Source organism: Sarcophilus harrisii, chromosome 1 (assembly GCF_902635505.1).
Source record: "Sarcophilus harrisii chromosome 1, mSarHar1.11, whole genome shotgun sequence".
In the NCBI taxonomy this organism is placed as follows: Eukaryota; Metazoa; Chordata; class Mammalia; order Dasyuromorphia; family Dasyuridae; genus Sarcophilus; species Sarcophilus harrisii.
The window spans coordinates 89,598,930-89,670,760 of record NC_045426.1 but is presented as its reverse complement, the minus strand read 5'-3'; the positions used below and the strand labels follow the sequence as shown (position 1 = coordinate 89,670,760).

Here is a 71,831-nt window from a genome sequence, read left to right as displayed (position 1 = left end):
AGGCCCCCTCTATATTTGTGCCTCACACTCTCCACCCTGCCCCAGACTCTGTTTTCAATTGAAATATGTTCCCAACTGCTCCTGGTGTTTGCTTTTCTGGTCAAAATCTCTCCTTCCTCCTGGACTTGACTCTTCTCTAACCCCCAATTAACTCCCAGACAGATGGGGAATTCTCAGAATAAGCTCCCGCTCTCTCTCTTTTTCTGTCTCTCTTTCTCTTCTCTCCTATGTCTCTCTTTTTCTTCTCTCCTCTCTATGTCTTTTTCTGTCTCTCTCTTCTCTCCTCTCATGTCTTTTTCTGTCATTCTCTCTTCTCTCTTCTCTATGTCTCTCTGTCTGTCTCTCTCCCCCTCTCTCTTTTTGTGTGCATTTCTGTGTTTCTGTCATACTGTCTCTGTTCTTCACACACACACACACACACACACACACACACACACACACACACACCTCTCTCTCTCTCTCTCTCATTCATATGCCCCTCCTCCCAGGGCCACTCTCGGTGGCTACCTTCAGATATCGCATTAGGAGTCCAGGACCCAGCTCTTTCCAAAAAACCACCTTCACCTCCCAGAGGCTAATGGCTAAACTTTTACCACTAAATCTTGACTCCTCTAACCTTTGGTGAGGGGCTTTCTCCCTGGTTAACACTCCTATGGTCTGTCTGTGAATCGATGCTATTTCAGCGTGAAGGTAGCAAGTGGAGGGAAAACTGGCTTGGGAGTCCAAACCTTTCCATCGGTGCCATGGGATCTTGGGTAACTGATGTAGTTTCCTCATAGGTAGTGTGTGGAGTTTGGACCAAATGGCCCAGCAGGTCCCTGCCAATTCTAGACCTAGGATCCTCCGAGGCTAGAAGGGGTGCCCTTGGGCAGAGAAGTGAAGAAAGCTAATGGAAGGGTGCAGCATGTACATAGTCATTTACAAATCTCATGTTGGGGCTGCTGGGTGGCACAGTGGGTAGAGCACCAGCCCTCAAGTCAGGAGGACCTGAGTTCAAATCTCATCTCAGACACTTAACATTGGGCAAGTCATTTTGACCCCAAATGCCTCAGGAAAAAAAAAACAAAAACAAAAACAAAGCTGATGTTCATAACTATACGCATTTGCTCAATTTATATAGTCTTGTTCATGTAGTAAGATACACACATATACTTCCCCGGCAAAGTTTACTTTCTGCCTCCCTTCTTCCTGGGCTCTGGTCATGAGCCTCTCATTCCTTGCACAGCCCATGGTGGAAACCCGGAGTCACACCAGGATGAGCTCACCGCCCACTGCCTGCCCAACTGGCTTGCCTGCTTTCCCCAAAGTTGAATAACTCTTTCCAGATGGGCCTGGCCTTCCCTCTTGGCCTGGGAGAAGAGTACAGGCCATTGTAACTGCTTCCAACCACAGGATGCTCCTTGGGGTCATCTTGTCCCATAGGACTAACTGGCTGACTGACTTGGGGAGCGATAGGGTGGGGGAGGCTTGGACCCTCCCTTAGCAAGCCCCTAGCTGATTTGAGAAGGCAGCTTCCTTAAGGAGCCCACAGCAATGGGGTAAAGGAACATCCCTGAGATACATTCCAAAAGGCATGTTTGTACATATAAGTGTGTACCTAATCCAAGAACACTGAGGGGAAGAACAAGCAAGATTTAAAAAATGGAATTAATCAGGGAAGGCTTCCTTGAGAAAGTGATTTTTTTTTTATTTTAATTTTTCAGTTCGAAATTTTCTTCCTCCTTTACCCCCTCCCTCACCCATTGAGAATGCAAGAAATATAGTATCCATTATATATATGAAAGTGTGTAGATTTTCACATTAGTTATGTTGTAGTGGCAATGGAGGAAAAGAAAATAAAATGAAAATATGTGCTTCATTCTTCACTATTCAGTCTACCAAGTCTCTCTCACCAAGAAGATGGATAGCATTTTTCATCTTAAGTTCTTTGGAATTATTGTGGATTATTATCTTGATCAGAGTAGTTAAGTCTTCCATTGATCATTGTTACAGTATTGCTGTTATTTATAGTGTTCTCCTTATTCTACTTCACTCTGCTTCAGTTCATATATCTTCCCCCTTGTCATTTGTTATAGCTCAATACTATTCCATCACAATCATATAGCACAACTTGTTCAGCCATTCACCAATTCCTCTCATTTGCAATTCTTCACCACCTCAATAAGTATTTTTATACATATATGTCCCTTTTTCTTTGATCTCTTTGGAATATTTACATAATAGTGGGATTGTTGAGTCAAAGGGTACACACAGTTTTATAGCCCATGAATCCAAATTATTCAAATGATTAGACCAGTTCACAATTCCACCAATCATGTACTAGTTTTTCTACAACCCCTCCAGCATTTGTCACTTTTTTTTTTTAATCTCGTTAATCAATCTGATAGGTGGAAGGTGGAAGAAGGCATTTAAGACTGGGTTCAAAGGTGAGTAACATACTGAAATGGAAGAAGGGAAACATTTACAGACATGCAAGGAAAATAGTAAGACAGACAACATAAAACATCTTGGTTCATTTTTTTCTGTCTTCTCTTATATCCTGACACCTTATTTCTTTCTAGCTTGCCTAAGTTTTTAGAACTAGAAAAGCAACATTTTGGCATCTCTGGCTCCTGGCAAAAGGATGCTTGGCTGATTGGAAAGTGTTTTACGATACAAGCTTTGGACTGAGATTCTTCCTTTTTCAATAATTTTTTATAAATGTGATTTTACCACTAAGGATATTCTTCTCACACTCGAATCAAGGGAGAATCATGAATTATGATCAACTTTGATGGAAATAATTCATTTACCCGTGGCTGATCTAGTGAAAAAGACTTACTGCTGGAAATGATATTGAGAGCTTCTAAGTTCTTATCCCAGCCCAACCTATTGCCTCTTCGCTCATTACGCATAATTACCAGAATCTAATATAAAGCCATGGTTAGTGCCTTAGTGTGGCCACATACCAGGCTGGAGCAGGGGTGTAGGAGGGAACCTGGTTCCTCAAGTGACTGCAGCATCCCCTTGGGGTCTGATCTTGCAGAGTCTGGTCTCATTCCTCCCCCTCATACCCCAAGAGGGAGAAAATCTTCATTTTTTGGCAGAGATGTTTATGAGGATCAGTGAAATTATATGAGATGAAAAGTAACTTTGAAGTCTGAGAAAGAAAAACAGTTGCAATATGGTCCGTTCTTCTTCCTCCTCCTCCATGAAGCCTACTCAGATTATGGCAAGGAAGAGAGAGTTGGCTATCACATTTGACCCTTTTTGGATCTTGAACTCCCCACCCCTATTTCCTTATAGTTTTCCACATCCAAGCAGCCTGACCCACGACCTATAATGAGGACACTTTAATAATAATTGCAACTGTATTCTCCCTAGCCTTCTTGCTGGCTCCCTACCAGCTAGTCCCCGTTAAAGCCAAAACCCTTTGTTATTCTTTTTTCTTTTTGGGAACAAATGCCATACTTTCTACTGGAAAAGAACAGAGCCAAGGCTTTCTGTTTTTAATAATAATTAACTGGTCTTTCCCCGAAATCCAGTCTACCACTGAAGGCTGTCCTCACTGGGAGGTTTGTAATGGGCAGAAAGAGGAGACAGGAAAAAGAGGGTAAGGAGCCCAACATTGGCTTAGGTGAGCTCCCTAGGTGACCACAGAGACTAGAAAGACCTTTTCCATCAAGACAAAAGTCTAGTATTAGAATACTTCTGGTGCTGTGAAATTTGGACAGTGCTTTCTTCTCAATGACCCTTTGAGGGCCACAGTGTAAAAATTTCTATGCCTATTTTACAGATAGGAAAACTAAAGTTAGAAAGAAAAAGTAGTCCCAAGTTCATTGTCTCATAGGATCATGGATCAGAACTAGAAACCCTCTCAGATCCCATTTAGTTTAATTCTCTCATTTTACAAATGAGAAGATTGAGGAAAAAGGAGAAGGGAGGTGGGGATTGAGTGTAAATTAAGAGGGTGATTATTCATAAATTAAAATTTTTAAATTACAAAACAAATTACAACTTCAAAGAATAGATCATTAAATAGTGAATATCAGTAAAAGGAAGAATAGATGTGATTAATAACTGGGTAAGAGGAAGAGGAAAATAGGGGAATAGAAGCAGATTGCATCAAATATAGATTACATGTATTGAGCACAATTTTTTCACCACTTTTTTTTTTGTAAAGAAAGGATGGGGGCACCAAGAGATTAAAAAGTTTAAGAGGATACTATGGAAGGAACTAGATAACTAATAATTATTACTTGAACATGAATGGGATAAACTCACCATAAAATAAATGAGAGAAGCAGAATGGATTAGAAAGCCAAAAGTAAAATGTCCCCAAAGTAGCTAGAACAGCTCACACTATATTCCACAATAAACTCGAATTGGATACATCCCTTAGATATAAAAGGCCATAAATAAATTGCAAAAGCAAGGAAGAAAATCAGTTATGAATAAGGGCTGAGTTAATAAACAAACAAAAATTGGAGGGACAGTTGGGAAATGCAATGAATAGAGATCCAGCTCTGAAATCAGGAGGACTTGAGCTCAAACCTAGCCTCAGACACTCAACTTAATAGTTATGTGATTCTGGGAAAGTTATTTAATTCTGGTTGGAGAGAGAGAGAGAGAGAGAGAGAGAGAGAGAGACAGACAGAAAGAGACGGAGAGAGACAGAGACAAAGAGGAAGAGGAGGAGAAGAAGAAGGAGAAGGAGAAGGAGGAGAAGGAGAAGGAGAAGGAGGAGAAGGAGAAGAAGAAGAAGAAGAAGAAGAAGAAGAAGAAGAAGAAGAAGAAGAAGAAGAAGAAGAAGAAGAAAAGAAAATGGACAACTTTGATAACATGAAATTTGCACCAACAAAATGAATGTAGTTGAAATGAAAAGGGAAAACTAGACATAGATAAACATATCATACAATACACTAAGATAAGTCCCAAACAGGTAAATAATTTAGAGACAAAGAGTGTTGTCATAAACAAATTGAGGGAATATGGGAGAAATAACCTGTCAGATCTATGGATAGTGACTAAGCAAGAAATAGAGAACTTCTCAGGAGGTAAAATGGATAATGTTTATTTCATAAAATTAAAGAGAGTTTTTTTTTTGCATAAACAAAACCAATGCAGACAAAATTAAAAGCAGGAAACCTGAGTAAATTTTGCAGAAAATTTCTCTAATAAAGGTCTCATTTCTCAACTATATAGATAATTGAGCCAAATTTCTGAAAAGAGAGCCATTCCCCAATTTATAAATAGTCAAAAGAATATAAACAGAAAGTTTTCAGAGAAAGAAATGAAAACTACCAATATTTATAATTTAAAATGCTCTAAATAACTAATAATTAGAGAAGTACAAATACTATCTTATACCTGCAAGATTAGCTAAGATGACAGAAAAGAAAAATGACAAAGCAGAAGAGAACATAGGAAAACTGATGCACTAATGCATCGTTGGTGAAGCTATCAAGTATTCCAAGCATTCTGGAGAACATTATAAAACTAGGGTTATAAAATGATTAATAGCAACTCTTTATATAGTAGCAAAGAATTGGAAATTAAGGGGATGTTCATCAATTGGGGAATGGCTGAATTGTGGTATATGAATGGAATAAAATACTATTAGACTATAAGAAATAATAAAGAGGATTGTTTTGGAAAAACTTGAGGAAACTTATATGAACTGATGCAAAAATGAAGTACTGGTGGCTGGATGGAGCAGCAGCCAAAGCACAAGATTAGGAATGAGGAAAACTCCAGCTTTCTGAGTTCACATCTGGCCTCAGACTGTGTAATGCTGGGTAAGTCATTTAACACTGTTTGTTTCAGTTTTCTCATCTGTATATTGACTGGGAGAAGAGAATGGTAACACACTCTAAAATCTTTGCCAAGAAAACCCCAAATGAAGTCACAGAGATTTGGACAAGACTGAAACGAATGAACAAAAACAGTGAGCAAGAGAAAATTTAAGCAATAATAGCAATATCATAAAGAAAATTAATTGTGAAAGACTTAGTAATTTTGAACAATACAGTGATCTACCATATCTCTAAAAGACTCATGATATAAAATTCTATCCACCTCCAGATGGGCTCACAGTACATATTGAAGCATATTTTTTTCTTTTTTCTTTTCATGTAGCTAACATAGAAATATGTCTTGCATGACTGTATATGTATAATGGGTATCATATTTCTTGCCTTCTCAATGGATGCAGGAAAGGATGGAGGGAAGAAAAGAATGTGGAACTAAAAATAAATATAAAATTCAAGTTTAATAAAAATAAATAAGAAATAATAAGAGAAAAAATTTTTCAATAAGTTTTCATGATACTATAATAAGCAACTGATCCAAATATAGAAGAATGATAACTATTCCATAGTAGTTAAATGATCAGAAGATAGATGTACAAGTAGCTCTTAAAGAAATTCAAGTTCTCAACAACTACATGAAAAAATGTTCCCTGTCATTAATATATAGTGATATATCTGCAATACTGATAATTAGGGAAGTACAAATTAAAACACCTCTGAAATTGCCATTCACACATCCATCAGATTGGCAAAGATGATCTTAAAAATTGTTGACTAGATTGTAGGAAGACAGAAGCAATGGTGCTTTGTTGGTGAAACTGTGAGTTGATTCTGGAAAGCAATTCCTATGTCCCTAAAGTCATTCGAATGAACTTTTGATTTAGCAGTACTATTAAGTACTAGGCTTAAACCCCAAGGAAATAAAAGAAAAGAAAGAGGAAGAGGGCGCAGGAAGGCTCTAGAGTTCCCCAGTCCTAAGAAGAGCCTTGGCGAAGAGACATTGGGAACAGTCAAATGCATTATGGCTCCGGGGACTTTCTGGAACCCTCCCCACCCTCTCCGCGGTCTCCCCCCCGCTAGGGGGACAGGGTTGTCAGTGCTGCTGCTGAGGGTTGGGAGACTGCATCTTACAGCTCCCTTGGGGCGTCTGCTGTCTCTCCTGCTGCTGCTGCTGCTCGTGCCATGCTGCCAACCTGGTGAGATATTCAGATATCCATATTCAGAGGAATCCTCTGGGGTTTATGGGATGGGGAAAACGGCATTTATTAAGTCTCTACTGTGTGCAAGAGCTTTATCAATAGTATATCGTTTGAGACCCTGAGGGTTTAGGGGAAGCGAGGCACATTGTTGGGGACAGGCTGATCATGGGGCAAAGCGGAGCTGAATTTGGGAGAGATGGGGGGGGGTGAATCTGGAGTGGAGTGGGGGAGGGGTGTCATATCCTCGGGGCAGTTGGCAAACGGCTCCATGGAGGGGGCTAAGGAGAGAGGAAAGGGACCGCTTCATCCAGGAAGGGGAAAACGCGGCGCACAGACGTACAGCCTTAAAAAAAAAAAAAAGGGCAGGATATTCCTTGCTGTTAGTCAATGTTTTCTCTTCTCCCCGTTACCCATTTAATATCTGCCGGACACAGAGACCACTTTCTGTCCCCTCAGTTCTTTGGGAGGAGAAACTGTTGGGAAACGCCTGAACCTCGGGAACGGAAGGATTCACTTAGGGAAGGAAGAGGAGAGATGTGGTCCCTGGCCCCCTGTAGTCCTGTTCAGAGTCCCAAGCCTAAGCCCCATACCCCCCATTGCCAGACAGCACATAGAAAGAAACACTGCCATGACAGGTGGCCGGGTCAAGGACCCCGGACTGGGAAGCAGACGTCCAAGGGCCAGAGCGCGTCCCTCTGCTTCCCAGCCTTGGCGCTCGGGCAAGCCTTCCTTTTGGGGGGTTGGGTGAGCTCTAACGGCCAGTCTCCCGCCTCCGAACGGCAGAAGACCGGTGCATCCCTTTAATCTCTCAATCTGTCTCTGTCCGTCCCTCCCTCCTTTCCATGCCCGCCTGCTTTTCTCCCCCTCCGTCCTAGGCCTGCCTTGTGGCCATCACCACCCATTTAGGAAAGTCATTTCTGGACAGGCTGCCCCCCTAAATAAGTGGCCTTGGCAGGTGAGCCTTCAAATATACAACTCGCATCTGTGTGGAGGATCCCTCATTAATACGGAATGGGTGCTGACAGCTGCCCACTGCATCTTGTGGTGAGTTTGCCCCTTGCCGGACCTTGCCAGACCTGGCGGGATGGAAAATAGGGAGAGCGAAATCCCTCAGTGAACCCCTAGTGCTCGTCCAAGCAGTTCACTTTGTCAGCGGGTGAGATCATTGGAGGACACAAAGAATTCTTGTTGGGCCAAACTCAGAGCAGAGCCTGCTTGCTGGGCCTAACTCTTGAAAACAGTATCTCTGAAATATTCGCTCAACACATATCTGACAGAGATGAGTAAAGCTGGAGCTGAGGGTCCATATGGATGAGTTAAAATCACTGTGGTCAGACTGTAGGAGACCCGAAATCCCCAGGAGAGGGGTTTGGATGCTGTGCCCATATTGATATGAAACTGCCCAAGTTTGTGGATGTTACTGGTGGTATGCGTGTTAGGATGCTTTCTCTTTCTCACAGGAATTTTGATTATACTGTGAAGCTTGGAGATGTGTTCTATTTCAACCTTGGGAGTGGTACCTTCATGACTGTCAGGGACATCCTCATCCATCCTTCTTACTCAGAACTCATTATCCCCAAGAATGATCTTGCCCTTGTACGCCTGAACTCTTCTGTGAACCTCAGCCAAGCGACTCAACCTATCTGCCTCCCAGATAGCAAATTTTATGTGAAGAATGGGACCCGCTGCTGGGTGACAGGATGGGGCAGGACTGAAGACAAAAGGGGTGAGAGAGGACAGTGTGTTTGTGGGTCTTCCCAATACAGAGCCAAGAATTGACTTTTTCTGCTAAGTCTACAAGATTGCAGCTCAGAGGCAGCAGGAGCTCTCTGGCTGGCGAACTTCCCTTTCCTTGATGACAGGAGTCTTCCTTGAAGTTAGGAGAAGGAGGAAGGAGAGGGAGAATAACTAGAGCTGAGCATCTCTGAATAGTTAGATGCCCACAGGCAGACACGTGCCTGTATATCTCACTAGTGCAGAAATTCTAAACTATTTATATATGTTAGAGGGCCCTTTGGGCCGTCTGGTGAAATCTGTGGAATCCTTAGAATGATTGTTATAAATGCATTAGATAGAAATACAGTAATATATAGGAAAATGATTATATTGAAATATAGCTTTCAGAATAAAATTATCCCTTCTACCTTGAGGCTTTCTTATCAGGATTTAGACATATTGTGGGTCAATATAAGAAATTAAATGGAAATTTTGGAGTTTTGTGGAGGCTGCAAACAGATGACACAGAGTCTATGACCAAATCCTTCATCCAAATTTAATAAGAAGATACTGTAAATACTCCATAAAAAATAAAGAAAAGAATTCAGACTTCTTCTCTGATATGAAGGGAGGGTCAAAAAATTTTATGCAGATTTTCCAGATTGGGAATATATTAAAAAGTCTAAATTCCCAGACCCCAGTTTAAGAATCCGTAGTGGATAATTATGAGGATCAAATTAGATCAAGGAAAATTAGGACAAATTTGTTCACATTGTGAGTCGTTCTCTAATACAACAGGCTGCCTTAAGCAAATTCCCTGTTAATGAAAGGGTTCAAGCAGAATCTAGAAGACCATCATCACGAATAATGTAAAAAGAATTTCTGTTCTAGATGGAGATAGGGCTAGGTGATCTCCAAATTTCTTTATCACTTGGAGATTGTAATCTCAAGTATTCTGACCTTGTATATAGTTGTAAATAGCAGATGAATAACAGCCAGAATTATAGGAATTCAGGGGGAAAACTTACTGTGGACTGGAAAGGTCAGAGAAGGCTTTTGAAAAGTAATGAATCAATGCAAGAGACTATAATCATTCTAAGCAGTGAATCCCCCCAACTTGTGCCACAGAGTACCCCTTCTGTGGCCCTTTCTCCTCTTCATATACCTACCTACTTCTCATCCTGCTTTCCCTTCCAGACTTCATAAATGATCTCTGCAGCTGAGGGAGATCTTAGCCTTTGGAACCATTGTTAGGTGGAGGTTTTGCTTTTGTAATGAGCTTGACTTTTGGAGATGGGTTGAAGCAAGAGCAGGGAGTGAGTGGTCCCCAAGGTGGTACATGCTTTGAAGAGCAGAAGGTATAGACAAATGATAATCCTGTGTCCGTATTATAGCCTATTAACCCCCAGCACCCCTGCCCACAGATGATTACTATTCTTATGTGCTCCAGGAAGCTGATGTATTCATCCTTGAAAGACACCATTGCAACGAAATTTTGAAAAAATACTTGTTGGTCTCACTATTTATACCCTATATCAATGAAAAGATGATCTGTGCCTTTCATCCAAAAGGAAAAGATGCCTGCCAGGTTAGTTCTCCCATCTTTCTTCACCCTCCCCACCTGTAACAATGTGTTCTGAATATTATAAGCAATAAATGGCAGGAGTGCCTGGGAAACCAAACCTTTTGAAAAATTTGCTGACTCAATGATTCTTAATGTAAGATCCATGAAACTTTTTGTTAATATTTTGATAAATGGATTTTGTTGTAAATGTTTCCTTTGTAATGTAATATATTTTGTTTTCTGATTTTAAAAACATCATTCCGTAAAAGGGATCCATTAGGCTTCATCAGTCTGTCAGAGAGGTCCATAACAAAAAAAAAAAAGTGGTTAATAGTAGAAGATGAAGATGAAGGGTCAGTCGTCCACAGAGAAATGTCACTGCTACATGGCCATTGAGAAGTTAGATCTAGCCAGTGGAAAAGAAAGGGAGAGAGATGAAAAAAATCCAAGGCCAAAATCCATGGAGAGGAGGCAACCAAGCACAAATGGGGTCCAAAGAGATAAGATTCTGAAAAAAGGAGACAGAGCTAGCCAGAGAAAACAAGATCATAGAGTGAAGAATTAGGATAGGAGTTTAAGAATCTAGAATCAATAATTTCAGCAAAGGGCAATTAGGTTATTGTGAGACAAACTGTTGCTCCAAAGCCCACTGAACAGGTAGGAGATGTCCTCCTCAGCTTCCTTAACTTTGAAATGAAGGAGTTGGACCCAATGGTCTCTGTGGTCCCTTTCACCTCTGATATTCTAAGTCTTCTGAGCAAATGTATAGACCATAATGGAATGGAAAGGCTCTTTCCCTTTTTGCCTCTACATAAACTCAGGCTACCCTCCCTGGGTTGATGATTCTTTGCTTCCTGAAAAAATTTGTCAAAAAGAATCATTGTGCTTTCAGGATTTCATCAGATTCTCTTTTAAGTGCCTGTGATGTGTGTCCTGGGAAGAGGGCCTGCCCAGATCCAGAAATCAGCCTCTCGCAGGCACAAACCTGTGGCCAGACAGAGAACAGGATGGTGAAGAGAGATTGGGGAAAGATGAGACAGGGAGCCATGGTGGGATTGGAACAGTCTCAGGGGCTGTGGCAAAAGTCAGGAAATAATCCTTTTTTATATCAGAATTAAGCAAATTGAGATGTGGTGTGAGAAGTGCCGTCTCCTATAGAACCACTTCTGTGGCTGTTCAACCCTTTGGGAGGTGACCCTTTGTGATTCCCAAATCAATAAAATCTTCTCACTCATCCATATTCCACTCTCCAAGGTCTAGTTTCTACTCTAAATGCCTGTCTCTTTCTCTAGGGGGATTCGGGGGGACCCCTTGTCTGTGAAGTCGGACAGCATACCTGGGTACAGGTGGGGATAGTGAGCTGGGGCTTTGGCTGTGGAAAATTGGGAATACCTGGACTGTATACCAGAGTCAGTTCATTCTCCAAATGGATCATCAAAACCATAAACAAACAAAGGTCTTCCTGTCGGATCTCTTCCTGCACCCCGTTTGTGTCTCTACTGCTGCCCTTGTACGTCCTGATAACTATGTGACAGATACTTCTGTCCCTCCAGTCTGTGCTCAGCTCCTTTTCTCCTACCTTTTTGCAAACCACCTTCAACTCTCGCTGCTCCCTCCAAGGACTTCTCATGAACCAATTACTATATGGAAAGCACATGCCAAACCTTAAAACCAAATATAAACTTGTTACTACTGTTGATTGTGGTGATTGTTTCTATTATGATTTCCTCATCAGGGAGGCATTGGGATCCGGAGCTTGGTTTTTGGCCACAGGAGACAACCAGTGTCACACAACAAAGAGAGGGAGAACTTCTGGTCTCCAAGAGTCCTGAGGCCCTCCATCTTCCACCCAGCAATCTTTTCCCTGAGGAGCCATCAGCTGTATGGTTCCCCATTTCTCTCTCCTTGTAGGAACAGTTCTCCCCCCTTTGCCCAGTTCCCATCTGCTCTCAGTCCAGAGGTCCAAGTTCACTCCCTCTCTGCCGGATGGATAGAATGTGGCTACCCTTGATCCTTGTCTTTGAGCATTGATGCTTCCTGTTAATGAAACTTCAGAAGAGCTTGCAGCTGACTGACTGGGTCAGAAGGTGTTGGGGTCGGGGACAAACCTGACTGGTGCCATCTCTTATTGAACCAAGCCGGCCTTGGTGATGTTGACAACCTGTTGTACCCCTGGTGGGAGTAGGGGCTATTTGAACCTGTTTGAGAGATCTTTTGGATATCAGTACCATCCATTCAGCTTTTTCAGTGTGCCAGGCCCTGTATACAGCAATGGAGAAAGTGGGATGAAAAATAAGAGCTACCCTTGAGGAGCTTGCAGTTTAATGGGCAAGTTGCTCAAACTTTCTATGCCTCAAGTTTCTTCCTCTTTAAAGTGAGAGGGTTGGACTACCTTCCAGTTCTGAATATAGGATGCCAAGTATGCTAGAAGGGAGAAAGTTCAAGGGTAAAGGAGGGATGCAAACAAAAATGTTCTAGGAAAATTTCAAGAAGAATTCACTTTCAGCTTTATAAATCAAGGAAGGATTCATGCAGGAGGGACACCTGGTCTTTCAAAGAAGGGAAAGATTTCAATAAGCAGAGATAAGGGAGGAAATTCCATCTGAGCTGGTAGTTCAGTTTCAAGTAGAGTGGAATGAATTTCAGTGGTAGAGAAGAAGAGATGGGAGAGAGAGAATATGAAGATATAAAATAGAATTTTTAAAAAGATAAAAGAAGCAAGGAAAAAAGGATGGAAGAAAATGAAAGATGATTTGTTAAGTACTTACAATGTGCTAGTCACATTGTTAAGTACTGGAACTAAATACAAAAGTTAGATCGTTACTGTCCTCAAGGAGCTTATATTCTAGTGGGAAAAACAACACATCAAGGAAAATGGGTGAAGGCAATACTATGAAATAAGGATGAAAAGATATTTTGACTCCAGATTGTAGAGATCTTTAAGTACTTTTTCCTATGGGCAATAGATTTTTGACTGGAAGTTTTCCAATCAGTGATGTGATATGGCCACATCTTCACATTGTGAAGAATATTTTGGTATCTAAGTGAAGAACTTTTTAGAAGAGGAGAGAGAAACAAAATAATCCTCTAAGAGAATTCTAAAACTCTTAAGTGAAAGGTTACCAATTAGTTTCATTCCTAGGATGGTAGCAGTGAGACCAGAGAGGTATTGACAAATTGTCTAAGTAGAATCAGCAGGAATTAGCAATTGAGTGGATGGGTGGAAAGTGGGATACAGAAGATTTAAAGGTAATTCTGAGGTTTGGAGACTGAATAACTAGAAGATGGTACCATCAGCAGAAAGAGAAGTTGTAAGAAAGCCTTGAGAAGAAGATGAAGACTTCCGCTCAATACATAAGCTGATAGATACAGTCTGGCATTAGTAAGACATCAAGGAGAAAAAACCATCTTTAATTCAGTTCAAATTTTGTTAAGTTTCAAGGACTGATAGAACATCCAAGCAGAAAAGAGAGAATGGGGGGAGGGGTTAAGGAATTCCTCCAAGGAGGAATTGAAGCTATAAGTGGAAATTGGGGAGGAGGGTGCACCTCTCTAGATCGTGAAAGTCATGGAAATATATGAGATTGCAATGAGAGAAGGATTAAGGATAGAGTTCTGAAAGACATTCACCAGTGACTAAAGGGGATAATGAAGGCCCCAACTAAGAGATTTCACAGCAGTCAGACAAGCAGGAGAACTAGGGAAAAGCATCACAAAATCAAAGGGTGGAAGAAGGAATGAAAGCCCAGCCAGGATTCACTGAATCTTAGAGCTTGAAGCATTCTCGGAGGTCTCTTGATCCTGAATGTATTTCCTAACCTACATGAGCGTTTGGTCCCTGTATAAACTCCCCAACAAGTGAGCATCCAGTCTCTGTTTAGAGATCTCCATTGACCTGAAATCAACAACTTCCAGAGGAGCTTTTTTACACTTGGGGCCATCTCTAAGGATTAGCAAGCTATTCTTTATATCAAGCCCAAACTTGATTGCAGTTTCTGCCATTGCTTTTAGTTCTGTTCTCTGGGGCTGGGCAAAACAATTCCACCCAACTCAATCTGACAAACATTTATTAGGCAAATGCAAGACACTGTGCTGGTCTCTGGGGATACAGAGACAAAAAATATGATGCAATTTTTTCCTTCAGAGAGCTTCCAATCTATTGGGAAGATATAAAGTGCAAGCTTCAGAAGCTCAGTGAATGCATGGTGATTGGAGGAGGAAGTGAAAATTAAGGACTAGAGAAGAAAATCAGGGAAGATTTCCTGGAATAGGTGGTGGAGTAGCTGAGCCCTGATACAAGATAAGGATTCCTAGAGGCAGAGAAGAAAGAGTTCAAGTATGGGACCAAGATCATGCAAATTCATAGAGAAGGGAAAATAATGTCAAATTTAAAGAAAAACTAATATACCTTGGCTGGGATGCAGAATTTAGCACAGAGAAGCAACAGATAATTAGGATGAGAAGGTAAATTAGAGCCAGATAGGGGAGGGCTTTAAATGCCAGGCTGGGGATTTGTGTTTCACTTTTACAGGCAATAGGGAGCCACTGAAGGTTGTTGAGAAAAAGAGTGACATGTCAGACCTATGCTTTAGGAAGATGGTTTTGGCAGCTATGTAAAGAGGGGAAAAAACAATTAGAAACACCATTACTCATTTTTCCCTTGAGGCAATTGGAGTTAAGTGACTTGCCCAGAGTCACACAGCTAAGAAATGTTAAAGTGTCTGAGGCCAGATTGAACTCAGGTCCTCCTGACTTCCAGACTGGTGCTCTATCCACTGCACCAACTAACTGCCCCCATTACTCATCTTTCTGAGTTCAAATTTGACCTCAGACACTAGTTGTGTGATTGTGGGCAAATCATTTAACCTTGTTTGCCTCAGTTTCCCATTTACAAAATGGTCTGGAAAAGGAAATGGCAAACCACTACAATGTCTTTGTCAAGAAAACTTCAAATGGGGACTCAGAGAGTGAACATGACTGGAAAACAACAAAAATATGTAAGACACCACACTAAGCAATGGCGATTGGTCAGGATTAGGAGAGCTGAGAAATATGCAGGTGCCAGTTAGGATTCCAAGTTTATGAACATGAGGGACCAGAAAGATAATGATCCTCGCAAAGGAAAAGAGGAATATATTTAACTCAATTTAGGACTTTTGAATTCAAAGTACTGATGTGATATATAGACAGATGCCCACAAGCAGTTGATGATTCTGGATTGGAGTTCAGGAGAGAGATGAAAACTGAATGTATAGATTTGAGAGTCATCTGTGTAGAAATGATAAATTGAATCTAGAGAGAAAAATGAAATTATTAATCTCAATTAAAATCAGCCATTATTTATAGAACACCTATGTTGCAAGAATTGTATCAGGTATAGGGAAATGCAGATATAATAAATGAAATGATCCCCACATTCAAGAAATTTACAATCTAAGGAGCAAGACCACAAGTACACAAATACAGAATAAATATAGAGAGAACAAAAACCAGGTAGCTAAGTGTTACAGTGCAGAGCACTGGCCTTGGAGTCAGGAAGATCCAAGTTCAAATCTAGTCTTAGACACTTATTAGCTGTGTGATCCCAGGATCACTTAACCTTCAAAAAAAAAAAAAAAGAGAAAGAATAAATACAAATTACTCATATCAGATCTGGGTTAAAAAGAGAACAAAATATACATTTAGAAGAGATTAAAAGTCTTCTTAAACTGATAACTAAGAGGGTGAAGGAATAAGAGGGGGGTACAAAAGGTATGAGAATTGAGAATGGGATATATATCAGGCTATAAGAGCCTTCTAAATTAAGATGGAAACAATAGGGCAAAGGGGAAGGGTGGAGGGAGAGGATAAAGAAGGGAGGATGGAGATTAAGTAATAAGAGGGCAAGGTAGCAGGTAGAAGTAAAGCAGAGGAGTCAGCAAAGTTAAAAAAGGAGATTTACACAAACTTAATACAATAAGATGTAGAATTAATTAGATAAAAAAGCAGGGGTAATAATCTCAAAGTTAAAAGTTAAAATAGATTTAATCAAAAGAGTAACAGGGAAACTTCACTATGTCAGCCATATTAATCTTGTTTTAGATTATTTAAAATAACTAGAAATATAAAGTTGGAATATTATTGTGGCATTGGTGTGAATTGTTGGATTTAGAAGGATTTATGAAGAAAAATGCCAGCCACCTTCAGAGAAACAGTACAAACAAGTATAGTACAGTTTAGATGCATATGAATGTATATGTGTATGATTATAGGTATCTATATGTATGGGTTTATGTGTGTGTTTATATATAAATATGTCTGCACTCATTTGAGGTTTTCGTGGAGAAGGGATGGAAGAAGGGGGAAAAAAGGAATAAAGTAAAAAGTGCACAGCAGAGAACAAAAGAAAACCTAGTAGGCTTTCTTTCTAAAACCAAAAGAAAACCTAGTAGGTTTTCTTTCTAAAACCAAAAGCCAGCATCATGTGCAAGAGAGATATATTAAAACTTCCTACAATATATAAATTAAGGAGTAAAGTAGGTATGTCCATCCTCTCCAACATTACTTGATATTATTCTGCAAATGTTAGCAATAGAAATGAGAAAAATATTGAAGGCAAAAAGAAAGTTAAAGAGGAGATAAAATTATCCCTATTTGTTTATGATATGACAGTCTGTTCAGAAAATTCCAGGAAATAGGCAAAAATTTAAATTAATAACTATCAAAGTTGCAGGCTACAAAATAAACACTCAGAAATCAACAGCATTTCTATGTATTAATAACAAAATCCAAGAGGCAAAAATAGTGAAATCCTATTCCAAATAACCATGTTGTTGTTGTTCAGTAGTTTCTGTCATGTAATTCTTCATGACCCCATCTGGGGTTTTCTTGGCAAGAGATACTAGAGTGGTTTGCCATTTTCTTCTCCAGATCATTTTATAAATGAGGAAACTGAGGCAAACATAGTTAAGTCGCTCACCCATGGCCACACAACTAGTAAATATCTAAAGCCATATTTGAACTCAGGAAGGTGAGTCTATCTAACTTTAGGCCTGATAGTCCATGCACTGCATTGACTAGTTGTCCTAATTGCTATAAAACCCATAAAATATTTGTGGACTAATCTACCAAAGCACACAAATTACTTGTATAAATTTAATTAGAAAATGATCCTTAAAGAAATAACAATTTAAATAGCTAGAGGAATATTTTGTGCTCATGACTGGGGCATGCCAATAATAAAAGTGACAATACTACCAAAATTAATTTCCCAGATTTAATATTATGCCGACCAAATTATCAAAGGGCCATTTTATAGAAAAATAATAACAAAATTTATTTGGAAAAACAAAAGATCTAGAATAAAAAGGGAAATATTTTTTTTAAAAAAAAGTAGCGATGAAAGGGAGAATAGCACTAACATTTCCAGACCTCAAACTATGTTGTAAGGCAGCAGTTATCAAAACCATCTGGTACTGGCTAAAAAGAAATAGAAAGGGAGATCAATGGAACAGACCAGACAAGCAAGAGTCAGAAACAATGGAACTCAATGACCCAATTTTGAAAATAGGAAAACATAATCTTATTTGATAGAAATCACTAGGAAAACCAAAAAGCAGGAATGTGGGAATTAAGCTTGGACTAACACATTACACTATATTCTACAATACGTTTTAAAAGAAGATATGATCAAAATGTCAAAGATCATATCATTAAAAGTATGGAGAGAAGCAAATCATATACTTCACAGCTTTGAGGAGGAGACACGTTTTTAACTAAACAAGGGATAGGATCAATTACAGAAAATAAAAGATAACTTTGATTACATGAAACTGAAAAGCTGTTGCACAAACAAAATTAATGCACCTAGAAGGTGTAATTCTTTGATCAAATTTCTCTGATAAGGCTTTGGTATCTAAGAAATAGAAACAAGGGACAGTGATATATGGCCAAAGATTGTTGAAAGGATCAAAAGATATAAGTAAACAGTTCTCAAAAGGACTGAAAACTATTAGTAACCATATGAAATAATATTTGCTCCAAATACAAGAATAATACTAGAAATAATATGAGAAATGCAAATAAAATAACCCTAAGGTTTTTATTAAAAATTAGCAAAGATGACAAATAATGGTAATGGTCAATGCTGGAGGGATTGTGGGAAAATGGGCACACTGGTGCATTATGGGTGGTGTTGAGAAATGGTACATGGTGTGTAATATGTGATAGGTGTGCATATGTGATGTGGTACAGCCATATCAGAAAATAATTTGGAATCTTGCCCCAAAAGTGACTAAAATGTCCATACCCTTTGACCTAAAAATTTCTTTAGTAAGCTGATACTGCAAAGAGGCAATTGATTTGAAAAAAGTCTTTATATAGACCAAACCATAAAGATTTTTTTCTGTGATAGCAAAAAACTGGAAAACAAAGGTGTTCATTGATTGAGGAATGGCTAGAAATAATTTTGAAACATGAATGTAATAGAATATCATTATCCTATAAGAAATTATGAATATGATAAATAATACAGAGAAGCATGTAAAGATCTACATGAACTGTTGCAAAGTTAAGTGAGCAGAATTCCCTATAATGACGACAATGAAAATAAAAAGAATATAAACACACACACATAAACATAAAATGTAACAAATTATAAAGATTAAGAATAAATCAAATACGCAGATAGAGAAAAATTTTGTATCTCAACTCACCCTTTAGTGGAGATGGGTGGATCACAGATATGTGTTTTCAGACTTTTTCAATGCATTGATCAGTTGTGCTCAATTTTTTTTCTTTTTTTCTGACTTTAAAATTTTATTGTTTTTGTTATATAGGATGGCTCTCTAGAAGAAAGGGAATGCTATTGGGTGAAATCATAATTAAAAAACACAAAAGATACCAATAAGGACATTATTATTATTATTATTAAAATGGAAGGTTTATGCTCATCCACTATTAGAAGTAAGTTCAACTTTTAGAGGATGAGGAGGGGTAAGAAGGGAATCTTCCCCTTTGCATTTATGCCATATTCTGTTGTCCAAACTCTAGACCTATATCCCTGGTTTGAGTATATATCTTTCTTATTTTGAGTAGGGGGAATTTTTATTTCTAATAGGAAAACCCTCTTGTGTTTTTAGTTTTATCCTGTTGGAGAACAGCTTATCTACACTGATAGGGAGATGGCCCTCCAGTCCTTCTGCATTCTCTTCTTTCCAGAAAACAATCTATACTTATAATGATCAGTTTTTTTACTTAGTCTAAGAGGAGTTTGAAAACCTGAAAGAGCCATATCAATGTGTCATCATTTCAGTGATTGCCTTTGGAAAGAACACCAATTTGGCATAACCTTTATGGAAGTTCCTTAATTGATAATCAGTCAGTATTTAAGTACTTACTGTGTACTAGACCTTCTGTCTGGCATATAGTAGGTACTTAATACATTCTGATTAATGGATTCCTAGAACTTAGTTGTCCTTATTTGTGATTCTCCCCCTACTCCAACCCCCATCTGTTTCACAGGCTCAAGAACTATATTGCTCCTTCCCTTTTCATGTCCCAGTAAATGACCATTTAAGATCTCCTCTCCTAACCTTCCACCAAGCTAAGAATGAGCAGGGTATGATTTCTGTTGTTTAACACTCAGCATGTGGGAAAGGTGCCATAGGATTCAATGAATTTCCTTTCATTTCAAGAATCTAAGTAGAGGTTTGATGTCATTCATCAGGGATGTTTTAGGTGCGAAGCTTTTTTACCCTGAGTGCACATTCAGATTCTTTCCAGTTTAAAATACATGATTTGAATCTTTTTTTTTTTTTTTCACTCAAAGTGAGTGACCATTCTGAGTAGTAGATATAGCTATATGTGGGGGTTGGTGAAAAAGAAAAGAGATCTGATCATCAGAACTCCCATTTCTACACAGACTCAAGGTTTCCAAAATTATTGTGTCCTAGTAACCCAGGGCTGAGGGAGATAGTCTGATCATCCCTGGTTTATAGATAATTGAAGGTCAGAGAAGTTAACGGAAAGGAGATGTGGCTAATAACTATACTTATTACCCAAGATTCTGCCCTACTCTTCTGACTTTAATAGCAGAACTCTTCCTAGTACCCAGCCAGTCTACCCATCCTGAAGAGGCTTTGGAGAGAGGGGACCCTGAAAGCTCCAGGTCCATAGGTTTCTCTGGAGGAGGAACCCTGCCATCCCCAGCTCAAGGGTCTAGCGAGAGGGATCTCTGAGGCTGCCAGATCTAGGACTCTATGAAGAAACACTGAGGTAACCAGTTGTACGGAGAAGACTTCAAGGTCACCAGCAACAAGAACTTTATAAAAATGAATCTTTGAGATTTCCAGAACTAAGAGAGGGGGGTTTGGGGTCTTTTCAGCAATAAGGGCTCTCTGTAGAAAGAGCACTTAGGGTAGTTGTGCTCATTGTCACAGTGACTCCCAAGACCTAAGCACTATGAGTCCTGGGTCCTGGACAAGGAAAGATCCCATCCCTGTTATCTCACCATTCCTTGCTACTACTCCTTCAACAGACAGTTCCTTGATGTTACTCCCCAGTGCCTTATGTCATTCACTCCCTTTATCTCACTTGGCCTTTTCAATCCCTTCTTCCCCCAGGTCACTATGGTTACAAGGAAGCTTTATGAGATTACTAGTAAAAAGGAAATTCACATGGGAAGTCCAAAGTCTGGTTCCAGGGAGGTGTTGAGCCCTGTTGCTGAGAGAGACCTGGGATTTGGGGAGGAGGGAGGATTGTAGCAGTGGTGAGAAAGAGGAGGGAGGAGGAAGATTAAGAGAGCCAAGAAGGGATGGCCAGGAGGGTGGCCATACAGGCTTGGGGGACAGCTAGTGAAAAGGCTTCTAGGAGGTGGAGGGTCATGTAGAAGGAACTGCAACTAGGAGCAAGCCTGGAAAGGAGCAAAAGACCAGATAGTGAAGAACTTGGAAAGCCAAACAGGGCATTTTTTGTTTGTCTCTGAAGATAGTAGGAAACTGGCAATTATTGAGCATTGTGACTTTGGCAGATGAGTGAGAGGCTAAAGCAGGGAGAGAAAGCAGAAACAGCAAAGCTTGGGAATAAATCAGATATTTGGGGTGACCGCCAGTGAAACATCAAAGATGATACTGGGATTTCTAAACTAAGTCACTGGGAAGAGGGAAATGTCCTCAATGGTTGTGTGAAAATTGAGAGGAAGGGAGGGTTTTGGGGAAAAGATAACAAATTATGTTTTGATTATGTTATTAGCCATGTGACCATGAGCAAGTCAGTTTAAATAACTGTTTTAGTTTTCTCATCTATAAAATGGAGAGAATGGTAGCACCTATCACTATTTATGTAAAGACAAAATGAAAGAATATTTTAAAATTTTTCAACAGTGTTTTTCCAAATCCATGTAAAGATAGTTTTCAATACTCATATTTATAAGTCTTTATATTCCAATTTTTTTTCTCTCTCTCCCTTACAACTGCCCCTTTCCAAGATAGCAAGTAATCAAAAATTAAATATATGCAGTCCTTTTAAACATATTTCCATATTTGTCATATTGTGCAAGAAAAAAATCAGGCCACAAGGGGAGAAAACCATGAAAAGAAAACAAACAAAAGGTGAAAATGTTATGCTTCGATCCATATTCAGTCTCTATAGTTCTCTCTGGAAGGAGGTGTCATTTTCCATCCTAAGTCTCTTGGAATTGTCTTGAATCACTTTATTGTTGAGAAGAACCAAGTTCATCACAATTGCTGATCATATACTCTTGTTACTGTGTACAATGTTCTCCTGGTTCTGCTTACTTTACTCAGCATCAGTTCATGTCTTTCCAGGCTTTTCTGAAACCATCCTGCTCATCATTTCTTGTAGAATAATATTTCATTACATTTATATACCATGACATTCACCTATTCTCCAACTGATGGGCATCCACTCAGTTTCCAGTTCCTTGCCACTATAAAAAGGGATGCTATAAACATTTTTGCACATATAGATCCTTTTCCCTCTTTTATGAAAAATGAAATAATATTTATAAAAAAAACTTTGCAGCCTTAAAACATTATAGAAATACTGGCTATTATTATATTCTTTTAGAGAATCATTGTCCCAATTTGTAGATCTATGGGTAGAATCCAGGTGAGTGATTACACTTATTTTTATCATTTTTAGCTATCTTTGCCAACTTATAGATGTCATATGGAATTTCAGGGTTGTTTTAGTTTTATTCCTCTAATCATTCAAATATTTAAATAGACAGTTGTTTATAATTTGTACTGTTTCTTTTGAGGATTGCTTATAAATATTCTTTAGCCACTTATTCCTTGGAGGATGTATATGACTCATAAATTGGACCAGTTCCCCAGAAATTTTGAATGCCACATTTTATGTGACATTCAAAATATTTATGACAAAGACTTTCCCCCAATTTGTTAATACCCTTTTTGTTCCAGATATATTGTTTTTTGTTGGTCAAAATCTTAAAAATTTTTTTTACATAATTAAATCCATCATTTTTTTCTTTAATTTCTTTTATTTGTCAGATAAATGTCTCCTATTGCCAAATTGTCAGTCATATTTTTCTATTTTCTTTTAAAATTTTATTATGCACATTGTTGGTAGAATTGTGACTACATCCAACCATTCTGGAGAGCAATTTGAAACTATGCTCAAAAAGTTATCAAATTGTGCATACCCTTTGATCCAGCAGTGTTACTACTGTGCTTATATCCCAGAGATACTAAAGAAGGGAAAGGGACCTGTATGTGCCAAAATGTTTGTGGCAACCCTGTTTGTAGTGGCCAGAAACGAAACTGAGTAGATTCCCATCAGCTGAATAAATTGTGGTATATGAATATTATGGAATATTATTGTTTGGTCAGAAATGATCAACAGGATGATTTCAGAAAGGTTTGGAGAGACTTACACGAACTGATGTTGAGTGAAATGAGCAGGACCAGGAGATCATTATATACTTCAACAACAATACTATATGATGACCAGTTCTGATGGACCTGGCCATCTTCAGCAATGAGATGAACCAAATCAGTTCCAATAGAGCAGTAAAGAACTGAACCAGCTACACCCAGCAAAAGAACTCTGGGAGATGACTAAGAACCATTACATTGAATTTCCAATCCCTATATTTTTGCCTGCCCGCATTTTGGATTTCCTTCACAGGCTAACTGTACAATATTTCAGAGTCCGATTCTTTTTGTACAGCAAAATAAGGGTTTGGTCATGTATACTTATTTTGTATTTAATTTATACCTTAATATATTTAACATGTATTGGTCATCCTGCCATCTAGGGAGGGGGTGGGAGAAGGAGGGGAAAAATTGGAACAAAAGGTTTGGCAATTGTCAATGCTGTAAAATTATCCATGCATATAACTTGTAAATAAAAAGCTATTAAAAATAAAAATAATAAAAAAATAAAATTGTATTATGTATTTTGAAAAATGGTAATAAAGGGCACAAGATATGAATTTAATATTATTTTTTTCAATATTTTGCCATATAATCTTTCCTAATATTTTTAATTAATAATTTCCTTTCTTTTTGTTATTTGTTTGTTTGTTTATAGTGGGGTGATCTTGGGTTTAGCAAATATTACTTTATTTATGGTGTGCAGGATGTTAAGGGAAGACTAGTACCTCTGGTGTGAGATATGCTGAACCCTTTTTGAGAACTACTCATTCACCTTTGGTGTCTACCTGTCACTCAACTCTCACTAAGGCTCCAAGACGTTATAGTAGTATGCTCAGTGACCATATGCTGTTAAAACCATTCAAGCAGGACTAAACCAGGCTGAAGGTACTCAAACCTGTAGATGAGTTAGGAGGTATCTCCCCCAAGTATGTGACAACTTTCCTCAGGAATGCACAGATGAGAACAATTTATCCCGACAGTCACAAAGACAGCGGAAACAGGTGCTGTGGAGGACACAGAACTTGGTCATCCACTGTATCTCAACCCATCACTGTTCTCTTTCCACTGAACTCTGATTGGAAAAGAAAGTAAGGCTGATGACTTTGAACAATTCTGCCTCATTTAAATCTAATTTGTGCATCAGCCATACCATTTTGCCATTTTACCTACCACAAAGTCCTGGGGCAGCAGGTGAGAGGCAAAGCAGCTGATACAGATCTCAAAATGCCAGAGTAGGGAGGAATGTCTAATTAGGCTGGAAAAATAGGTTGCATAGGTCTTTGGAGTTTTTATTTTAGGGTCTTTTTCAGAAGGTGTTCGATGAATTCTTTCAATGCCTATTTTATCTTCTGATTCTATTACCTCTGCACAGTTCTCTTTGATGATTTCCTGAAAAATAGTATCTAGGCTCCTTTTTTCATCATAATTTTCAGAAAATCTAATAATCCTCAGATTATCTCTCCTAGATCTATTTTCCAGGTCTGTCATTTTTCCAAGTAGATATTTCATGTTTTTTTTTCCAATTTATCATTTTTTTGGTTTTGCTTGATTGATTCTTGCTGTCTCAATGAATCGTTGGTTTCTATTTGTTCAGTTCTGATTTTTAATGAGTTATTTTCTTCATTAGCTTTTAAAACTTCTTTTTGTATATGTCCAATTGAGTTTTTAAATGAGTTGTTTTGCTCTATGGAATTTTTTTCCATTTCACTAATTTTTTTTTAGTAAATTATTTTCTTTTTCCAATTCACAAATCCTACTTTTTTGCTAGTTCTTTGTCTTTTGCAATTCACAAATCCTACTTTCTTGTGAATTCTTTATCTTTTCCAATTCACAAATATTACTTTCCTGAGGTTTTTTTTTACTTTTTTCCAATTCACAAATTCTGCTTCCCTGCACTTCCTGGGCATGTTTTTTACCTTTTCCAATTCATATTTCAGGAAGTTCTTACTTTCTTGTATAGCTTCTCTTTCCTTTCTCCATTTTTCTTCTAACTCTCTTTTAAGACTTTTAATGGTCTCTTCTAGGAGAGGTCTCTTCTAGGTCCCCCCCTAGTAAAGGGGGACAGGTAACATTCCCTTTTGAGGTATTGTCTGGAGACTGTTTGCTATTAGTCTCCTCCAGGTTGCAAACCTGCTCTTTTTCTGTATAGAAGCTATGATCGTCCTTTTGATTTTTTTACTCATTTTTTAAAGCCTTTAGGGTCTGTCTTCAGGGCAAGGGGGTTACCAGCTTCCTCTACAAAGCAGGGAAAGATATAAACAGTCTACAAGCAGCGAGGTATAGGAGTGCTCTGGGCAAAAGTCCCCTCCCCCTAACCGGAAGTGATTCAGCATGGGCCGAGTTATGGAAGTGCCCAATGGAGAACCCCACTGTGTGGTTTAGTGACTGCCCTAAGGCTGGAGACTAAGCAGTGAAAGTGTCACTACCTGAAGTCAAAGCCCCCTGTGGGGCTATGGGTATTAGCCTCGACCAGCAAATAGCCCCACTCAGACCAGAAGTGTCTTTGCCCTGAAGCAAATCGCCCTGCAAAAGTTCTATTGCCCCAGGCAGAGCCCCCTACTGTGCAGATTAGAAGCTGCCCTGGGTTGTGCCCCCCTGCTGTGCTGGTTCGAAACTGCCCCAAGATAAAGCCCTGTACTGCAGGTTGGGGCTGTGAGCTTGTGCTGTGATCTGTGCTGTCATTCCCGATTTTGGGTGTGTACAGTCAGACCCTGTGAGGTTTTGGCGGTTTTTAGAGTGGCTTTGATTTCTCTGCTGATCTACTGTTTTGCAAGCAGGGCAGAGCAATAAGTCTATGCCAGTGTTGTTTGTGTAATTTTCTAACCACAGAGACCATTCCCGTCCAGTCTGCACAATATGTTAGCCTCTAGTTCTTTTCCTGCTTGTGCTGATCTTCTCCCCAGCCCCTGAGGTCAAATCTTTTCTGACAAAATTCCAGATTATCTTCGGTTGTTGAGTTGTACTTCTAGTCTTTGTGGGTTTTACTAGTTAAGCAATATTTTTGAGGCTGAATTTAATGTTGCTTGTGAGGGTATCAGAGAGCTTAGCAAGTTGCGTATGCCTTCTCTGCCATCTTAGCTCCACCCCTCTGGTTGCATAGATCTTTAAAAGCTAAACAGAAAAAATCTTATTTTATCCTTGAGTTAATAAGGAGCCACTGGAGTTGGCTGATTGTCACGATAGATTGGCCAGATCCTGCTTATGGAAACTTACTGTAGCACTAGTGGGTGCATAGGACGGACTAGAGTTGAGAGCTGTCTGGGGCAGCTTCCGTCTCCCAGCAGGATGTCCTTCAGTCTTCCTTGTCAGGAGCCCTGCCCTTGACTTGTGCTTTCTCCTGTCATGGTCTTCTTGGCTTACTTAGGCCTTGGGGAAGATCTAGCCTCACACCATTCTCTAAGACTTCTTGAGATCACAAGGCCTTTAAGAGAAATGATTAGTAAATAACCAATTATTGGGGAGATCCAAGGTTTTTCCCTTCCCCTAGCCTCATAATCTACTAGATCAAGCCATCATCTGAAGGATGATGCAGATAATGATGTTGGATTTTGCTCTCTTCAATCTTATTCTGGCCCCATCCAAGTGGAGAAGCCCATTTGTTTTACTCAGGTGTGACTGAGAGTGTGTAGGAGGGGGTAAATCCTTTGTCTGGATTGCCCCAAATTGGGGGTAGTCTGGAAGGAAGAGTGACATGATCAGTTGTGAACCCAGTTCCTCATTAGAATACATCCATTTTTCATATTCTATCATATTCATATAATATTCATTCTCTCAGTTGTTAACCAATCAGATTGAGGTCAGGAATACACTCATTCTTCCAAGGGCATATAAGTGTCAAGAAGCTGCCATCGTTCATCTTCGTTTATAAAAGATGGCTAAATGACCATCCTTTATAATAATTATCTACCTGCAATAATTATTAAAATGATTAATTCCCCAGACATTATGTCTCTTGAGGTTTTTACACATCACATTTCTTTGACTTCCCTCTTGCCCCTGCTGATCCATGTCTTGCACATGCCAACAGAAACAGACCCTCATAGCCATTTTGCTGGACATCTTCCTTGAAAGACCATATAATCTCACCTCAAGGCTTTGCAAATAGGAAGCATAGATTATTCCACTTAAGCTAAAGCTACCCTGAGTGCAAAGCAACTCAGCTGGTTGCAGACAAAGTCAAGGGATAGGTTCTGGTGATGAGAAGATTCCTTTCTTGATTCCAATGACCAGATTCTCCAGAAAAAAAAAAGATTTGACTTCTATACAAATTTCCAATATAATTTTGTTTTAGGGATTCATGATACCTAGAATGGAAGATAACAAATGTCATTCAAAAGGCCATCATAAACTGAAGAATGCAAAATAATCTTGAATTAATTATAATTAATAATAATAGCTAGCAAATTGATATAACATCTTAAGATTTGTAAAATGCTTCATAGACACTATCTGATTTGATCCTGTGATAGTTGTGGTAATATTAAAGTCTGACCAAGAAGAGAGTTAAAAAAAGTGTTCCTACTTAATCCCTAAGTTGGGAAACATCTAGATGGTGCAATGGGAAAACTTGAGTTCAAATACGACCCCAAACATTTATTCACTTGGTCATCCTGGCAAGCCATGTGAACTCCTTCAGCCTTAATTTTCTCATAGATAATTAGCAAGTACTTCACAGGGCTGTTATAAGGATAAAATGAAATAATATCTGTAAAGTCATTTGCCAATCTTCAAATACTACAAAAATTCTAGGTATGTGTTCATCCATCATGTGGATTTCTGATCCAAATCCAATTAGTGCTCACACTTTGATGTTATCAGGGACATGTGGTCAGAGGACTCTACTAAATCTCAGTGCTATTGCTACTAGTCATGGGTCCTTCAACTTATCCCTTCTCTCTGGGCTCATTTGCTCTATAACATGAAGAGATTGAACTAGATCAATAGTTCTTAAAGCAAGATCTAGGGACCCCTGGGCATCCCCAAGACCATTTTAGGGGAACCACAAGATCAAAATTATTTTCACAATAATTCTAAGATATTTTCATTTTTAATTTGGGAAATAGTGATAGATTAAAAAAACTTTTTAAGTTAAATTTAAATTGTTTTATTTGGTAAATATTGATAGATATAATCCATTTTTTAAAAAAAGTTATTTGAGAAGATTCTCAAAAATTTTTAAGAGTATAAAGGGGACTGGAGACCAAAAAGTTTGAGAAACACTGGATTTGGGGATCTCTATATTTTCTTTCAACTTTAAATCTTAGGGTTCTTTGACCAGATCAGAGTTTTCTTGGGAACTTCCTGTTTACTGAAGATTTGGTAGAGTCCTCTGACCACATGTCCTTGATACCATCAAAGTGTGAGGACTGATTGGATTTGGATCAGAAATCCACATGATGGATAAACACATACCTAGAATTTTTGTAGTATTTGAAGATTGGCAAAGTACTTTACAAGCAAGAACTCATCCATCATTCCCAATGCTTTCCAGACAATTAGAAAGGATGGAGAAGAGATCAAGGAGACATATGATCTCTTATCTTTAAGTATATAAAGTACACATGTGAATAGAGATGGAATTTGTTCTACTTGCCCCAGAGGGCACAGGTAGAATTCCAGGGGATATGAGAAAAGACTTCCTCATTTTCAGAGCTGCCTGATGGTGGAATTAGGCTGTCTTACAGGTAGTAAATTCCCTTAATTGGAGGTCCTGAAGGTTAAAGATGCTGTGCTGGGGATTTTTATTTACATCATAAATTAGGCTATAGGTGCTTGACAGTCCTTTCCAACTCTGGAGAATCTGATTTAGCCTGGAACAATACCACTCTGAGCAAAGCTCACATTGTCAAAAAGTTTGCAGACTTCATGGACTGGTAAGGTAGCTGCCCCCTCGGGTTAGGTAAAATCTCCCTAGAGGGAGCAGACCTTAGCCCTTCTGGGGCTAGTAGTTTCAAATCCCATAGCCAAGTCAGAGGAGCTTAAAATTAAATGGGGTCTGGCTCCACATGATCCCTTTGGAATGGCCCAGGTGTCCCACTAGGGAGTGGGGAAGAGAGGAGGATGTACTTATTAAGAATTTACTCGGGGGGGGGGGCGCGGAGGCAGCTAGGTGGTGCAGTGGATAGTGCACCAGACCTGAAGTCAGAAGGACCCGAGTTAATCTGACCTTAGACACTTAATACTTCCTAGCTGTATGACCCTGGGCAAGTCACTTAACCCCAATTGCCTCAGCAAAAAGAAAAAAAAAAAGAATTTACTATGTGTGCCAGCCATTGTGCTGAGGGCTGGAGGTACAAATACAAGGAGTCTAATGAGTCGAAAACATCCTATAAAAAGGAGATAAAAATGGGGAGATTTAGGGAGGAATGAAGGCATCGAGGGACAAGGTTCTGAAGTTTAGAAAGTCAGATTCAGAGCCAAGAGGATAAACCATGAAAAGGCCAGAGGTTGAGGGGATCTGTATTAATAAAAATGACTTCTATATCTATCCTTTATGAATTTTTCTCATTCACTCATCAATAGAGCTTGAGTTCCTCGAATGCCAAACCCTCTGAGGGCAGGTGCTGGTAGACTTTTGCCATTTTTTTGGACCTTAGGTTGACCCAATGATAGGGGGCTCTCAGACAACTCAACATTCCTGTGCCATTTGAAACTATTCTCCTCTTGGGTCCAGCACCTTCTACTACAGACTCAAACACATATTTACCAGCCAGTCCTTGCCCCTATGTCTTATACTGTTCCCAAGGTTCCCTGTTGTAATGGGCTCTCAATATCTGCAGGGTTCCTGATGTTTCTAGGAGACCTCCTTCATTTTGAATCATTTTATTCAGCCCTACATGTGGCAGCCTTTCTGTGCCCCATAATTATACCATCGCCATGGCAGATTCTGCCCTTGATGATGATTCCTGAGATCCAGGTCACAAGCCATCCAAAGAATTCCATGGGACATTCACTCCTATCACATCATGAGGCATCCATCCTTTTCTAGAGAAACACAACTATACCATCATCCTAGACCCTTCTGCCCTCAATGGGGGGACCCCTGAAACTGATGCCAGAGCTTATGCATCAGTTGGAACAGGTTCTGGCTTTCACTAAGCTGCATTTGGAAGAATATGCAATCGAATATGAATTCACCAAGACAAAGAAGGGGGATAATGCATTTAAGATGTGGTCTGAGAAATGTGACTGCCTTGTGATGCCATTTGGATTTTGGATTGCAGCTGCCTTCTTTCAGTGATTCACAAATACCTTTATTGAAACCTAACAGATGATGGTCTAACTGTGTCCCTAACACCCTGATAACCTGGTCTCCCATTAATGGTCACCTATTAACACAGGAAAGTTGTTGTGACTCATCCTGGCACAAATCTGTTAATGTTTCTTGGTTATGAAATTTGAAATGTGAGCACTTAGCTATGAAGAGATTAAATTATTGGGGGCACATTGCAGGTAGCTAAGTGGCATACTAGAGAAAATGCCAGATCTGGGGTCAGAGAAACACATCTTCCTCTGTTTCCCCTTTTTAATAAGATATCTTCTTCTAGAGTTACAGTGCAGTCATGTCTCCCATTCTACCAAGAATATCCACAAGATCAGCTTTTCCTGTTTGTATTAGTACCTCTAATCTTCTTAACCACATTTTATATATTTTTGTAGAGACATAGGAGACAGTAGCTTTAATTGATGACTCTTTTCTTAGATTTTGTACTTTTTAAGACATTGCTACTATGAATTTTTTATATTATAGCTACTTTCTATGCCATATTTAGTTACATATATATGTGTGTGTATGTGTGTGTGTGTGTATATATATATATATATATATATATATATATATATATATATATAGAGAGAGAGAGAGAGAGAGAGAGAGAGAGAGAGAGAGAGAGAGGGAGGGAGGGAGGGGCAGTTTTTTCTCTTGTTCCCTTTTCAATTTAAAGGTTTTTATTAAAAAATCAGAATAAGATTCCAAACAAATAAATTTGGAGATTTAGTCTTCCAAAACCTACTCTTCAAGTATGTGTCACTGTTTTGTGGTTCTTTTTCAATTACCTGCTCAAATTTTTCATTTTTTCAGTTATAATTAAAATTATTTTTAAATTTTAAAATTTAAAATTAAAATTATAAATATTTAAAATGTTTAGAAAGCTTCTTATGTAACCATACTTATCCTGTTAGACACATCTCCTTTCCTTTTTTCATTAGAATTAATTATGCTTGTTGTCTTCCAAATTCCAAAAAGAATCTCCCTTTTAGCTCCCCTTTTAGAGTTTTAGGTAATGACATTCTCCCTATATTTTTTATTGAACTAAAAAAAAACCCAAACAAAAAACCCCAAAAACTGTTCTCCTGTTCTAAAGTCTAGGATAAATTTCTCACCATATCAATGACTCTCCTTAACAATCAGTAGGTCTAAGATCACATGTTCACTTCTTTATACGTTCCTGTCGCTTCTACTTTCCCAGAACAGACACTCCTTGTTGATTTGAAGGAAGTGCTTCATATTTGGGATGTTTGATATGGAAACAGACAAGGAGATAAATGATGGTGTCAGTGAACCACTAGGGCAAGCCAAACATGGGGATGTGAGGAAATTTGCAAGGGTAAAGGAAATTGTCCCTGGGGAGTTAATTAGTTAATCAACAATCATTTATTACATGTTTACACAGTGCCAGGCATTGTGTTAATTACTAGGGATACAAATAAAATAGAGGAAAACACCCCCTTCTCCACTCCCTGGTCTCAAAGAGCTCATGGTCTAATGGAAGAGTGTAAATGTTTCTCTTGACACATAAAGGTATGTCTGGCAAGAATATGATGGAGGGTTGGACAGTAAATGTTCATTTCCTTCCCAGCTGAAATCATAAAAAATTTCTTCCAGATCCTATCCACCTTCTGAGAGTTGTTCACTGAGGTTTGCTATGTCTTAACTGGTCACCCACCATAGTTCCCACTTACAATTCTTCTCTCTTTCTCTAGAAAGATTCTGGGAGTTCCCTTGTCGGGAATTTCAGGAGACACGAAATCCAGGTAGACATGGTGACCATTTAAAGAGACTCTGGAAGGAACAAGCATTCACCATTTTTGCTTGAGGTGCTCAGTTCCGTGACTGGATCAGTTAGGGCCTTCAGTTTCTACCATGTCACCACCTCCGGAAGGCCCATACTCCTCTCTGTGTTGCTGCTCCTGTATCACCTGATCACCATAAAGTCTTCTTACCTCCCTCATCTTCTGCTCAGCCTCTACTATCTCCAGAAACCTTTAGCCCTTTAGTGTGGGGACAAGGGGAGAAGGAGAGGACTTTAGTCTTCCCAGATCCCTTAGGAATATCTCTCATTCTTGGCTCAGGTTTTCTTTTCTAGAGAAGACCTGAGATCCTTGCTTCTCTCCTCTTGCCTAGGTAGCCTCCTGCTCTGCCTTTCAATGCACCTTTTGCCACATTTAGTGACATGTGGAATATAGTATATATTTGTCAATAAGATATACATATATATAACTTTATAACATTCTTCAGTCATTAATGCTATGGGTGAACAAAAATTGAGAAAAGCATCCAGCAGACAAAGAAAAAAAAAGGAATTTCAATGGAAGTCTATTGGACTCTCTCCTTGCAGTGCTGGGCAATTCCATTCTTCCAGTCTGAGCTACCATGCAAGTTTCTGGTTGAGATCCAGACCTGCCCTATGACTGGTGTACAGTGGTAGGCAATTGTGTGCTTTAGATTGAGCTATGGTGGTCTCTAAGGTAGTTTGCAAGTCCCTCTGGGTAATATTCAACTCCTCTTGCCTGCCAGACCTTGAGAAATGGGCAGAACCAAGGGTGAAGATTCTTTGGGGCTGGAAAAAAAAATAACCCATCCATCCAGTGTGTTCTGAGCATAACTGCAACTGTTAAAGTAGAGTTTAGCAGAAGCAAGTAACTCAAGCCAATTACTCTGGTGCTAATTAATGAAGCACATGCAGAGTTGCTCTGATGAAGGTCTAGAACACTTTGAGAGTAGCAGCACTTGCATTTTTCTTCAGCCAGGAGGCCCACACATATGGCAGCCTATGTGTAGTAGGAGTCCAACACTGATGGATTCCTCATCCATAAATTGGGTTGCGTCCTGCCACCAGGGTGGTCAGTTCAGTCTGGGTGAAATCAACAACAAGCATACAACTAGAGAAATATAAACTGCAAACAAATTAAATACAAAGTAATTTTGAGCCAAAAGCCTTGACAATTAGTACAATTAGGAAATAACTTAATGGGGTATGCTGGAGTCACATCTAATCTTCAGGCACCCATTGTTAAAATTTCAAAGTGAATGTTTACACCTCAGAATCAGCAATCCACAAATCAGGGCTTGATTGATTTGTTCATTGTCTAGATATAAGAAAATATTAGGAATGCACATTATCTTTAAAGTTTATATACATTATATACATTTTCCCTTCTAGAAAACCTGAATTTGTTAACCATTCACTAGTAGATATTACTACATGTAAAAAGCAACACATGAGTTGTGACTATGAAGAGTTTTTTTTTTCTTTTGGAAAAATATTTAGATTTTTTATAATAATATCTTTGTCCTTGATACTGCTTAATTTCTAAATATATCCTCTTCGTAGAATAATATTCCTCTACTCTAGTGAGCTAACCTTGTAATCAAAACACAAACAAATTTTTGAGTGATGAAATTGAGAGTTAAGTACTTGCTTCTCCTGAGCCATATAGCTAGTGAGTGGTCTAACTATCTGAGATCTAATTTGAATTCAGGTCTCTGACTTTAGGGTCGATGCTTTATTTGCTGTGCCATCTAGATGCCACAAACAAATTTTAAATGGAAAAAAGAGAAAAACAGTTCAATCAAAGCTAATAAAGAGATCAAATCTGATAGTGTACATGCCTACAAATAATGGAGTAAGATAAATTATCTTCCACTTTTATTTCTGTGAAAGTTTACATTAATATATGCAATCGCATTCAAACATGGTGTTACTGTTTTTCATTTCCATTGTTGGAATATATTAAGTTGTATATCATTTAATTGGTTCCTTCTACTTCACTTGTTACATACAGTATATAGATAGATAGTAGATAGATAGATAGATGATTAGATATATGATAGATATGTTCTTTTCATATAGATTCTTTGTATTCTTTTTCTATCTTATTTCTTTAGGATGAATATATTCCATTACTTCAGTAGTAACCTATAATTTGTCTAAACTAATTCTTTATGATGAAATTTACTTTACTTTGCCAGTTCTTTGCTAGCCAAAAAGTATTGACTAATGAATATTTCTGATGGTATAGATTTGCTGATCTCTCTAGAGCCACAAAAGTGTCACTTTTAGGAAACAAAAACTCTAAATTGCTCTAAGAAATGGATATGTCTGCTCAAAATAATGGAGAAACTAAATCTTTTTGAGAAGTTGGAAATGTAGAAATGGAAACATTCTAGCATGATAGAACAATTGTTGGCAGGATATACACTTGAAATGGAATTGAGGCAGTATAGATAGAAGAAGAAAATAAGAGAAGTCTGTCATAGAGATTTGGATCATCCACTAGGGAGTAGTTCTTGATCTTAAAATGACAATCCTGACTAAAGAGACTGAGAAAGAATTTTGTCAGACGAAGATGAACAAGAGAGAGAGATTAGAATAATCTAGAAAGGAGAAAGAAAGAAGGACAGCTATAAGTAGTATCTAATACTGCTTAAAGAGTGAATGATCAAACAAATTGTGTTTGAAATGATGGATATTATTAGATACATTAGAATAAAAGCAAGATGCTTTGCAGGAAAACCTGAAAGATTTCATGAAGTAATACAAAGTGAAGTAGAGAATCAGAAAATATTGCATACAGGAACAGTAATATTGTAAGGATGACCCACTAGAATGAATTTAGTAATTTGTAGCAATATAAATGATTCAGAGTAAATTCTGGAAGGACTGATGGTGAAAAATATTATTCCTCCAGAGGAAGATCAAAGAAAAGAGAGAAAAGTCAGATAGATAGAATACAAGCAAGGAGCTCAGAAAACTTTTCTCTGAGTTCAAATGATGAGTCTCAGAAACATTTACTAGTTGTGGTGACTCTGGCCAAGTCACTTAAACTTTTACTTCAGTTCTTCACTTAATGATAAAAGGAAAGAGATTAAAATATAGAGGAAAAGTATCAGAATCAAAATGATTTACCAAGGATTAAAAGGCAATGGGGATGGAAGATAAATGTTACAGAGTAATGAAATGATGTAGGTCTGGAAAAATGAGGAAGGTTAGAAGTCATGGATAAAATAAAGAAAAGAAAGTAGATTAGGATGTGTTCTGGGGAAAATGAGGTGAAGGGTTAGAAGTCATGGCAAAAATAAAGAAAAAGAACAAGATGTAAGGGGATGTAAGGACATCGGAAGATTAAACGATGAAATATTTTGATCAAACAAAGGAATTAGGGAGATTCATAAACCAAGTGGGGCCGATGGGTGAAGACATCAGAAGTATGATTATGTCTGCATGCTGCTAAGGTGGCATGGGATGGTAAGTCATAGGAATGAAAAATGCTTGAGGAACTATCATGAAGTTTTTAATATAGGGTTAATGGGGAGAAAAGACTGAATCAGCATTAAGGAAGAAGCAGAATGTCCTAAGGGTCCACAGATGATATCCACCAAGATCTAGATTGAACAATAAATATATTTATATAGCATGGATCTCAAAGGAAGAGATGTAGGATGATAGAATTTGAAAGCAGCAATGAGGAGAAGGAAGTATTCCAGCTCCTTCATCAGAACCATTCAGGGGCTATGAGTGGACGGGCCACCAGGTCTGGGATAGGTGGCCAGGGATGCACTGCCATCAGCAGAAAATCAGATCTTAGCAATGGAGTGAGACTGATCAAGATCCTCCCTCAAAAGCCAACCTTTCATTTTATAAATGAGGAAGATGAAGCTCACAGTGAAAAAGGCACTTATGAAAGGAACTATGGGATAATAGAAAGAGTGGTGGCTATTAGAGTAAGAAGAGCTGGGTTAAAAAAAAATCTGATATTTTGCCTTAATAGCTGCATTATGTGGAAAAATAATTTTATTTCTTGGAGAATCCATTTCTTCATCTGTAAATGAGAAATCATCAAAAAAAGATGCAAAATACTAATCAAATATCAGCTATTACTATTGCTATTGTTATTGCTCAAGGTATCACATGGATAAAAAGGAAAAGAAAAAGGATTTCAGCCTAAAGCCTTTGATGCCATATTCAAGTGCCTTTAAAGTCTACAGTTCTAGGGGGCTCTAGAAGTAGCTCCTATTTCTTCCCTTCTTCCCTCCCTCTCTCTGTCCCTCACTTCTCCTCTCCTTTCCTCTCTCCCTTCCTTTCTCTTTCTCCTTCTCTCTCTTCCTCCCTCCCTTCTCTCTCTTCTCTTTCTCTCCTCCTCCTCCTCTCTCTCTCTCTCCTCTTCTCTCCTTCCTTTATAGATGAGAAAACTGAGGCTGACAGAGATTAAATTATTTGCCCTGGGTAATACAGCTAGTAAGTGTTGAGTCAGAATTCCAACTTGGATAGGGCTTCTTGCCTCCTGGTGATCCCCCTTCACAAACACCCAGGTATAGATCCAGAGAGCCCCTCTCTCCAAAAAGGCAGGATGGGATCATAAGACCCCAGAGCACCAGATCTAGCCCAAGTTCCTTTGAAGTGAAACAATCCTGCAATAACAAAGCAGGAAGAGAACCAGTTGGACTTTTCAGCTCAAAGAAAACTCCATGTGCTAGATTCTGTGGCTTCAGTTTTATGACTGTGGGATAGCAGTTAATTTGTAGAAAGCGCTAGCATTCTGTGTTATGGTAGATTGCTTCCAGCCTTCTGATACGGGGTCCTGGAGCCTCAGGGCATCCCTGAGCTAAAACCAGTCCTAAGAATAGGATCTTTGGGGGTTACTCTGAAGGGAGCCACCCAAGGGAAACTTTTGGTATATTCCCAGCCTAAAAGATCAATCATCAATCATCACCAAGCACTATTGCAGCAACTCCCGTCTTGGGAAAAGGCCAGATTGGGAACTGGATTTCAGAAAAGATATTGTCTCACCTCATTCTTCTACCTTTAGCAAAGAACTGAGCAATGAGGGCAGGGAGAAAACAGGAGAGCCATATTCTTTCTTCATGAAAGTCTTTATCTAAAAGCAGAGTACACAATCTTTCCTTATAAGAGTACCTTAGAGGGTGACTAGATTATTTCATTATGAATTTTGTATTCCTGCAGAGCCTAGCAGAAGAGAGCTGCCATTTAATCGACTTAATAAATGTCAGTTGATTTATCTAGTGCCATTTATTGACTAAGATAAAGAGCCTCTCTAGAAGTTTACATCTTTGTGAGACCTTACATACATTATATACATAGCATGTGTGAAGACAGTGAACCATTTATCCAAATTAAGATCAGAGACTCTCAAGACTAAAAAGAAAAGGATTGTATACATTTCAAAAAGTTGACTCTCAAAGACAAGATTGTCAGTAAGAATACACAATTACAACCTGCATAATAAGATTACATAAAAGCCACATCCTCTACCCGAACAAACAAACATAAAACTCTTATCTCTCAATTTGTCTTGGGGAGACTCCAGACTTATTACATCTTCTAAAGTAATCTATCCAAATAAAAGAATATTAATAAAAAAAAAGCTCTTAATTAAATCTCAGCAAAAGCATACTCCACGACAAGATGTCTTGGATGAGAAATGTTACTGAATTCAAAGAAAGGCATGCTTAAAAGAACACTTGGTAGCTATGTATCAGTGGACTAGAGCTACGCTCTAAAGTCATGGAGACTCTGAGTTCAAATCTGTCACTCTAACATTAACACTTTCCTGAGCTGTAGTGTACCTTGGAGCAAGTCACTGTAAACCCCAATTTCCTGAGCAAGAAGAAAAAAGAAATTGCTTTAAAATAAGCTAATTAAGAGGTGGTAGTAAAAGAGGGAAATGTATTCAAGATAATAGAACATCTCAGCTTTAGCTACAGTTCAAATCTTTAGCTTCAAACTGCCTCCAGTCACATTAGAGCATAGTTCACTGACATGTTCCTGGACAAGTACTTCAACCAGTTTATCCCATTTGTAGAATGTATTCAGAAAAAATAAGATAATTATTTGAAATTGGGTAAGGGTATAGAATCTAGGGATGGTATTCAGAAATCAGAAAGGCACTTATAGGTACATATCTCCATGTGAATGTAAATTCATACGATTCTAGAGAAGTACAGCGACATGATTCTGCAGGTCTCTTCAGGGCTTCTGTTCTAATCATATAAGTCAGTGATTTTGAAGTCCTAGCTTTGGAATCTGGGCCTGGGAAACTCAAATCATGTGAAGACTGGCAGTAGCAACCTGATACCAGCTGAGTCAGGATAAGCAAAAGTCCTTGGTCTGTATTCTTGGTCTTTAGGGGTAGAAGTGAAGGGATGACACGGACCTTGCTTTCCTTTCCTACTAGCCAAAGTGACCCTGGCTTGTCTACTCACACCCCTAATCTTCTACAATTATCTGTATACATAAGATTGAGCCAGACAGAATAGTGGAAGGCTACTTTCCAAGGGCATATGCTAATAGAAATTGTCCAATTTGTAGTTAGCTTTAAGTGCTTGGCTGTCCAACCTCAGTGCATCAACTCAGAGTTCAGCCCTTTACACACACCCAATCTATCAAAAGTCTTCTGGCCTCTAGGTGATAGTCCCACAAATCAAACTCCTGAGACAAATAGCTTGAATAGAAACTCTCCTCATTTCTATTGCTGAGTGTCACATGGATAATCTGTATCAGTGATAGCTAAATTCCAGAAACCATCCTTTGGTTCTTACCTCTTGGGCCATAAAATTGAGTCACTCTATAACACGGAAAACTAGATAAATGTGTTTCCTTGCTTGTTCCTTTACATCAAATTCTCCTGAGAATTAAAGACCGCTTTTATAAGACATTAAATTATCAAATAAACTTTGCCACTTGACCAGGAAATTGATCAAGACCTGCAAATTCCTTTTTGGACACTTGAGATGCTTGGATCTGTGAACCCTAACCTTTTGGGGTTCCTTTCCTTCCAATCCTCAAATTTTGTGGCCTACATGGAGAGTGGCCTATCCCTGACTTGATTCCTTCCCTTTGTCATAAGAGGTAGGTTCCCATTTTCTTCCTTTCCTCCACAATCCTATAATGGGACACCCCAAGCCACTGAAAAAAGGCTTGTCTGGATCCTCTTGAGGTCCACACTCAGCAAGTTTTCTTTGACTGGGCACACCCAGATTGGGAAATTCCAAAGTTAACCCTTGTACTCTTTTTCTCTGGGATGCCAGAGAAGACAAAGTGCTATAGGATGGCTTTTGGCAAAGATGGGACAGTCCCCTTTAATGTCACTTTGTCTGCATCTCTGTGCAGACTGTCTGTGTCATGTTTGTTCTATAAGCTAGATTTTGTTACCTGGAAAGATTTAAAATGCAACCAGAAAGGAAAAAAACCCTGTATGCTATAGTTGAAATGCTAGAAAAATTTCTTTAAAAACCAAACTTTTTCTTGTGGACTTCAGCTTTGACCAAGCTGGGGGGTACACAAAAAAGTTAACTAAAATTAGAATTACAGCAGATTCTAAACATTTTGAAAGCAATGATTAGAAAGTTTGGCAATTAGTCATTTTAAGATTGTAAGAAAAATTCCTGAAACACTGGGGATAATTCCAGGAATTTACCCTATTGTGAAAGAAAAGGAAAAGGAAGAACAAAACAGGTAAATAGCAACATTTTGCTAATCCTTCCTTGACTCCTATCTTGTCCAGAGTCCTCTTCTGATCTTTTGGGAAAGCACCTCAGAAAGTATTAATGGACCCTCTTCACTCCACTCCCTGGAGTGGTCCTGAGTGTATCTCAGTTGTAGGGATTACTAACAAGATCGATATAGCCCAAGTCCTTCTGTTTGCTAACTCTATCATCTCAGATCGAATTAAAACTCAAATTTTGCCTCAGCTATAGAAAGAGGGGAAGCAGCCATGGGGACCCCACACAACCTTTCCCCAATACAGTTTTGGGGGAGTGGGGTAAGGCTCAATGGTCAGATTTCCTGAGCCCTGGAACCTAACACTACCACCGATGGGCTATCCTGGCCCCACTCACCCCAGCTTTCAGCAGGTTCTGTCCAGGAAGAATTCTGTCACAGCATGGTAGTGTGAGATGAGAAAGTCAGTCAGTCTCTGTATTTTGTAAGACCACCATTCTCTGTTTTAATTGTGGATATGTATTAGCTATGTAATTTATGGGAAATTTGTTTTCTCTCCACCTAGTTTTCTGATTTGTAAAGAGAAATAATAATTGTGTGGAAACCGTAATTGTAAAAGAGCTCAGCATAAAACATACTATATGAATGTTAACCACTTTATTAGATATAATTCCTTCATATTTGATAACTTTGTGGTTTTCTAGAGTGACCAACAGATAAATGATTTCTATTTGTGTGTAAAGTAATTTGGAAATTTGTCTGGAAAATGATAGTAAAAGCAATTTTAAAGGAACTCTAATTAAAGCCCACTAAAGAGATATGTAACCTATTTTTACTGATAGTGATAACAGAAGAGTTTGGGAAATTTAGGAAAACAGAAAAGCAGATTGCCACCACTTAAAAAAAAACCTTTAGTTATCCTGAGTCAGACTTCTGAGGGCCCTGTCAGTAAAAACTGGCACCTTAACCCTTTTCCTGACTCACAAATGAGAAATGATTTGCATGGATTGGAAAATAACCAAATTGCATTCAGAATCTAGGGAATCTCATTAAATAAAGGTAAGTCCATTTTAAAATCTGTTCTATCTCAATTTTAATGATTGTCTTGTTTTCTCCCTAAAACAAAAAGGAAACTTATTTAAGGAAATAGAAACTACAACTAAGATTGTTTGGTTATTAGGAAAATTCTAAAATTGTTAAGTATTTGCAGCTGTTGTCATCATGGTAAAACTAAAATTGATAATTACTGTGTGGGGGACAAGAGGTTTGAAGTGAAAGCCTCATCTCCATATATGAGATGTGCAACACCATTTCCCCCCTTGGTATCAAATAGCACTGCCCACAAAAACACTAAGAATTGTTGGGGTGGGCAACAGCAAGCTCAGCCCTTCCTTGGGATCTCTGTCAATTCCCTTTAATTTATAAACTTGCCTGTTTTATTGAAACCATCAGGGCAAGCAAGGTCATCAGTCCTGAGAAATGAGCCTGTTTAGGATTTATAGTTTAGTAAGAATATATAAGGCTGTATAATGATTGATTCTTTGCACCAGAATAAGTTTAAACATATAGAACATGTTAAACAAAAATCTCATGTGTGTAAATCCTGGTAAACTTTTAAAATAATGTATCTAAACCTAAGATGCAATTAGTAGAATTTGCAATTAGAGATAAAATCTCTTGGGACTGTAATTGAATTCTTTTGAGTTTTGAATTTGATTGCCTGATCATTAAATCAGTAACCCATCATTCTAGAGGAATGCCTTCCTGAACTGTCACAGGTAGATTTCTTATCTGGGCAAGAGTTGGGAGGACAACCTCAGCCTCTGCTTATGTGGGGATCCTTCTGATTCAGTTTTCCAGTTCTGGTTTCTTGTTTCCCACCTGATTATTCCTGAGTCTGACTATAAGATGGAATTATTACTGCATGACTGCCTGTCAAAGAGATCTAAGGATGCTCTGTCTTGTCATGTATGTGCTCTCTGGCTGAAACCTGAAGGACTGTTTTGATGCTCTTATAATCATGTCCCTGCTTTTTCCTCTTGTACTAAATGTCTATAATCAGAGCAAATGGTCAGTGGAAGCCATGAGTCCAATACAAGTATCCCAGGGGACAAAATGTTTTTCTACCTTGGATCTTAAAAATGCTTTCCTTTGCATACCATTGCCTAAAGATTCACAATTTCCTTTTGCCCTTGAAGAGGCAAATCCAGGGGAATGTATTACCAACTAACATAAGCACTCAGTCCATAACATGGAGGTAGCTCAGGGCTTCCATGACAACCCCCACATATTTGGACAGGCCCTGGCTGTCCAGTATGGAGATGATATCTTAATCTGCAGCCCACCAGAGAGAGTTCTCTGACTGCAGTCATAAAAACCCTTTACTTCCAGACACCACCACCCGCCAGGGCTATGAAGTTTTTGTCTAAAGACCCACATTATCTATCAGTCTATTAAGTTCTTGGTCCATGAATTAACTCCCATCTCTCTTTGCTCACAGTAGAGAGGAAGCAGTCTCATCACCCCCTATTCTAAAGTCTTCTGGTCTTAGGACAGTCCCACAAATCAAACTTCTGAGGCAACAGTGAATAGAACAAGCTTCAGTGCATTGCTGACTGTCAGATGGATAATCTGTGGGTCAGTGATAGCCAAATTCCAGAGACCACTCCTTGGTCCTACCTCTGGGCCATAAAATTAGCACATCTATAACACAAAGAACTAGATAAATATGTCTCTTTCCTTCTGTTGCTTTGCTAAATTCTCTTCTAATCACCATTACCATTACAACAAATTTTCCCCTTGACTAGGAAATGGGTTCAAGCCTGCAAATTCTTTAGGGATACCTCAAGGTGCTGGTCTGTGAACCCCAACCTATTGGGATTTCTTTCCCAACCTCAACACATGGATGGAGATAGAAGATTTGTCTTGTGTGAAGAAAATCAGGAAAGCTAGTCTTCAGTGAGCTTGTGTTCTCTCAGGTAGGATGTGATTAGCCCAAAGATAGATATGCTACAAGAGAAAGTGGACAGGAGTCAAGGTTAGAGCTTGCACTTAGAAGGCTTTCAAATGCACCAAGAATTTCCACAAGGTTTTGCAAGGGTCAATGTTGAAAAATTACCCATACATATGTTTTGTAAACAAAAAGCAATAATTAAAAAAAGACTTTCCCCACAATCGTCCCAAGAGATGGGTACCCCAAGCACTATACCCCTTTATAGATGAATAAACTGAGGCTTAGGGACTCCACTTGTATTTGTATAGGCTAGTATCAGGCTCATAGTGTGTAGGCAGCTCTCTTGACTCCCTCATGTAGCCTCTTTTCCCTTTTTTCTGAACCCCAGCAATCTAGGGCCATTGTCAGCTCGCACAGGATCTTTGAAACAGAAGCACCAGGAGGGAAAAATTGGCCATGGCACTTGTTCTTGTTGTTCAGCCATTTCAGTAAGGTCTAACTCTTTGGGAGCTCTTTGGGTTTTCTTGGCAAAGATAGGGTAGTGGCTTGCCATCTCCTTCTGTTTATTTATGCCGAGGAAACTGATAAATAGGACTAACAATTTGCCCAGTGATGTGTGAGTCTGGGGTAGTTCAAACTCGGGAAGAGGGTCTTCCAGATTCCAGGCCAGTCACTAGTCACTGCCCTACCTGGTTCTGGCGCATGGTTCAGGTTAAAAACCCAGCTCTTTTGAGGCTCTCCACCGCCCCTCCCCATCCTGGGGTGGGGTTGGCCCATTCCTGGCTACACTAAGGTGGGAGAAGATGGTGAATCCATCATCCTCAATACTACCAATGGTATCTAGATGGGTCCTGCACCCATCTCTGGGAGGCCGAAAATGAAAATGCCATATCCTTGTGTGCACCTGGAAGGAAGCTGCCCGCAACCCCCCAAATGCATTCATGTAAGTTTTCTTGGCTTTTCTTGAGGCAATTGGGGTTTAAATGACTTGCCCAGGATATCATAGCTGGGAAGTGTTGTGTCCAAGAAGATTTGAACGGGTTCTCTGACTTGGGCGTTTCTATCCACTGAGCCACCTAATTGCCCTTGGTCATTTCATAAATACTTTGGGCTCCACTTTCCTAGGCGGATGCTTGGGAGAATCCTATTTTAGACTTGGGCAAAAATGGGGGAGTTAGGAACAAGAAGATACATGGGAGGTATAAAACAAATTCAAGATGGAGGACAATAGTTTGGGTTATAAGACTAGGGATGAAACAAAGGAAGCTGGAATGGTCTAAAGTGTTTTGGAAGGAAGCAGAGAAAGAAGGGAAGATATTGCCATCACCAGGGTAGGGAGAGGAAGAGGTGGATGAAAAGTAGGAATGGAAGGAAAGATACAATGTGTGGCATCTATACATTTGGGATGATATCAGTAATCATTATATGACCTTGGGTTTTTCAAAATAATTCATGTGTAACAACAAACCTTATGGCCAGATGGTATTATTATAACAGAGGAAAACCGAGTCAAAAGGCTGAGAGTGACTTTCTCAGTCGAACAACACTAAAGAAGTCTAGACAGGAGAGCAAGTTCAGGTGTTCCTGACTCAGAAAAGTAAGTCTTAGCTTTCATCTGGAGGAATGTTGGCAGTATGGCAAAGGTTGGAGGTGAGTGGACCTCAAATGCCTAGGAAAGATTTGAGACTCAGTGTTTTGATCCTATTCTGGAAGGAATATATGATGTTTGTGTTGGATTTTTGGAGTGCAGCAGATAATACATATCTTTATATATATATTTTCTTTATATATATATATATATACCATATTGGGTATATATACATACATGTAAACAAATATTACATACATTGCTCACAGAGGATTTTCCAAATGCAGAAATTCCCTCAAGCATTAAAATACTTCTTTCACTTATACATGCTATTCAGAATCAAAGAACAAAATTCATTCAACTATTCAGCAAGTTTTACAGTTCAGGTAACAGATCGTTTGTTAAAATGAGAAATCAATAGTAATTTCATTTTTGTCATACCTAGAATCATTTCAAAACAATGAATTTCCTTTTCACTATAGCCAAGAATTTGATTTACACCTAGTCAAGGTGATCTCTTTACTCAGGAGAATTCTACGATTATCTACTCCTTTAGATACTGGTTAGGTCTTAAATGAGAATGATTTTAAAAGACTGCAGAAAGAAGAGAAGAAATCATTCAAACTCTTTTAAAATAATAAAGTATCTGAAGGAATCACCTACCAAATGACTGATGTTTATTGCTTCATGATGCAATTTAGTCTCATATATGCAATCACTTTATAGTGTTTTATTTCTCTTGAAGATTTTAAACCTATTCCTCCTGTTATTGTACTGTACACTTGTATTAAAGTATCTAATTACTTTAGTAACTACACACTAAATCAATAATTAATTTAAATGATTTTAAACGACTTCAGCACAAGACATTATTTAGCATGATTATAAAGAATAACTTTCCCATTCAATTAGATTACACCCATTAATCTTACTTTCTTGGTGACAGTTTGTAATATGTAGTAAAAAACATAAGGATGGCGACACTATCCCTCCATTGCAGAAATCAGGGCATATCTTGAAGAGACAACAAAGTGGAGAAGTAACTAGAAAATTACAAAATTGGTGGAAGTTCAGCTCCCAAGAATATAAAACCTATAAAGAATTACAATTAACTGTCTTTGAATATTGATTTAAGGGCTGTCAGTTAGCTCCCAGACTATGGAGCAATGGACAAGACAGTTGGATTTTAGTTCGTTCGAAGAAAAGAAAAACTCTTCTAATAAAGTAAAACAGTCCAACCTTGGTAGGTAGTGAATTGACTAGAGGCCTTTCAGTTGAGGCTGGATGTTACTTCCATGATCAAATCTAATTATTGTATATTAAACAATTTGAAAATACCCTAAATTATATACTTCATATCAAATTACTTTACAAAAGTGAAAGAAAATCTTTTAAACTTGGATCATGATAAAATTATGAGGAGATAGATGAAGCTGATTGAGTTATCAATGTTATAAACATAATGACATTTCTATGGAAAAATATACATGGCTTCTTCCTACTTCTCTCATCAGGAATTCAAGAAAAATCTGTGGAGATATGGGTTGGATTGCAGATGGTGAGGTTCTTTCTGACTCTGTGATTATGTGGGTTTAGTACCACTGACATGTTTGGATCCCAGATGAAGTCAGGCAAGCCTGATGATCTCTCCATTCCCAGGAGTAAAGTCCCATAGAAAACTATAAATTAGGTAGCTGTTCATTGGGTTGGTACTGTATACATATGCTTTGATGGTTGCAGAAACAGTGGGATAATGGGCAAGATTTATCCTTTTCTCTTGGAAGAAACAGGATAACTTTTCTATCTGGGTTCTTGCTCTACCTATGTATGAAAAGGCCAGAATTTGGAAGAACAAATGAATGACCAGGTTCATTCTACCATCTAATTAAGAATTGTGGAATAAATTTGAACTACTGGGGCTTTCTTATACACAGAATCTAGAATGGTGGGTGGCACATAGTGTGGGTTCTTTTAATGTTTGTTCAATAACCTGAATAAATATTGTTGAATAAATGAATAATATCATGTTCCTTCTCTGGACCCATTTCCTCTCTGTTGAAACATTTGGAAAGTACTTTGAAATATACCTCCTAGAAGTCACCAAGCTGATTGAGTAACTTCACAAACTAACATATATCCCAAGGAAGGCAAGGCAAAGGAAGGAAGAATTCACATAAAATATTTATAGTGTGTCCTTTCTGTAATAGCATAAAACTGGAATAAAGGAAACCATCAATTGGAAATAATTGAACAAATTTGGTATATCATTGTATCCCAAAAACTGATGAATATACTATATTCAGAGAAACCTAGGACTGACTTGTTTGAACTTATGCAGAGTAAATGAGTGGAACACAGAACAATCTGTATAATGACTCCAATATTTGTAGGATAAAGGGCTTTGGAAGACATGCAATTCTAATAAAATAGTGACTAATCATGACATTCAAAAATGGGATTCTTTAACTTCTTGGTGGAGAATGGTGGATTAAGGTGTATCTTACAGAATGAGATATGTACCTTTTCATACATAAGCAAGTTATTGACTTGTTTTGCTTGATTCTACACATTTATTACAAGGGCTTCTTTTGGGAGAAAAGAAGTATGCAGTTAGAGCTGGTGATAAGATGCAAAGAAAATTTCAAAAGAAAGGGGCTTTAATATAAACATTTAAAATATACAGAAGAAAAAAAGTTCAGAATGGGAAATAAGGCAATTTTGTTTTGTTTTCTTGGTCATTTCAGTCATGTCCGACTCCTCATGGTGCCATTTGGGTTTTCTTGGCAAAAATACTAAGGGTTTGCCATCTCCTTCTCAACTCATTTCAGACGAGGAACGTGAGAAATTGCTTAAGATCACAATTATTAAATGTCTGAGCCTGGTTGAATTCATGAAGCTGGTCCCCAATCCAACACAGTCTCTACCACTGTTACCTTGTTAAATTTAATATACACTTTAAAAAACTAAGCTGAATTTAATAGAAGCTCACAACTCCATATATAATGCTCGTTTTGAGCTCTTCTTTAATAACAACAACTGGCATTGCTACCTGACTTTTAAGATTTGTCATGCGGTTTCATATTATTTATGAGATCCTCACAATAACCCTGTGAAAAATTATTCCTCTTTACAGACAGAGCTGAAAAAGGAGAAGGGCAGGCAGGCTGCTTGTTTAGGGTCACCATCCAGTAAGGGTCTGAGGAAGATCAAATTCAAGTTTCCTGAGTTTGAGAAGGCTCACTTTCTGAGTGGGAGTCACCTATTAGAGACGTAGCTAATATTAAAAAATGCTCACACAGACTGTTTATAATGTTAAAACTTAACTTCGCCTGGAATCAAGGATCCTCCGGACCGCCGAGATCAGAATCTGAGAATGGTGCGAGCTGCCTGAGAATGGCACGCGCCTCCTCCGCCATCCTCGGGACCCAGGTAAAGACAAACCTGCCTCCGTTCTAAACGACTTTCCCCATCCTGCGGAGGAGGCCGGGATCACGCCGGAGACAACGAAGCATGCAGTAGCTGCTCGGGGCCTTGGGACCTCCGCTTTGGTTCCTGCTGCTCTGACTGTGAGGCACTGCTGCGCTATTTCAAAAGCTCCCCCTTTCATCCGGGTCTCCGCCCCTTCCTGTCGGCCAAAATAACCCGGGAGGCAGAGTTCTCAGGCGCAGGGGCCTGCCCAGGGCAGACGTTGGGAGCAGCTTCCGGGGAGCCAGGGCCCGGGAAGGGCAGCCGGGACTGAAGCGAGCGGGGCTGCTCTGTGAGGAATGAGGGCAGACGTGGGCGAAAGCCCGGCAAGATTTACTCGAACAGATGCTGAGAGAAACCGGCAGAACCGGAATCCTGGACGCGGAAGAGCAGAACCTATCAGCATTAGTAAACTAATCGGAAGGATGATAAGCGCAGGCGGTCCGGCAGCGCCCGCCCCGCCTTCCAGCCCGGCGGCGCGCCTGGCGCCAAGTGCCTACAAGGGCAACGTCCGGTCAGCGGGGGTGGGGTTATTTTTCCAACAGGACGCCCCCGCCTTGCCTGGCGCCCTATCGGCTCCCCAGTCCCACAGCGAGGCGGAGTGCGAGGCTTGCGGCCTCACGGGCAGGAGAGCCCGGGCAGGAGCTCCCGGAGCGGGGCTCAGGGCTCGGCTGAGCCCGGGCCCGCCGGCCCAGGGCTTGCTGTCCCGCCAGGCAAGCGTGCCTCCTGCTGCTGCTGCTGCCGCGCCGCCGCCGCCCGGCTGAGTGCGCTCCCTGCCTGGCTCCCTCGCCTCTCCCGGCCTCACCCTTCTGTGCCTCCCCTCCTCCTGGTCACCCCTGGCGTCTGCACCGCCCCCCTCCGCCGGCCTGCATCTCCCCGCTGCTCTTTCCCTTCCTCCTCCTCCCCCCCAGCCCTCCCTTGCAGGCTTTTCCCTCCTCCCTTCCCTCCTCCTCCCTTCCCCTGATCTCGCCTTCCTGTTGCCTTGTGCGAGTGCCATAATCCTCCTTCCGGTTATCCATATCCCTCCTTCGGTTGTCCGCAATCCCTCCTTCCGGTTATCCATATCCCTCCTTCCGGTTATCCCGCAATCCCTCCTTCCGGTTATCCACTAATCCCTCCTTCCGGTTATCCAAATCCTCCTTCCGCTTATCCCGCAATCCCTCCGTCCGGTTATCCAAATCCCTCCGTCCGGTTATCCGCAATCCTCCGTCCGGTTATCCCAATCCCTCCCCAGTTATCCCTTTCCCTCCTTCCGTTATCCAGCAATCCCTCTGTCGGTTATCCAATCCCTCCTTCCGGTTATCCCGCTTTCCCTCCTTCCGGTTATCCCGCTTTCCCTCCTTCCGGTTATCCCAATCCTTCCTAACGGTTATCCAAATCCCTCCTTCCGGTTATCCATAATCCCTCCTTCCGGTTATCCGCTTTCCTCCGCTCCTGTCCTCCGCCCTGTTCTCTCGGCACCTCGGGCCTTCATCTCTCCTTTTTCTGTACCGTGCACTTATCCAACCTCTCTCGATGTCACTCACGCCTCTCTTCCTACCTTTCCTGACCTAGCTCACCTTTCCCAACAGACCCATGCTGGTTTGTGAGCGTCATCTTGTTATCTCCACTTTACTGTCATCCCTCCTTCTGTTATTCTCTGCTGCTTTTCTGTTATTTCCCTATTATGTGAACTAGAATTTTCTTATCGTGTAATACATGTTACATGATATATGTATCCCATAAAATCAGGGTTTATAGACTAAATTTCCTTCTTAATATTATGTAATACACACAAGTATATTATTATTTGTATATACTAGTATATAATGTGCACATGTATATATTATATTTGTATGTACTAGTATATAATATACACAAGTATTTTTTGTATGTACTAGTATATAATATACGCAAGTATGTTATATATTTGTATTTATATGTATATAAACATATAATATATATATGTATAAAATATGTACCCAAGTATATATTATATATGGGTTATATCTCACCCTTCCTATAATCTTACCCTTTCTGTTATTTCTTTCCTTGGACATCTCATTCTCCAGTGAGGTCTCACCACAGCTTCCTCTCTGCTCCATATTATTTCAAATTCTATGTGATCTCCTTCCTCTTGTCTCCTTCTGGTTATTTCCACTCTCATTATCTCGCTCTTCATTCCTCCTTTTATTGGATCCTTTCTTAATTTCTATTCCCTCCTTTTAACTTCCTTTCTGTTATTCCTGAAATATTATCTTATGCCTTCCCAGTAATTTCACATCCATTCAGTGGTAGCCTTCCTTTCTTATTTTCTCTTGGTTTCTTATTATCTTACACTTTCTTATCTCCTTCATTTCCACATAGCATATCATATTCTTACTGCAGGAATTCTGCCCAAAAGAATATAAAAATCTTTTTTCTTGATGATGAAACTTTGCAAGATATATCTAGATTTATAGCATAAATTTCCTTAAGGATCATGTGTTAAATCCCAGACACTCTGGCTCTCACTGATTAGCCAGCTGGAGATCCCAGGCCAAGCTCCACTTGGTAATTGTTTAGACCCTTATTGGCTCAGAGTGAATGTAAATAGCACTTGTTCCCATTTTGCCCAGAAACCCTGAGAGTCTACCCCTCCCAGAATGGAGGGTTTTTTGACTAGGTATAACAGGCCACTTCTGCCTCATTTCTTACCTACCATTAATCACTGATTGAGCAGTTCCCTCTGTCTCACTGAGACCTGTTGAAGACCTTAGCTTAACAAGCCCGAGGTCTCCCACTGCATCCAGGGCCATCTCCAGTTGTCCTGTGGCTTCTGGCTCCTGATGGTTCTGGAGGGAAAAGTGAAATAGGTGACCTTGCCCAGCTCCTCCTCAAGTTACTTAGCTGCAAGTTACTTGCATATCATGGTGTAACCTCCCTGATGTCATGGTCAAATCCATGGTCAAATGGATGAAGGACAGAACAAGTCCCTTTGGTTGCTCTATTTTCTTTCTTTTTATCTCAACCCTACTTCTATCTCACCCCATGCTGGTCATTTCACTTCTTCCAATTGCCTCACCTCTCATCTTTGTTTTTCTTTGTCCCTACCCTGCAGGTTCCTTGGCTATTCAAAGACCAGGTAAGTAGGAAATTACCTGTCTGGAATTGCAATTCAGATGTCCAGGCTCAAGAATATGTGTTCTTTCTGGGAGGGTCTGGGATTTGGGAAGCCAAGTTGTCTATTGGGTGGTAGGGCAGGGACTCCATTGGCGCACTTAGAAAATACAGGAAAATGTGAGTCTGGGGTAATGGATCTCAGGACAACTCAAACTGTGAAATCTGCCTAACTATGGGATATAGAAGTCTAGCATTATGTAGCCCAAATAGGAGAAGATTGAGGACAAGAAATCTAGCACCTAGAACAATAATAACAAAAGTAGATTACACCAGCCGAACATGTTAAGCATGCTTACTCTGCAGAACTCCATTATACAGCAAGGAATTCCAGGCAAAAGTGTCAAAGGCTAAGACAGAGGAGATGGGGTTAGTTCTGTATATGAGGAGAAAGAGAGACAGACAGAAAGAGACAAAAAGAGATAGAAACAGAGACAAAGAGGAGAAGAAGAAAGGATCATAGAAAGAAATGGACACTTTGATAATTGAAATTTAAAAGCTTTGCACAACCAAAATGAATGTAGTTGAAATGAAAGGAAAAACTAGACATGAGACAAACATATCATACAATACACTATGCTAAGTCCCAAATAGGTAAATAATTTAGAGACAAAGAGTGTTATCATAAACAGATTAAGGGAACATGGGAGAAATAACCTGTCAGATCTATAGATAGTGACTAAGGAAGAAATAGGGAACTTCTCGGGAGCTAAAATGGATGATGTTTATTTCATAAAATTAAAGAGTTTTTTTTCCGCATAAACAAAACCAATGCAGACAAAATTAGAAGAAAACCAGGAAACGTGAGGAAAATTTGCAGAAAATTTCTCTAATAAAGATTTCATTTCTCAACTATATAAAGAATTGAGCCAAATTTGTGGAAATAGAGCCATTCCCCAATTTATAAATAGTCAAAAGAATATAAACAGGAATTTTTCAGAGAAAGAAATCAAAACTTGCAATAGTTATGATTTAAAATGCTCTAGATCACTATTAGGGAAGTACAAATGCCATCTTATACCTGCAAGATTAGCTAAGATGACAGAAAAGAAAGATGACAAAGCAGAAGAGAACATAGGAAAACTGATACACTGATGCACCATTGGTGGAGCTATGAAGTATTCCAAGCATTCTGGAGAACATTATAAAACTAGGGTTATAAAATAATTAGTAGCAATTCTTTTTATAGTACCAAAGAATTGGAAATTAAGGGGATGTTCATCAATTGGGGAATAGCTAAATTGTGGTATATGAATGGGATATGAAATACTATTAGATTATAAGAAATAATAGAGGATTGTTTCAGAAAGACTTGAGGGGACTTATATGAACTGATGCAAAAATGAAGTACTGGTGGCTGGATGGAGCAGCAGCCAAAGCACAAGATTACGAATGAGGAAAACTCCAGCTTTCTGAGTTCACATCTGGCCTCAGACACTCACCAGCTATGTAATGCTGGGTAAGTCACTTAACACTGTTTCAGTTTTCTCATCTGTATATTGACTGGGAGAAGAGAATGGTAACACACTCTAAAGTCTTTGCCAAGAAAACCCCAAATGAAGTCACAGAGATTTGGACAAGACTGAAACGAATAAACAAAAACAGTAATACCAAAGTAAAGTGAGCAAGAGAAAATTTACACAATAATAGCAGTATCATAAAGAAAATCAACTGTGAAAGACTTAGTAATTTTGAACAATACAATGATCTACCATATCTCTAAAAGACTCATGATATAAAATTCTATCCACCTCCAGATGGGCTCACGGTACATATTGAAGCATATTTTTTTCTTTTCTTTTCATATGGGGCTAACACAGAAATATGTCTTCCATGACTGTATAATGGGTATCATATTTCTTGCCTTCTTAATGGATGCAGGAAAGGATGGAGGGAAGAAAAGAATGTGGAACTAAAAATAAACATAAAATTCAAATTTAATAAAAATAAACAAGAAATAGAGAAAAAATTTGCAATAAGTTTTTATGATACTATAATAAGCAACTGATCCAAATATAGAAGAATGATAACTATTCCATAGTAGTTAAATGATCAGAAGATAGATGTACAAGTAGCTCTTAAAGAAATTCAAGTTCTCAACAACTACATGAAAAAATGCTCTGTCACTAATATATAGTGATATATCTGCAATACTGATAATTAGGGAAGTACAAATTAAAACACCTCTGAAATTCCCATTCACACATCCATCAGATTGGCAAAGATGATTTTAAAAATTGTTGACTAGATTGTAGGAAGACAGAAACAATGATGCTTTGTTGGTGAAACTGTGAATTGATTCTGGAAAGCAATTCCTATGTCCCTAAAGTCATTCGAATGAACTTTTGATTTAGCAGTACTATTAAGTACTAGGCTTAAACCCCAAGGAAATAAAAGAAACAAGAAAAATGTTCCATTTTTACAAAAATAATTATAGCAACTTTTTTAAATATCAAAGAATTGTAAATAAAGGACATGTTCATCAATCAGGAGATAGTCAAACAATTTATGACATGTGAGTGTAATAGAATAACACTCCCTGTTAAGAAGAAACAACAACAAAAAAATCATTTCAGGGACACCTGGGACAACTTGTGTGAAGTGAACTGAACCAGGAGAACAATTTATATACTAACAATAACAATAGTATCTGTAAAGTCTTAAAAACTCTGATCAATGCAATAACCAATCATAATTACAGAGGATGGATGATGAAGCAGACTTACACACTTTCTGATGACCAGGTGATGGATTCAGGGGGCCAAATGAGCCATATCATCTATTTTTGCAATTAGCAAATGTGTTATTTGTTTACCTTAAGATATATAGACAGGAAATTCCCCCAGGTGAATAAATTTCCTCTGAGCAGCAGAGAGTTGTCTTCTCTATGAATTATAGTCTTAGAAAGTTGCCTAGAACATTGAGAAGTTAAGTCCCCCAGCACGAGGCTCGGCAGAGAGGAGACTACGAGGTGCCTACTGCCCCCCCCCAGGGAGGTTCCCACAGCACTAGTAGCTTTGTAAAGAGGAGCCTACCAGGTCCCCCCAGAACTAGGGGCTCTGCAGAGAAGGGACTACGAGGTCCCTACCGCCCCCCAGCACTAGGGGGCTCTGCAGAGGAAGAGGGCGCAGGAAGGCTCTAGAGTTCCCCAGTCCTAAGAAGAGCCTTGGCGAAGAGACATTGGGAACAGTCAAATGCATTATGGCTCCGGGGACTTTCTGGAACCCTCCCCACCCTCTCCGCGGTCTCCCCCCCGCTAGGGGGACAGGGTTGTCAGTGCTGCTGCTGAGGGTTGGGAGACTGCATCTTACAGCTCCCTTGGGGCGTCTGCTGTCTCTCCTGCTGCTGCTGCTGCTCGTGCCATGCTGCCAACCTGGTGAGATATTCAGATATCCATATTCAGAGGAATCCTCTGGGGTTTATGGGATGGGGAAAACGGCATTTATTAAGTCTCTACTGTGTGCGAGCTTTATCAATAGTATATCGTTTGAGACCCTGAGGGTTTAGGGGAAGTGAGGCACATTGTTGGGGACAGGCTGATCATGGGGCAAAGCGGAGCTGAATTTGGGAGAGATGGGGGGGGGTGAATCTGGAGTGGAGTGGGGGAGGGGTGTCATATCCTCGGGGCAGTTGGCAAACGGCTCCATGGAGGGGGCTAAGGAGAGAGGAAAGGGACCGCTTCATCCAGGAAGGGGAAAACGCGGCACACAGACGTACAGCCTTAAAAAAAAAAAAAAGGGCAGGATATTCCTTGCTGTTAGTCAATGTTTTCTCTTCTCCCCGTTACCCATTTAATATCTGCCGGACACAAAGACCACTTTCTGTCCCCTCAGTTCTTTGGGAGGAGAAACTGTTGGGAAACGCCTGAACCTCGGGAATGGAAGGATTCACTTAGGGAAGGAAGAGGAGAGATGTGGTCCCTGGCCCCCTGTAGTCCTGTTCAGAGTCCCAAGCCTAAGCCCCATACCCCCCATTGCCAGACAGCACATAGAAAGAAACACTGCCATGACAGGTGGCCGGGTCAAGGACCCCGGACTGGGAAGCAGACGTCCAAGGGCCAGAGCGCGTCCCTCTGCTTCCCAGCCTTGGCGCTCGGGCAAGCCTTCCTTTTGGGGGGTTGGGTGAGCTCTAACGGCCAGTCTCCCGCCTCCGAACGGCAGAAGACCGGTGCATCCCTTTAATCTCTCAATCTGTCTCTGTCCGTCCCTCCCTCCTTTCCATGCCCGCCTGCTTTTCTCCCCCTCCGTCCTAGGCCTGCCTTGTGGCCATCACCACCCATTTAGGAAAGTCATTTCTGGACAGGCTGCCCCCCTAAATAAGTGGCCTTGGCAGGTGAGCCTTCAAATATACAACTCGCATCTGTGTGGAGGATCCCTCATTAATACGGAATGGGTGCTGACAGCTGCCCACTGCATCTTGTGGTGAGTTTGCCCCTTGCCGGACCTTGCCAGACCTGGCGGGATGGAAAATAGGGAGAGCGAAATCCCTCAGTGAACCCCTAGTGCTCGTCCAAGCAGTTCACTTTGTCAGCGGGTGAGATCATTGGAGGACACAAAGAATTCTTGTTGGGCCAAACTCAGAGCAGAGCCTGCTTGCTGGGCCTAACTCTTGAAAACGGTATCTCTGAAATATTCGCTCAACACATATCTGACAGAGATGAGTAAAGCTGGAGCTGAGGGTCCATATGGATGAGTTAAAATCACTGTGGTCAGACTGTAGGAGACCCGAAATCCCCAGGAGAGGGGTTTGGATGCTGTGCCCATATTGATATGAAACTGCCCAAGTTTGTGGATGTTACTGGTGGTATGCGTGTTAGGATGCTTTCTCTTTCTCACAGGAATTTTGATTATACTGTGAAGCTTGGAGATGTGTTCTATTTCAACCTTGGGAGTGGTACCTTCATGACTGTCAGGGACATCCTCATCCATCCTTCTTACTCAGAACTCATTATCCCCAAGAATGATCTTGCCCTTGTACGCCTGAACTCTTCTGTGAACCTCAGCCAAGCGACTCAACCTATCTGCCTCCCAGATAGCAAATTTTATGTGAAGAATGGGACCCGCTGCTGGGTGACAGGATGGGGCAGGACTGAAGACAAAAGGGGTGAGAGGGACAGTGTGTTTGTGGGTCTTCCCAATACAGAGCCAAGAATTGACTTTTTCTGCTAAGTCTACAAGATTGCAGCTCAGAGGCAGCAGGAGCTCTCTGGCTGGCGAACTTCCTTTTCCTTGATGACAGGAGTCTTCCTTGAAGTCAGGAGAAGGAGGAAGGAGAGGGAGAATAACTAGAGCTGAGCATCTCTGAATAGTTAGATGCCCACAGGCAGACACGTGCTTGTATATCTCACTAGTGCAGAAATTCTAAACATTTATATATGTTAGAGGGCCCTTTGGGCCGTCTGGTGAAATCTGTGGAATCCTTAGAATGATTGTTATAAATGCATTAGATAGAAATACAGTAATATATAGGAAAATGATTATATTGAAATATAGCTTTCAGAATAAAATTATCCCTTCTACCTTGAGGCTTTCTTATCAGGATTTAGACATATTGTGGGTCAATATAAGAAATTAAATGGAAATTTTGGAGTTTTGTGGAGGCTGCAAACAGATGACACAGAGTCTATGACCAAATACTTCGTCCAAATTTAATAAGAAGATACTGTAAAAACTCCATAAAAGATAAAGAAAAGAATTCAGACTTCTCTGATATGAAGGGAGGGTCAAAAATTTTATGCTCAGATTGGAGATGCATCCTATCTCTGATTGGAAAGGATAATATATTAAAAGTCTAAGATTCCCAGACCCCAGTTTAAGAATCCGTAGTGGATAATTATGAGGATCAAATTAGATCAAGGAAAATTAGGACAAATTTGTTCACATTGTGAGTCGTTCTCTAATACAACAGGCTGCCTTAAGCAAATTCCCTGTTAATGAAAGGGTTCAAACAGAACTGACCATCTATGAAGACCATCATCAGAATAAAGTAGAAAAGAATTTCTGTTCTAGATGGAGATAGGGCTAGTGATCTCCAAAGTTCTTTATCACTTGAGATTGTAATCTCAAGACTACTTTGTACTAAGTTGTATATACAGATGAAGTAACAGCCAGAATTATAGGAATTCAGGGGAAACTTACTGTGGACTGGAAAGGTCAGAGAAGGCTTTTTGAAAAGTAGTGCAATCAATGCAAGAGACTATAATCATTCTAAGTAGTGAATCCCCCCCCACTTGTGCCCACAGAGTACCCCTTCTGTGGCCCTTTCTCCTCTTCATATACCTACCTACTTCTCATCCTGCTTTCCTTCCAGACTTCATAAGATGATCTCTGCAGATGAGGGAGATCTTAGCATTTGAACCATTGTTAGGTGGAGGTTTTGCTTTGTAATGAGCTCGACTTTTGGAGATGGGTTGAATCAAGAGCAGGGAGTGAGTGGTCCCCAGGGTGGTACATACTTTAAAGAGCAGAAGGTATAGAGAAATGATAATCCTGTGTCTGTATTATAGCCTATTAACCTCCAGCATCCCTGCCCACAGATGATTCCTATCCTTATGTGCTCCAGGAAGCTGATGTATTCATTCTTGAAAGACACCATTGCAATGAAATTTTGAAAAAATACTTGTTTTTGTCAATATTGATACCCTATATCAACGAAAAGATGATCTGTGCCTTTCATCCAAAAGGAAAAGATGCCTGCCAGGTTAGTTCCTCCCATCTTTCTTCACCCTCCCCACCTGTAACAATGTGTTCTGAATATTATAAGCAACAAATGGCAGGACTGCCTGAGAAACCAAACCTTTTGAAAAATTTACTGACTCAATGATTCTTAATGTAAGATCCATGAAACTTTTTGCTAATATTTTGATAAATGGATTTTGTTGTAAATGTTTCCTTTGTAATGTAATATATTTTGTTTTCTGATTTTAAAAACATTATTCTGGAAAAGAGATCCATTAGGCTTCATCAGTCTGTCAGAGAGGTCCATGACAAAAAAAAAAAAAGTGGTTAACAGTAGAAGATGAAGGGTCAGTCATCCACAGAGAAATGTCACTGCTGCGTGGCCATTCAGAAGTTAGATCTAGATTGTGGAAAAGAAAGGGAGAGAGATGAAAAAGTCCAAGGCCAAAATCCATGGAGAGGAGGCAACCAAGCACAAATGGGGTCCAAAGAGATAAGATTCTGAAAAAAGCAGACAGAGCTAGTCAGAGAAAACAAGATCATAGAGTGAAGAATTGGGATAGGAGTTTAAGAATCTAGAATCAATAATTTCAGCAAAGGGCAATTAGGTTATTGTGAGACAAACTGTTTCTCCAAAGCCCACTGAACAGGTAGGAGATGTCCTCCTCAGCTTCCTTATCTTTGAAATGAAGGAGTTGAACCCAATAGTCACTGTGGTCCCATTCACCTCTGATATTCTAAATCTTCTGAACAAATGTATAGACCATAATGGAATGGAAAGGCTCTTTCCCTTTTTGCCTCTACATAAACTCAGACTACCTTCCCTGGGTTGATGACTCTTTGCTTCCTGGAAAAATCTGTCAAAAAGAATCATTGTGCTAGAAAGATTCAGGATTTCATCAGATTCTCCTTTAAGGGCCTGTGATGTGTGTCCTGAGAGGAGGGCCTGCCCAGATCCAGAAATCAGCCTCTCGCAGGCACAAACCTGTGGCCAGACAGAGAACAGGATGGTGAAGAGAGATTGGGGAAAGATGAGACAGGGAGCCATGGTGGGATTGGAACAGTCTCAGGGGCTGTGGCAAAAGTCAGGAAATAATCCTTTTTTATATCAGAATTAAGCAAATTGAGATGTGGTGTGAGAAGTGCCGTCTCTTATAGAACCACTTCTGTGGCTGTTCAACCCTTTGGGAGGTGACCCTTTGTGATTCCCAAATCAATAAAATCTTCTCACTCATCCATATTCCACTCTCCAAGGTCTAGTTTCTACTCTAAATGCCTGTCTCTTTCTCTAGGGGGATTCGGGGGGACCCCTTGTCTGTGAAGTCGGACAGCATACCTGGGTACAGGTGGGGATAGTGAGCTGGGGCTTTGGCTGTGGAAAATTGGGAATACCTGGACTGTATACCAGAGTCAGTTCATTCTCCAAATGGATCATCAAAACCATAAACAAACAAAGGTCTTCCTGTCGGATCTCTTCCTGCACCCCGTTTGTGTCTCTACTGCTGCCCTTGTACGTCCTGATAACTATGTGACAGATACTTCTGTCCCTCCAGTCTGTGCTCAGCTCCTTTTCTCCTACCTTTTTGCAAACCACCTTCAACTCTCGCTGCTCCCTCCAAGGACTTCTCATGAACCAATTACTGTATGGAAAGCACATGCCAAACCTTAAAACCAAATATAAACTTGTTACTACTGTTGATTGTGGTAATTGTTTCTATTATGATTTCCTCATCAGGGAGGCATTGGGATCCATAGTTTGGTTTTTGGCCACAGGAGACAACCAATGTCACACAACCAAGAGAGGGAGAACTTCTGGTCTCCAAGGGTCCTGAGGCCCTCCATCTTCTACCCAGCAATCTTTTCCCTGAGGAGCCATCAGCTGTATGGTTCCCCATGGTTCTCTCTCCTTGTAGGAACAGTTCTCCCCCCTTTGCCCAGTTCCCATCTGCTCTCAGTCCAGAGGTCCAAGTTCACTCCCTCTCTGCCGGATGGATAGAATGTGGTTACCCTTGATCCTTGTCTTTGAGCATTGATGCTTCCTGTTAATGAAACTTCAGAAGAGCTTGCAGCTGACTGACTGGGTCAGAAGGTGTTGGGGTCGGGGACAAACCTGAATGGTGCCATCTCTTATTGAACCAAGCCCGCCTTGGTGATATTGGCAGCCTGTTGTACCCCCGGTGGGAGTAGGGGCTATTTGAACCTGTTTGAGAGATCTTTTGAATATCAGTACCATCCGTTCAGCTTTTTCAGTGTGCCAGGCCCTGTATACAGCAATGGAGAAAGTGAAATGAAAAATAAGAGCTACCCTTGAGGAGCTTGCAGTTTAATGGGCAAGTTGCTCAAACTTTCTGTGCCTCAAGTTTCTTCCTCTTTAAAGTGAGAGGTGACTACCTTCCAGTTCTGAATATAGGATGCCAAGTATGCTAGAAGGGAGAAAGTTCAAGGGTAAAGGAGGGATGCAAACAAAAATGTTCTAGGAAAATTTCAAGAAGAATTCACTTTCAGCTTTATAAATCAAGGAAGGATTCATGCAGGAGGGACACCTGGTCTTTCAAAGAAGGGAAAGATTTCAATAAGCAGAGATAAGGGAGGAAATTCCATCTGAGCTGGTAGTTCAGTTTCAAGTAGAGTGGAATGAATTTCAGTGGTAGAGAAGAAGAGATGGGAGAGAGAGAATATGAAGATATAAAATAGAATTTTTAAAAAGATAAAAGAAGCAAGGAAAAAAGGATGGAAGAAAATGAAAGATGATTTGTTAAGTACTTACAATGTGCTAGTCACATTGTTAAGTACTGGAACTAAATACAAAAGTTAGATCGTTACTGTCCTCAAGGAGCTTATATTCTAGTGGGAAAAACAACACATCAAGGAAAATGGGTGAAGGCAATACTATGAAATAAGGATGAAAAGATATTTTGACTCCAGATTGTAGAGATCTTTAAGTACTTTTTCCTATGGGCAATAGATTTTTGACTGGAAGTTTTCCAATCAGTGATGTGATATGGCCACATCTTCACATTGTGAAGAATATTTTGGTGTCTAAGTGAAGAACTATTTAGAAGAGGAGAGAGAAACAAAATAATCCTCTAAGAGAATTCTAAAACTCTTAAGTGAAAGGTTACCAATTAGTTCCATTCCTAGGATGGTAGCAGTGGGACCAGAGAGGTGTTGACAAATTGTCTAAGTAGTGAAGTGCCCAGGTGAGAGAAAAACAGGGCAGCCAAAATAAGAGCGTTTATTGCTAGCCAGCGACTGAACCCCAACACCAACACTGGAGGGGTCAGTAATGAGTGGCCTCAGGGCCATATATTTATAGAAAGAAGAGAGAGACATCAAAATGTTTCTTGATACATTTGTCATAATAAAGGAATTTCTATTCTAAACAGGAGGCAAAAAAAAAGTTATCACTCTAAGGGGGTCATTCTCAGGCAGCAGCAAGCAGCATTTCTTTAAGTTTATTAGGTTGTCAAGGTCTCAAGACTCTCAGGACAGTACATCTGGGTTGTTAAAAATACCATCTGCATTAGGGAGTGAAGAACTAGTAATAAACTTCTAACTACAAAGATTTAGGATTATGTTTCTCATGGTCCCATTTGGGGTGCTTTTCTACTTCAGCAGAATCAGCAGTAATTAACAACGGAGTGGATGGGTGGAAAGTGGAATACAGAAGATATAAAAGTAATTCTGAGGTTTGGAGACTGAATCACTAGAAGATGGTAGAAAGAGAAGTTGTAAGAAAGCCTTGAGAGGGAGGTGAAGATTTCAGCTTAATACATAAGCTGATAGATGTAGTCTGGCATTAGTAAGACATCTAGGAGAAAAAAACACGTTTAATTGTTCAGATTTTGTTAAGTTTCAAGGCAGAAAAGAGAGAGTTGGGGAGGAGGGGGGATTGAGGAATTTCCTCCAAGGAGGATTTGAAGCTATAAGTGGAAATTGGGGAGGAGGGTGCACCTCACTAGATGTGATCGTGAAAGTCATGGAAATATATGAGATTGCCATGAGAGAAGGATTAAGGCTAGAGTTCTGAAAGACATTCACCAGTGACTAAAGGGGATAATGAAGGTCCCAACTAAGGGATCTCACAGCAGTCAGACAAGCAGGAGAACTAGGAAAAAGCATCACAAAATCAAAGGGTGGAAGGAAGGAAGAAAGCCCAGCCAGGATTCACTGAATCTTAGAGCTGGAGGCATTCTCAGAGGTCTCTTGATCCTGAATGTATTTCCTAACCTAAATGAGCATTTGGTCCCTGTATAAACTCCCCAACAAGTGGGCATCCAGTCTCTGTTTAGAGATCTCCATTGACCTGGAATCAACAACTTCCAGAGGAGCTTTTTTACACTTGGGGCCATCTCTAAGGATTAGCAAGCTATTCTTTATATCAAGCCCAAACTTGATTGCAGTTTCTGCCATTGCTTTTAGTTCTGTTCTCTGGGGCTGGGCAAAACAATTCCACCCAGCTCAATCTGACAAACATTTATTAGGCAACTGCAAGACACTGTGCTGGTCTCTGGGGATACAGAGACAAAAAATATGATGCAGTCTTTTCCTTCAGGGAACTTCCAATCTATTGGGAAGATATAAAGTGCAAGCTTCAGAAGCTCAGTGAATGCATGGTAATTGGAGGAGGAAGTGAAAATTAAGGACTAGAGAAGAAAATCAGGGAAGATTTCCTGGAGTAGGTGGTGGAGTAGCTGAGCCCTGATAGAAGATAAGGATTCCTAGAGGCAGAGAAGAGTTCAAGTATGCGACCAAGATCATGCAAATTCATAGAGAAGGGAAAATAATGTCAAATTTAAAGAAAACTAATATACCTTGGCTGGGATGCAGAATTTAACACAGAGAAGCAACAAATAATCAGGATGAGAATGTAAATTAGAGCCAGATAGGGGAGGGCTTTAAATGCCAGGCTGAGGATTTGTGTTTCATTTTTACAGGCAATAGGGAGCCACTGAAGGTTGTTGAGAAAAAGAGTGACATGTCAGACCTATGCCTTAGGAAGATGGTTTTGGCAGCTATGTAAAGAAAGAGGGGAGAAAACAATTAGAAACACCATTACTCATTTTTCCCTTGAGGCAATTGGGGTTAAGTGACCTGCCCAGAGTCACACAGCTAAGAAATGTTAAAGTGTCTGAGGCCAGATTGAACTCAGGTCCTCCTGACTTCCAGACTGGTGCTCTATCCACTGCACCAACTAACTGCCCCCATTACTCATCTTTCTGAGTTCAAATTTGACCTCAGACACTAGTTGTGTGATTGTGGGCAAATCATTTAACCTTGTTTGCCTCAGTTTCCCATATACAAAATGGTCTGGAAAAGGAAATGGCAAACCACTACAATGTCTTTGTCAAGAAAACTTCAAATGGGGACTCAGAGAGTGAACATGACTGGAAAACAACAAAAATATGTAAGACACCACACTAAGCAATGGCGATTGGTCAGGATTAGGAGGGCTGAGAAATATACAGGTGCCAGTTAGGATTCCGAGTTTATGAACATGAGGGACCAGAAAGATAATGATCCTCGCAAAGGAAAAGAGGAATATATTTAACTCAATTTAGGACTTATGAATTCAAAGTACTGATGTGGTATACAGACAGATGCCCAGCAAGCAGTTGGTGATTCTGGATTGGAGTTCAGGAGAGAGATGAAAACTGAATGTATAGATTTGAGAGTCATCTGTGTAGAAATGATAAATTGAATCTATAGAGAAAAATGAAATTATTAATCTCAATTAAAATCAGCCATTATTTATAGAACACCTATGTTTCAGGCATTGCATCAGGTATAGGGAAATGCAGATATAATAAATGAAATGATCCCCACATTCAAGAAATTTACAATATAAGGAGCTAGACCACAAGGACACAAATACAGAATAAATATAGAGAGAATAAAAACCAGGCAGCTAAGTGGTACAGTATAGAGCACTGGCCTTGGAGTCAGGAAGATCCAAGTTCAAATCTAGTCTTAGACACTTATTGTTGGAATCTTTACAAAGTGTTAAGCCATTGGAGTTGATAGAGACAATAGTTATCTGGTTTGGCATGGTTCAATATGATTGATTTGATCTTAGAAAGAGATATTTTGGGCCAGAACTTGAAACAAGGTACTAAGTGAAACTGATAGAAACAATGCTTGTGTTCATACCTTTAGAGAGCTCATAAGTATCTAAGTACTCAATGGAGTTCACATGTTTGGGAGAGTCAGGGTTTAGAATGAGATAACCGAATTCACACCTCCCTTAGGGCTAGAGAGCACTCTGGGAGATAACCCAGAATCCCTCTCCTTCCAGAAGGCTGAGTTAACCTTTGGGAGATCATATATAACAGGAAGCTCTTAGAGTTTGGACTTAGTTACTGGAGTTAGTTACTGGAGAGAAGTTTCTTGGGAGAGTTTTTCCTGGGAGTTTGAGAGAGTTTTACTTGGAGTCAGAGAGAGCTCTTGAAACCCACAAGCCCTATCTTCGAGGCAAGAGAGATTGCATTGCATCTTCCAACTTGGTGCTGGCTGGAGGCTGAAGAAAGCAGAGGCAGAAGCCATGGACAAAGCTGTAAGATCTCTTGGAGCCAGGCAGAGAGATAGGCCTGAGCTAACCAGGCTATATTGAAGGACACAATAAAAGTTCAGATCTTTTTTCAGCTGGCTGCGATTTTGGAGTAATTATTTATTTCAACTGAGACTAAGGCTGCCTCCAGAAAATTCACATTTTGGCACCCGAACAGGGACCGACAGGCCCTTCAGTGATTTCATTGGAAAAGCTCTGATCCTGATTTCAGTGGAAAAGCCTGTGATCCTGATTTCAGTGAAAAAGCCTGTGACCCTGATCTAGTGGAAAAGTCTTCTCAATCCAGAAATTAGAGTGAGTACAACAAAGAAATTTTGTTAAAAGAATTAAAGTAGAATTTCAGCTAAGATGGGACAGATGTTTAGAAAACAGCCTTCTGTTTCTGTACAAAGAAAATGTTTAGAGAGCATTGTTAAAGTTATGGAAAGCCAAGTTTGATTATAATTATGAAGCAGATCACTGAACTTTTATAAACTGTTAAGGTTTTCTGTGAAGGTTTTCTGGAGGCAGCCTTAGTCTCACTTGAAATAAATAATTACTCCAAAATCGCAGCCAGCTGATAAAAATTCAGATCTTTTATTGTGTCCTTCAATATAGCCCGGTTAGCTCAGGCCTATCTCTCTGCCTGGCTCCAAGAGTTGCAGCTTTGTCCATGGCTTCTGCCTCTACTTTCTTCTTCCTCCAGCCAGCACCAAGTTGGAAGATGCAATGCAATCTCTCTTGCCTCGAAGATAGGGCTTGTGGGTTCCAAGAGCTCTCCGACTCCAAGTAAAACTCTCTCAAGCTCCCAGGAAAAACTCTCCCAAGAAACTTCTCTCCAGTAACTAACTCCAGTAACTAAGTCCAAGCTCTAAGAGCTTCCTGTTATATATGATCTCCCAAAGGTTAACTCAGCCTTCTGGAGGGAGAGGGATTCTGGGTTATCTCCCAGAATGCTCTCTAGCCCTAAGGGAGGTGTGAATTCGGTTATCTCATTCTAAACCCTGACTCTCCCAAACATGTGAACTCCATTGAGTACTCAGATACTTATGAGCTCTCTAAAGGTGAACACAAGCATTGTTTCTATCAGTTCCACTTAGTACCTTGTTTCAAGTTCTGGCCCAAAACATCTCTTTCTAAGATCAAATCAATCATATTGAACCATGCCAAATTGGATAATTATTGTCTCTATCAACTCCAATGGTTGAACACATTGTAAAGATTCCAACAACTTATTAGCTGTGTGATCCCAGGATCATTTAACCTTCAAAAAAAGAGAAAGAAAATAAATACAAATAAGTTAGCTACAACATAGTTGGAAAGGGAGGACACTAGCAACTGAAATTAGGAAAGGCTTCATGGAAAAGGAAGAGAGAAATTCTCTAAGGTGAAGGAATGGAATGAATGAACACATTGCAGGCTGTTATAGCAAACACTCTTTTTCAACAATTCAAAGGGTAACTCTACACATGAACATCACCAGATGGTCAATATCGAAATCAGATTGATCACATACTCTGCAACCAGAGGTAGAGAAGCTCTATACAGTGAGAACAAGATCTGGCCCTGACTATGGTTCAGCTCAGGAGCTGCTCATTGCAAAACTCATATTTAAACCAAAAAAGGAGGGAAAACCTAAAGACAATATAGATATGACCAAAATAACATTCCTTTGAAATAAAAGTAGTGAATAGATTTAAGGGATTAGATCTGGTAGAGAGAGCGCCTGAAGAATTATGGACAGGAGAAAGGATTGTGTGAAGATGGAGTAGGTCAGGAAATTCCAAGTTCTCTAGATTTCCTCCACAAATAAGACAAAACTGCACATAGACTAGCTAAAAAACAAACAGGAGCTAGAGCCACAGCTAAAATCACACCTATAGGTAACTACACAAAAAAACACAGATCTTAGAATAAAATATATCAAAGAGTAAAAGAACTGGGGTTGTGGCTGAGATTATGCCCAGCAAAATTAAGTGTAATCCTCAACAAAAAGATATTCAATGAATTGCCAGACTTTCAGGATTCTGTTGCAAAAAGACCTGAACTTAATAGAAAATTTGAATTATAAGATCCAACTAATTTATATTTTAATGTACTTAACATCTACTGGTCATCCTGCCATCTGGGGGGGTGGGGGGTAAGAGGTGAAAAATTGGAACGAGAGGTTTGGCAATTGTTAATGATGTAAAGTTACCCGTGCATGTATCCTGTAAATAAAAGGCTATTAAAGAAAAAAAAAAGAATTATAAGATCCAAGAGAAATCAAAGGTAAACATCAAAGACTAATTACAAGAGATTCAATAAAAACAAATTTTACTTTTCATATGTAAAAGTGTAAACTCCATTCTAAGATTGTCATTAGTAATGGTGGTTTAAAAGAAAGATTAGGGTAGAGCTGAGTGTGATAGGAGTCTAAAAAACAAAACTATGTAGGAAAAGGTAAAAAGAGTATTTTATACAAGTGAAGATACAAAAGAACTGACAGGAATTAGAGTGAGGAGGAGAATTGGTAGTTCTGGAACCCTACTCTCATTGATAATAGGTTTAAAAGGAATATAGATAGATAGATATAGATATATATGGATACAAAAAAAATCTAATTTAAGAAAGAAATGACCATAAGGGGATTGGGAAGGAGAGAGGATAAGGGAGGAATTTTTAGAGGGAACCCTACTCATATCAGATCCAGGTTAAAAAGAGAACAACATATACATTTAGAAGAAAATAAAAGTCTTCTTAAACTGATAAATAAGAGGGTGAGGGAATAAGATGGGGGGGTATAAAAGGGTATGAAAATAAGAATGGAATATATAATCAGGCTATAAGAGTCTTCTAAGTTAAGATGGAAACAATAGGGCAAAGGGGAAGGGTGGAGGGAGAGGATAAAGAAGGGAGGATGAAGATTAAGTAATAGGAGGGCAAGGTAGCAGGTAGAAGTAAAGCAGAGGAGTCAGGAGGGATAAAAAATAAGAGATTTATATAAACTTAATACAATTAAGATGTAGAGTTTATTAGATAAAAAATTAGGAGTAATACTATCTCAAAGTTAAAATAGATTTAATCAAAAGAGAATCAGGGAAACTTCACTATGTCAGCCATATTAATTAATATTGTTTTAGACTATTTAAAATAATAAGAAATATAAAGTTGAAATACTGCTGTGGCATTGGTGTGAGTTGGTGGATTTAGAAGGATTTATGAAGGAAAATGCCAGCCACTTTCAGAGAAACAGTACAAACAAGTATAGTACAGTTTAGATGCATATGAATGTATATATGATTATAGGTATCTATATATATATGGGTTTATGTGTGTGTTTATATATAAATATGTCTGCACTCATTTGAGGTTTTCGTGGAGAAGGGATGGAAGAAGGGGGAAAAAAGGAATAAAGTAAAAAGTGCACAGCAGAGAACAAAAGAAAACCTAGTAGGCTTTCTTTCTAAAACCAAAAGAAAACCTAGTAGATTTTCTTTCTAAAACCAAAAGCCAGCATCATGTGCAAGAGAGATATATTAAAACGTCCTACAATATATAAATTCAGGAGTAAAGTAGGTATGTCCATCCTCTCCAGCATTACTTGATATTATTCTGGAAATGTTAGCAATAGAAATGAGAAAAATATTGAAGGCAAAAAGAAAATTAAAGAGGAGATAAAATTATCCCTATTTGTTTATGATATGACAGTCTGTTCAGAAAATTCCAGGAAATAGGCAAAAATTTAAATTAATAACTATCAAAGTTTCAGGCTACAAAATAAACACTCAGAAATCAACAGCATTTCTATGTATTAATAACAAAATCCAAGAGGCAATAATAGTGAAATCCCATTCCAAATAACCATGTTGTTGTTGTTCAGTAGTTTCTGTCATGTAATTCTTCATGACCCCATCTGGGGTTTTCTTGGCAAGAGATATTAGAGTGGTTTGCCATTTTCTTCTCCAGATCATTTTACAAATGAGGAAACTGAGGCAAATATTAAGTCGCTCACCCATGGCCACACAACTAGTAAATATCTAAAGCCATATTTGAACTCAGGAAGATGAGTCTTCCTAACTTTAGGCCTGATAGTCCATGCACTGCATTGACTAGTTGTCCTAATAGCTATAAAACCCATAAAATATTTGTGGACTAATCTACCAAAGCACACAAATTACTTGTATAAATTTAATTAGAAAATGATCCTTAAAGAAATAAAGAACAATTTAAATAGCTAGAGGAATATTTTGTGCTCATGACTGGGGCATGCCAATAATAAAAGTGACAATACTACCAAAATTAATTTCCCAGATTTAATATTATGCCGACCAAATTATCAAAGGGCCATTTTATAGAAAAATAATAACAAAATTTATTTGGAAAAACAAAAGACCCAGAACTAATAAAAGGTAAAACCATCGATGAAAAAAAAAAGGAGCAATGAAAGGCAGAAAGCATCGAAACATTTGGACCTCAAACCTATGTTTGAAAGGAAAACATATCTTTAGAAACCATCTGGATACTGGCTAAAAAGAGAATAGAAAGGGAGATTACTGAACAGACCAGACATAAGCAAAGATGTACAGAAACAATGGAACTCAATGACCAAGTTTGAAAATAGGAAAACATAATCTTATTTTGAGTAGAAACTTTCACTAGGAAGAAACTCAAAAAAAAGTAATTTGAAATGAATGGGAATTAAGCTTTGACTAACACATTAATCACCTAGTGAATTCTATAATATATTTTAAAAGAAGATATGATAAAATGAACAAAGGATCTATATCATTACAAAGTATGTTGAGAAAAATCATATACTAACAGCTTTAAAGAGGATTGAGACACGTTTAAGTAAACATAGGGATATGGATCAAATTATCTATATGTAACAATAGATAGAGATACACTTTGATTACATGAATACTGAAAAGCAAGTTGCACAAACAAAATTAATGCATTCCTAGAAGGTGGCAAATACCTCCTTTGATCAAATTTCTCTGATAAGACTATTGGTTTATACAAATAGATAATTCAAGGGATACTGATATATGCCAAAGATTTATGAAAATTCAAAAGATCCATGAGCAAACGTTCTCAAAAGCGATTGCAAAACTATTAGTAACTATTTGGAAATATTTGTCCAAATATCTCATTCTCTCATTAGTTGTTAACAATCGATTGAGGATCAGATACACTCACTCTTCCAAGGGCATACCTAGTGTCAAGAAGTTGCCAAGTCAAGTAGTTCTGGTATAAAGATGTCCAATGACCATTCCAAAAAAAAGTTTATTTAACAAATTTCCAATTACCTGTGTCAACAAATGATATCTAAATGATTAAAGTATCTAACAGACATTATGATCTTCATGAGGTTTATTTAATACATCACAAATTATTATTAGACTTCCTCTCTATGACCTCTGTTTGATCCTAATTGGATTTGACATGACCAAACAGTTAAACAGACCTCTACCTAGTAACATCTTGGCATGGACATCTTCCTTGAAATGACCAACATTAATCTCACCTCAAGGTCTTTGCAACATGGAAACATAGCATTATTCCACTTAAGTTAGAAGCTACCGGCTGTAAGGCAAAGCAACTAGCTGAGTTGCTTACGATCAAAAGTCAAGGGATTAGGTTCTGGTGATAGAAGATTCCATCTTGATTCCAATGACCAGATTCCAGAAAAAGAAGGTTTACTTTATATAGCAAATTGTCAGACTACTAAATTTCTTAGGGATGTTCATGATACCTAGAATGGAATGATAACAATGCATCTCAAAAGGCTCATTGCTAAACTGAAGAGATTGAAACAGAATCTAATTAATTATAATTACTAGATAATAGGCTAGTCAACATTGATCAGGTAACATCTTAAGATTTGTAAATGTTTCTAGAACACTAATATCTGATTTGATCCTGTGAATAGTTGTGGTAAATATTAAAGTCTGACCAATAACAGTTAGTTTAAAATAGTATATCCTATTCTAACTAAGTTGTTTGAAACATCTAAGATTTGGTAATGGGCAAAACTTTGAGTTCAAATATGGATCTGAAACATTTATTTCACTTGGTCATTAATCTAGGGTTCATGTGACATCGACTTCCGAGCCTCACTTTTCTATAGATAATTAGCAAGTACTTCACAGGCTGTTGGTGATTCAGGATAAATGCAGATAATATTTGTAAAGGTGCTTTGCCAATGCTTCAAATAGCTACTAAAATTTAGGTATGTGGTCATATCATGTGGCCATCAATCATTGGATTTTGATCTCAGATCCAATAGTCCTTACACTGGCAGGTGGACATGAGGAGCATGTGTCAGAGGACTTTACTAAACTTCAGTCTATTGTTATTCCAAGTCATGGGTCCTTAACTTATCACCTTCTGGTGTCTTCATTGCCTAGCTAACATAGAAGAGATTGAACTAGTAAAGTCTTTAATCAGCAGGATCTAGGACCTGACATCCCCAGAGGACATTTCAAATAGGTAAACTACAAGGTCAAAATTATTTCTCAATAACTCTAAGATATTTCAATTTAACTTTTGGAAATAGTGAGTAGATTAAAAAAAACTTTTAAATTATGTGTAATTCGTTTTCATTTGATAGCAATATTATATTATATCTCATGTAAAAAGTATATTTGAGAAGATTCTCAAAACATTTTAAGAGTATAAGGGACTGGAGACCAAAAGTTTGAGAAACACTGGATGTTAGCGGAATCTCATATATTTTTTGTCAACTTAAAATCTTAGGTTCTTTGACCAGATCTAGAAGTTTTCCTGGAGAACTTCCATTGTTATATCTGAAGTATTTAGTAGAGTCCTTCGTAAATTCAGTGCTCTTATGGCTATCTCATTTGCTGTTGGGAAGTTGCAAAATGAATTCCTGAAAAGGTGTCTCACTTCAGACTGTCCGGATAAAAGACAGGACTCAAAGCATTTATAATGTACATACATTTGCCAAATTTCATTGGGTCTCAAAACACAAGGTTCTTCCCTAGAGGCAGCGTAGGAGCATGGAAAGGAAGGCAAGCTGTACAGGATTTTACTATGATCCTAGCTTCCTCTCTTGTTATTCCAAATTGTAAACGTAAAGCTCAAGCAGCCTGGTGATATTTAGAATGAGGTGCCTGAGCTTCTTGAAATAAAAGAGTATTGACTAACATAGTTAGAAGGTAGCCTTTGAATTGCCATCAAAAACAGGACCTGAAAGTCCACTATGAGAGTGGACATGCAAAATATAAATCTTACCTGGGTGCTTTCTCACTTGCTCTTAAAGTTTCCTAAAGAGCTGATATATATTAGAGGCTACAAATTTTATTTGGGCTGTGGCAATTCTTTGTACCACATCTACTGAATAGGCCGAATCAGATATTATATTTATATCTCCTGGATATTGGAGAGCAGAATGATTACATACATCATTCTGTTGAGTGGACTGAAAAGGAGTTCGACACTTTATAGTTAAGTCACAAGAGATACAGTGCAAAATTATGTTTGGATGCATCTGTAAAAATAGGGTCTTTTAAGAGGAACTTTAGAAACCTTTCTTCAAGAATCCATTGCCAA

At 39.2% G+C, this 71,831-nt stretch overlaps 2 protein-coding genes and 1 long non-coding RNA gene across 7 annotated transcripts; 2 read left to right on the top strand and 1 right to left on the bottom strand.

Annotated features, from left to right (window-relative positions):
- The first annotated feature begins 6,732 nt into the window (after positions 1 to 6,732).
- LOC116422455 (serine protease 42-like) lies at positions 6,733 to 10,426 on the top strand. 2 transcript variants are annotated; one of them, XM_031960529.1, is made up of 4 exons: positions 6,733 to 6,985; positions 7,864 to 8,032; positions 8,449 to 8,714; positions 10,155 to 10,426. In XM_031960529.1, the coding sequence occupies exons 1-4, from the start codon at positions 6,811 to 6,813 to the stop codon at positions 10,160 to 10,162; spliced, it is 618 nt and encodes a 205-aa protein (XP_031816389.1). In that variant the 5' UTR covers positions 6,733 to 6,810; the 3' UTR covers positions 10,163 to 10,426. The 2 variants fall into 2 exon arrangements, with proteins under 2 accessions (XP_031816389.1, XP_031816383.1); XM_031960523.1 differs by lacking the exon at positions 10,155 to 10,426 and having other exon boundaries at positions 8,449 to 10,148.
- A 21,441-nt stretch (positions 10,427 to 31,867) lies between these two features.
- On the bottom strand, positions 31,868 to 54,424 carry LOC116422454. 3 transcript variants are annotated; one of them, XR_004233099.1, is made up of 3 exons: positions 53,866 to 54,046; positions 50,593 to 50,725; positions 31,868 to 33,300 (listed from the first exon to the last, which is right to left on the bottom strand). It is a non-coding gene; the product is annotated as an uncharacterized LOC116422454 (long non-coding RNA). The 3 variants fall into 3 exon arrangements; XR_004233100.1 differs by lacking the exon at positions 31,868 to 33,300 and adding an exon at positions 42,427 to 42,915; XR_004233098.1 differs by lacking the exon at positions 31,868 to 33,300 and adding an exon at positions 54,362 to 54,424 and having other exon boundaries at positions 50,088 to 50,725; positions 53,866 to 53,962.
- On the top strand, positions 54,236 to 59,444 carry PRSS42P. 2 transcript variants are annotated; one of them, XM_031960488.1, is made up of 5 exons: positions 54,236 to 54,426; positions 55,303 to 55,471; positions 55,888 to 56,153; positions 57,586 to 57,749; positions 59,020 to 59,444. In XM_031960488.1, exons 1-5 carry the CDS (start codon positions 54,252 to 54,254, stop codon positions 59,257 to 59,259), a joined length of 1,014 nt encoding a protein of 337 aa, XP_031816348.1. In that variant the 5' UTR covers positions 54,236 to 54,251; the 3' UTR covers positions 59,260 to 59,444. The 2 variants fall into 2 exon arrangements, with proteins under 2 accessions (XP_031816348.1, XP_031816352.1); XM_031960492.1 differs by having other exon boundaries at positions 54,347 to 54,426; positions 55,383 to 55,471; positions 59,020 to 59,443.
- The last annotated feature ends 12,387 nt before the right edge of the window (positions 59,445 to 71,831 follow it).

Excerpts from the sequence above, each read along its gene's own strand:
- LOC116422455 (XM_031960523.1), top strand. The coding sequence starts at position 6,811 with ATGGCTCCGGGGACTTTCTGGAACCCTCCCCACCCTCTCCGCGGTCTC. Across the intron at positions 6,986-7,863 it reads CGTGCCATGCTGCCAACCTG|GCCTGCCTTGTGGCCATCAC; the intron begins GTGAGATATTCA and ends CCTCCGTCCTAG. Across the intron at positions 8,033-8,448 it reads GCTGCCCACTGCATCTTGTG|GAATTTTGATTATACTGTGA; the intron begins GTGAGTTTGCCC and ends TCTTTCTCACAG.
- PRSS42P (XM_031960488.1), top strand. The coding sequence starts at position 54,252 with ATGGCTCCGGGGACTTTCTGGAACCCTCCCCACCCTCTCCGCGGTCTC. Across the intron at positions 55,472-55,887 it reads GCTGCCCACTGCATCTTGTG|GAATTTTGATTATACTGTGA; the intron begins GTGAGTTTGCCC and ends TCTTTCTCACAG. Across the intron at positions 56,154-57,585 it reads CAGGACTGAAGACAAAAGGG|ATGATTCCTATCCTTATGTG; the intron begins GTGAGAGGGACA and ends CCCTGCCCACAG.